Source organism: Xenopus tropicalis, chromosome 1 (assembly GCF_000004195.4).
Source record: "Xenopus tropicalis strain Nigerian chromosome 1, UCB_Xtro_10.0, whole genome shotgun sequence".
Classification (NCBI taxonomy): domain Eukaryota; kingdom Metazoa; phylum Chordata; class Amphibia; order Anura; family Pipidae; genus Xenopus; species Xenopus tropicalis.
This window is the reverse complement of record NC_030677.2, coordinates 6,226,885-6,298,973: the sequence shown is the minus strand read 5'-3', so window position 1 is coordinate 6,298,973 and position 72,089 is coordinate 6,226,885. Positions and strand designations below refer to the sequence as shown.

At 41.7% G+C, this 72,089-nt stretch overlaps 2 protein-coding genes across 2 annotated transcripts; one reads left to right on the top strand and one right to left on the bottom strand.

The window, feature by feature from the left end:
• Positions 1-30,142: 30,142 nt before the first annotated feature.
• On the bottom strand, positions 30,143-55,812 carry LOC100488739 (vomeronasal type-2 receptor 26). Its single transcript, XM_031895190.1, has 4 exons — positions 55,562-55,812; positions 40,433-40,535; positions 38,389-38,563; positions 30,143-31,050 (listed from the first exon to the last, which is right to left on the bottom strand). Exons 1-4 carry the CDS (start codon positions 55,810-55,812, stop codon positions 30,143-30,145), a joined length of 1,437 nt encoding a protein of 478 aa, XP_031751050.1.
• A 6,756-nt stretch (positions 55,813-62,568) lies between these two features.
• LOC100488911 (vomeronasal type-2 receptor 26) lies at positions 62,569-63,108 on the top strand (the record flags this gene model as incomplete). Its single annotated transcript, XM_002941730.2, has 1 exon — positions 62,569-63,108. A coding segment is annotated over exon 1 (540 nt), but the record flags the coding sequence as incomplete, so codon positions are not given.
• Positions 63,109-72,089: the final 8,981 nt, after the last annotated feature.

Genomic DNA, 72,089 nt, shown 5'->3' with positions numbered 1-72,089 from the left:
GAAATGTGCATGTATCTAATACAGTTTTCATTTTCTAGAATTATAATAATAGTTTTAAATATGTATTTTGTGCAGCGGCATTTATGTTTATGTAATATGAATATATCATAATTTTGGTCCACATGAGCTCAAAATGATCCATCAACCAAGGCAAAATCAAATTGCGCTGAATGGATCTTGATCTAGATAAATGGATTTTGGCTTAGGATCTCACAACCCAAAGACCACATCAAAGTATGTGTGCAGTCATATTCTACAAATAGTTGGCTCCAAAGTAGCAGGATACCCTTCAAGCTCTGGTAACACATTGTAGTGCTAGGAATGCACCAGAAGTGCTAGTTTCACAAACCCAAAATGTGAAAGCGTATCCAGTTTTCACAATCCCAAAAGTGAATTTGGGCAGCTATTCATTTTCATGTAGTTGTGTTTCAGCTGGTTGGTAATTCCTTGTAGGTTCTTCATGTTCTTTAATGTGACTTTCCCTTTAAAAAAGGGTTTTCATTAATCCTAATACCGTTACCGTCCAAAGCAAATAGTTTTATACACCTTATTCTTATTTTGGTCTTCTGACATACAGAGATGATACCGCATCCAAATATCTTCAAGTGCCTTATCTCCTGACTATCTGGAAGGGTGGATGTTCTCTAGAAAATGATCATTTCCATTCATAATGAATTATATTGTGTTTTGCATGATTATCAAACTTCCATTAACAATTTCCATGGTATAATTCAGTGTGTCCATTAAATGCTCAGCTAAAAGTGAAGACCATTGAGTTTTTATCAAGAACATCAATTAGTTCAATTAATTGTTGCAGGAATGAAACAGAAAATGTTCCAGAAATAATGTTTACATTGGCTAAAGACTGCTGAATGATTCTTTTCCATTCTTCATAGTAATTAATATTAATCTAGGTCAACATATGAATCTGAATGCAACACTTATCCCAAGGTCAGAGATATATGTTTTAGAAGTTAATGTTCTACATCTTTACTGTCGTCTTCAGCTCTAATTATCCCAACACAGATCCAGACAAAATATTTTGGAAACTTGGCCAAAGCATAAAACTGGGTGTCACTGTGTAACATCTGGAAGAAGTACGGGAAGGAGACTCTGAGCATTGGGTCTGTAGCTCCATAACGGATCTGTCAATGTAGCAAGAAGGTTTAATGTTGGAAAGAATTATACTTATAATAAAGTGTTTCCTTGGAATATTTTGATTTCTAGTTAAGAATATAAAGAAAACAAAAGTCAGAGGCTACTACAAAAAGAAAACAGAAATGACCCACCAAATTAATCTTAAGAAGTACATGCATTCAAACCTATGTGCTTCATCTAGTAATGACTCCTATTGGCTAAAGCCAAAAACTACTTCTCGCTTCTAATACTTCTTGATTTCTCAGCTGCTTTTGACACTGTGGATCCCCCTCTCCTTGGCCTTTGTGACACTGCTTTGTCCTGGATTTTATTGATTTTTCAGTGTCTCCTACAATGGACAATCATCTCCCTTACCACTTTCTCTTGGGGTTCCTCAAGGCTTTGTTCTGGGCCCCTTATTATTTTCTCTCTACACTTCCTCCCTTGGCAAGCCTACTAACTCATATGGCTTTCAATACCACCTCTATGCTGAAGATACTCAGCTATATCTATACTCTTCCAATCTCAACCCAGAGCTCTTAACTTGGATCTCTTCCTGTCTGTCTGCTATCTCTTATGGATGTGCCAATTCTACCTTAAAGGGACAGTAAACCCAAACATAAAGCTGTCCCACTGCGCCCCCTAGTTCTCTATAGAAGTTGATGAAAAACATCATTACACATGGAAACCAATTCACCAATGAGAATTCTACTTACTGAAAACTTAATTAAAGATGCAAGAGAAGTGACCAATGAGAATGCTGATTCCCAGCACTGTGTCAGGCCCCTTGCTGGTACCTTACATATAGAGATAATGATGCCATTTTTCCCGTCATTATATGGCACAGGAATCAGACATGGGGATAAAGGGACAGACTTGTTCAGTGCTGGGAAACTGTGCTTATTGCTCCCAACTCCAATTGCAGGAACAGAGTTTTTTGCATTGTTTATTAACACTTTTCCCAGCTTTCAAGAGCCAGTGGCTGCATAAATATGCAAAAGAATCCTCCAATGAGAATCCCAGCTGATGTGAGTAAATCCGGCTCCCTGTTCTCTGTTCCTGCAATTGGAGTTGGGAGCAATAAGCACAGTTTCCCAGCACTGAACAAGTCTGTCCCTTTATCCCCATGTCTGATTCCTGTGCCATATAATGAAGATTAAAATTGTGTAATTATCTATCTATGTAAGATAATATTGAAATGGTTGACATATAGTGGCAGGAATCTGTTTAGAATTTTCATTGGTCAATTCTCTTGCATCTATAATTTTTTTTTTCATTAACCTCTATTGAGAACTAGGGGGATCTAAAAATTAATCCTAGAGGGATTCCCATAAATGATACTGGCCAAATAATCCCATTGGCACAGAGACACAGGTGCATCATGGGTACAGGTACATATAAACTAGTGCTGCCCTATTATACATATATTTTCTACAATTTAGAAGATAACTGACTTTGTTTTTTAACAAAAAAAGTTCCTATAACCAATTTTTTATTGATAAACATACTCTAGTTAGACCTAGTTTCTATATACTATCTCCCTTCACACTGCTTATTTTGACATTTATTAAAATCTGAATATTATAACACAACCGACGCAAGGGCTTGCTGAGCAGACTGGGGGTGCCATACAGCCTGGGGGTGCCATACAGACTGGGGGTGCCATACAGACTGGGGGTGCCATACAGACTGGGGGTACCATACAGCCTGGGGGTTCCATACAGCCTGGGGGTTCCATACACAGCCTGTTTATAATAGTGAGACACAAACTCTGAGCTCAGTGTCAGTCACTTTGCAAATCAGCATGCCTGGGAAGGAACATAGTGTTTGTGCAGAGGTTCCCCTGTACATGTTGTTCTGCCTATACACCTACTGGCACAGTTTGGCCTCTCCCCGTGTGTAATGCACACACACCCCCATGCAACTGCTTCATAAACACTTTGACAGAACTTATTGGTTTATGTTTTTGCAGCTAGTGCTGCAACAGGATAAAAAAAAAGTTTTTGGAGGGATTGTTTTGTTTGAGCAAAGTGACTGAAACTTTAGCCATAACTTGTGTTCTCTATATAATAACCAGTCAGTGCAGGAATCTCCATTGACTTTGCTTTGGGTACAATACGTTTTTTATTATTTTTGTGTTATGGTGTTTTCACTCTATGGTATATAAGTGATAGATGCCAATCCACACTCACCAGCACACCCTGGCCTTTCCACTCTGTTCCACCTGGTGCACAGAACTTTTAGAGACGTCGGTACTCTCCACCACGATCCAAAATTGCACAAAATACCGGCACAACAGGATTTGTTTTAGCGGGATAAACCCTGCTGATTTTAATAGTAGCAAACCATGTAACGTTTCGGGGGCACGCCCCTTCGTCAGAAAAACAAATCCTGTTGTGCCGGTATTTTGTGCAATTTTGGATATAAGTGAATCAGAGCAGTACTTGAGCTAGGACTGTGATAGGAGTCGATCCCTAAGCTTGGGTCACTGACATTAGCCAAGAGCAGACTGAGCATGTGCAGTAGTTGGGCAAAAGATGGAGAGCTACTGTGGGCATCTTCAGGGGCATGGGGCTTTAGTTCTATAGAGCTTTGGTGACTTTGGGCTGGTACAAGAGGTTAAAACATACAGCCAAACATTTCTAGCCACATTCTTTTTTATGCTTTAGTGTTACTTTAATTGTGGCATAATTGCACATTTAATATATAAATGAACACTCTGGATTCAAGTTTTTGCAAAATTGCACATTTATATTAATAAAACTGCCATCAATGCAATATTCGCACACAACAAACACACATTTAATTTGCGCGCCATTTGCAATATTTGTGCCCGATGCGAATCTCACAGCAATTCATAAAAAAAGAAAGAGGGGCGGAGCTGTGCAATATTCGTGTGTTTAGGAGAGAACTTGCACAAAACATCCATATGTGAATATATATATTGTTTTGGGGGACAAACAAAGTGGAAAGTTATTACGCAAGAAAACTGAACATTTTGGAGAAGTTTCACATTATATAAAATTATGCCCCTATGGGGGAGATTCATTCATTTTTGCATTAGTGTTTTTTATGCAATTTTTTTTCAGTGATTTTAAAAAAAATTTTGAAAAATGTGTGATTTTTTTTGTTGATTTACACAAATTTGCACAAAACCAATGTGAAAATGAATAAATTTGTCACTGTGGTTTATTCTATAGAGATTCACAAATCTCTTCTTATTTGATTTGTGACTTCTGACAATGTTCATTAAATGTAACATTTTTTAATCATTTTCTATCTTATTTAAAAAATAATGTAATGAGAAAGCTAAAATGATGGTGCATGATTGTTTGCCTCTTTAGTTGTAGCTCAGTTACAATTGCACGGCAATAGTCAGACAGGCTCCTGGGTTAGCCCCCTCTCTTTCTTTCCCAGAATAGACCTATTGGAATGTAAATAGATATTTTGCTTCATAAAAGTCCCAGGGAACAGAAACACGTGATGTCAGTTGTTACCAGTTTCAAGACGGCAGTTGCACAGGCTAATGTCACCCCACCAGTTTAATAACCCCAGTAACTTCAGTCATTCAGTTGAAACTAGAATAATGAAGTGAATTGTCCCTGTTTGTCATCAAATGCAGCTTTAGGAATATCCCTTTTTATTTCTAAATGCATCCAATTTTCTTTTCTGTACATTCAGTGTATGCAGTAAATGAATAAGAGCTGATATAAACCTCTTCTGGGTTTCTGTTTTTGTACACTATTATTTACTACTATACATAATGTATTTTTTCTTTTAGAAATATTTTTTTATTCCTTGATATTTTAAAGAAATGCAGTGAACCTGTTTCTGCTTAAATGTCCCAGATAACCACCTAGTGATACTTTCCCTAATACACTTTCCCCTAATACAGCAAGTTATACCTGCCATAAATGCCTTAGAAACACTACAAAATGCATCAACCTCTGTCCCAAAAAAAGCCTAAACCTACTGAAAATGTCCCAGCAAAGTTACACCCACACCAGATGCCCCATAAAAGCTTTTAGATACTCAAAAACTAAAGTTGTACCAAATGATTTAGAAATATATTCAGCTATATTAACCTTATTTTTTATCAAAAACCCTCTGTGTTATAACTGCTCTGAGTTTTACAAACATGTGCAAACCCAAACCTGCCCAGAAAGAATATGTTTCCTAAATATAACAGATGCACATTAAGATAATTCATTCCTTGGTGTTAAAGGAAAAGTAACACTAAAATTTTTTAAGTAAAAAATCTATTCTACCCTGCTCCAATAATTGCCCTATCCTGCACACCATTTATTATTTTGAATGCTTTATTAGAAAATACCTGCTAAAACTTGGCTTCTGGTCATTTGAAATAGGGAGATACAGCGATGCAGAGCAGAATCCACTATTCGACGATCGATTAATCAATCCTAGCCCAACTCCTTACTACACTGAAGGAAGGCTAGACTCGATCAATCGATCGTCGAATAGTGGATTCTGCTCTGCATCGCTGTATCTCCCTATTTCAAATGACCGTAAGCCAAGTTTTAGCAGGTATTTTCTAATAAAGCATTCAAAATAATAAATGGTGTGCAGGATAGGGCAATTATTGGAGCAGGGTAGAATAGATTTTTTACTTAAAAAATTTTAGTGTTACTTTTCCTTTAAGAGGGCAAGTAGATATTTTATGAAGTTCTGTCCTTTTCGGAGAGGCTACTTACTGGACACACGCAATTCTGTCAATAATATCCCCCAAGTACTGAAAATTGATTGCATAGGAATTCATGGTTAGTATCCCTCCGATCATAATGTCTCCTTCCTGTATATATTCATGTTCCTTATGTGTGTTGATGATCTCCAGGCGACAGGCAGGATAGGGGGGCTGCACTCCAGAGTCACAGGGTCCCACACACAAGACTATCAGATATAAAAGCACTTTGAAGCGATTATATTGAACTGCAGCTCCACTCATTATTAATTGTAGAAAAAAAAGTCTACCCCAGTAAAGAGGTAGAGGGTCAGAGTTTTCCCAGCAGCAGTCAGTAGCACAGAGAGACACAGGGGCCCCAGGGTTGGGCTGTGTGTGTAGAACAGAGTAAGGGGCCCGGCTCATCCAACCCTCATTTTATAGAGAGCAGAGAGAGGATTTGCCCCAGTAACAGTCAGTGGCACAGAGAGACACAGGGGCCCCAGGGTTGGGCTGTGTGTGTAGAACAGAGTAAGGGGCCCGGCTCATCCAACCCTCATTTTATAGAGAGCAGAGAGAGGATTTGCCCCAGTAACAGTCAGTGGCACAGAGAGACACAGGGGCCCCAGGGTTGGGCTGTGTGTGTAGAACAGAGTAAGGGGCCCGGCTCATCCAACCCTCATTTTATAGAGAGCAGAGAGAGGATTTGCTCAGTAGAATGAATATAGGCACATCCACCTGGGAGATCTTTGGTATGTTTTGAAAATGTTACACTGATAAATTTGTTTCCTACAGAATAAAATAAAGCTATGAAAATAACTTCGGTTTTCTGTCTCCATTACTCCAAAAGGAAAAAAAAAGGTTATATTTATGATGCAGACGGCTGCCTCTCTAAGCTTCTCTAACCAGTGAGCAAGATTCTAGAACATAAAATCTACATTTTGTATGTGCTGATCTTGATGTAGGGATGGCAGACATGTCAATCTTGATGTAGGGATGGCAGAAATGTCAATCTTGATGTAGGGATGGAAGAAATGTCAATCTTGATGTAGGGATGGCAGACATGTCAATCTTGATGTAGGGATGGAAGAAATGTCAATCTTGATGTAGGGATGGCAGAAATGTCAATCTTGATGTAGGGATGGCAGAAATGTCAATCTTGATGTAGGGATGGAAGAAATGTCAATCTTGATGTAGGGATGGAAGAAATGTCAATCTTGATGTAGGGATGGCAGAAATGTCAATCTTGATGTAGGGATGGCAGACATGTCAATCTTGATGTAGGGATGGCAGAAATGTCAATCTTGATGTAGGGATGGCAGAAATGTCAATCTTAATGTAGGGATGGAAGAAATGTCAATCTTGATGTAGGGATGGCAGAAATGTCAATCTTGATGTAGGGATGGAAGACATGTCAATCTTGATGTAGGGATGGCAGAAATGTCAATCTTGATGTAGGGATGGCAGAAATGTCAATCTTGATGTAGGGATGGCAGAAATGTCAATCTTGATGTAGGGATGGCAGACATGTCAATCTTGATGTAGGGATGGCAGACATGTCAATCTTGATGTAGGGATGGCAGAAATGTCAATCTTGATGTAGGGATGGAAGAAATGTCAATCTTGATGTAGGGATGGCAGAAATGTCAATCTTGATGTAGGGATGGAAGAAATGTCAATCTTGATGTAGGGATGGCAGAAATGTCAATCTTGATGTAGGGATGGAAGAAATGTCAATCTTGATGTAGGGGTGGCAGAAATGTCAATCTTGATGTAGGGATGGAAGAAATGTCAATCTTGATGTAGGGATGGAAGAAATGTCAATCTTGATGTAGGGATGGCAGAAATGTCAATCTTGATGTAGAGATGGCAGAAATGTCAATCTTGATGTAGGGATGGAAGAAATGTCAATCTTGATGTAGGGATGGCAGACATGTCAATCTTGATGTAGGGATGGCAGAAATGTCAATCTTGATGTAGGGATGGAAGAAATGTCAATCTTGATGTAGGGATGGCAGAAATGTCAATCTTGATGTAGGGATGGCAGAAATGTCAATCTTGATGTAGGGATGGAAGAAATGTCAATCTTGATGTAGGGATGGCAGAAATGTCAATCTTGATGTAGGGATGGAAGAAATGTCAATCTTGATGTAGAGATGGCAGAAATGTCAATCTTGATGTAGGGATGGAAGAAATGTCAATCTTGATGTAGGGACGGCAGACATGTCAATCTTGATGTAGGGATGGCAGAAATGTCAATCTTGATGTAGGGATGGAAGAAATGTCAATCTTGATGTAGGGATGGCAGAAATGTCAATCTTGATGTAGGGATGGAAGAAATGTCAATCTTGATGTAGGGATGGAAGAAATGTCAATCTTGATGTAGGGATGGCAGAAATGTCAATCTTGATGTAGGGATGGCAGAAATGTCAATCTTGATGTAGGGATGGAAGAAATGTCAATCTTGATGTAGGGATGGCAGAAATGTCAATCTTGATGTAGGGATGGAAGAAATGTCAATCTTGATGTAGGGATGGCAGAAATGTCAATCTTGATGTAGGGATGGAAGAAATGTCAATCTTGATGTAGGGATGGCAGAAATGTCAATCTTGATGTAGAGATGGCAGAAATGTCAATCTTGATGTAGGGATGGAAGAATAGAGATGTAGCGAACTGTTCGCCGGCGAACTAATTCGCGCGAACATCGGGTGTTCGCGAACACGGAAGTTCGCGAACTTTCGGCGTATGTTCGCAATTTGGGTTCGCCTTAGCTGGCACCAAATTTTGACCTCTCACCCCAGAGTCAGCAGATACATGGCAGCCAATCAGGCAGCTCTCCCTCCTGGACCCCCCCCCAACCCTGGACCACTCCCTTCCATATATAAACTGAAGCCCAGCAGCCATTTTACATTCTGCCTGTGTGTGTTTGAAGAGATAGTGTAGGGAGAGAAGCTGTGCGGGGATTTGAGGGAGAGTTTAGGTAGCTTTGCTGGGTCTGACTAGTGATCTACTTTCTACTGCTCTGTAGTAGCACATAGGGAGAGATTTGTGCAGGGATTTGAGGGAGAGTTTAGGTAGCTTTGCTGAGTCTGACTAGTGATCTACTTTCTACTGCTCTGTAGTAGCACATAGGGAGAGATTTGTGCAGGGATTTGAGGGAGAGTTTAGGTAGCTTTGCTGAGTCTGACTAGTGATCTACTTTCTACTGCTCTGTAGTAGCACATAGGGAGAGATTTGTGCTGGGATTTGAGGGAGAGTTTAGGTAGCTTTGCTGAGTCTGACTAGTGATCTACTTTCTACTGCTCTGTATGTAGCACATAGGGAGAGATTTGTGCAGGGATTTGAGGGAAAGTTTAGGTAGGTTTGCTGAGTCTGACTAGTGATCTACTTTCTACTGCTCTGTAGTAGCACATAGGGAGAGAGTTGTGCAGGGATTTCAGGGAGAGTTTAGGTAGCTTTGCTAAGTCTGACTAGTGATCTACTTTCTACTGCTCTGTATGTAGCTGCTGTGGGCCTTCTTCACTGTCAGAGGAGTTGTTTTCACATGAGTTTGTTGAACTGAGTGATGCGCAACCATTATTGCCAGAAGAAGATGAAGGAGATGAGGATGTTACACCAGATATCATAATTCAGGCAGGCAACACAATATTCAGGCAGCCAACCACACACCTCTAACCCAGGCTTTCTTTGTCTCACCAGGTATGTTTGCTGCCATCCACTCTCCTGATTTTTGTATTTTCTATATCTGCTTTTACTGCTTGGCTTTGATCAGTGACATTCATTATCATACCCCCAGTGTAATTGCATTTCCTGGCTCTGTAGAAGGGTACATCATTATCTAATAACAGGCCATAGGTGTGATTTTGGGTGTGTTAGCTGTCTAGCCACTTGGGCCCTCCTCTCAGAACCATGTGACTCTCTTGAACTATTTCATTGGAATCACTCTGGGAGCAGCTTGGCAGTATAGCAACTTAAAGTATAGCAAATGTAAGTATACTGTAATGAGTTAGACAGAGTATAGCAAATGTAAGTATACTGTAATGAGTTAGACAGAGTATAGCAAATGTAAGTATACTGTAATGAGTTAGACAGAGTATAGCAAATGTAAGTATACTGTAATGAGTTAGACAGAGTTAGTATAGCAAATGTAAGTATACTGTAATGAGTTAGACAGAGTTAGTATAGCAAATGTAAGTATACTGTAATGAGTTAGACAGAGTTAGTATAGCAAGTGTAAGTATACTGTAATGAGTTAGACAGAGTTAGTATAGCAAATGTAAGTATACTGTAATGAGTTAGACAGAGTTAGTATAGCAAATGTAAGTATACTGTAATGAGTTAGACAGAGTTGGACAGCAGTTGGAACAACAGTGAACAATTCCATCTGGGACTTCGCCTGAAAATGAATACACTCACTTCATTCCTGTTGATTGTATGCATGGTGCTCCCTAAGGTAGTCTCTTCCTTTAACCCTCCTGTTGCCTGTCCATACTCCATCCACATATCCCCCTCCCTGCTCCCATCTACATACTCCGGCTCCTCCTCCCTGCTCCCATCTACATACTCCGGCTCCTCCTCCCTGCTCTCATCTACATACTCCGGCTCCTTTACCCTCTATAACTACTTACGTCACCTCTTTCCCCCGGTTACTGTCCGTATGCGGAGGCGCAATCATTTCAAATCCTCTGCTCACGTCTTCTCACTCCTCTTCCTACTATTGCTGGCTGCAGGGGGTGTCTCTCCTACTATTGCTGGCTGCAGGGGATGTCTCTCCAAACCCCGGGCCCTGCTCCATACCTACTTATATCCGTCCTCGGCCTTCTGTCCCCATGCCTAAAGCCTGTCATACCTCTGCTGTCTCTAACCTTATTCAGGTTCCCACCCTTCCCTCCTCCTGCCTTCCGTTTTCCTGTGCCCTTCTTAATGTCCGTTCCTTGACTAACAAAGCTACACTAATCCATGATCTGTTCTGTTCTAAATCTTTTCATCCCCTCGCACTAACAGAAACCCGGCTCTTACAGGATGACACCGGCACTGAAGCTGCGCTTTCTCATGGCGGTCTGTCTTTCTCACACACCCCCCGGACCACTGGACACGGTGGGGGAGTTGGAATTCTCCTCTCCTCCCGTTGTCGGTTTGCACCTATTCCTATTCCCCCAGCTTTTTCTTTTAACTCATTTGAGGTGCATGCACTTCAAATCTTCCATCCTCTCTCTGTACGGGTGGCTGTCATTTACAGGCCCCCGTCAGCCTCCTCCCCTGCTACCTTCCTCTCTGATTTTGAAACCTGGCTCTCCTTTTTCCTCTCTACTGATGGCCCTGCAATCATCCTTGGGGATTTCAACTCCCACATTGATGATCCCTCACAACCCTGGCCCTCACGTTTTCTCCGCCTAACCTCCTCCTTTGAACGCCAGCAGTGGACAAATGCTCCGACTCATAAGGATGGCCACTTTCTGGATTTAGTCTTTACTAAAAATCTGTCCCTGTCTGATTTTACCAGTGTCCCCTTCCCCTTCTCTGACCATCACCTGGTTACATTTTATGTCTCTCACTCTCCTTCCCAACCTGCTCCTTCCCCCACTGTATTAATTCGAAATACACGCGACGTAGATCTCCCGGCCTTAGCTTCCTCTTTCAGGTCCAGTCTCTCCTCCTTTGATGAGATGTCGGACCCTGATACCCTGGTTAGCAAGTACAGTATACTTGCCTCCACCATTGACCTATTTACACCCCATCAGCCTAAGCATACTCAGGTTCAAAACCCACGCCCCTGGCTGAATGTGCAGACCAAATTCCTACGCTCCTGTACGAGGTCTGCGGAACGTATGTGGAGGAAATCCTGTACGCAAGCAGACTTTATCCATTATAAATTCCTATTGGCCTGCCTCAATTCTGCCCTGTCGAAGGCTAAACAGGAATACTATAACACCCTCATAAACCACAATAAATCCAACCCACAACGCCTGTTTTCTATTTTCAATACCCTTCTGCATCCCTCACAGACCCCATTACCTCACCTTATGCACTCTCCCCAGGACTTTGCTGAGTTCTTCATGAACAAAGTGGAGTCCATCCGCAATCAGATTGCTCCCTCTACTAATACAAACCAGCTCCTCCTTCCTCAGCCCCCTGCTGTATGTCTTAACTCTTTTGGTCCCGTAACTGTCTCCGAGGTCTCCCACCTTCTTTTGTCTGTTCCCCTCACCACTTGCTCTCTTGACCCTATGCCTTCCTCTCTGCTCAAACACTGCATTCCTGAACTTTCTCCGGCACTTACTCACATCTTTAACTCTTCTCTGACCTCTGGAAGCTTCCGCTCTTCCTTCAAACAGGCCTGTGTCAAGCCCATCCTAAAAAAGGCCACACTGGACCAGTCCTTTCTCTCTAACTACCGTCCTGTCTCGCTTCTACCGCTTGCCTCCAAAATCTTAGAGCATATTGTCTTCTCCCGTATTACTAACTTTCTCAATGACCATAATTTATTAGACCCCCTGCAATCTGGTTTTCGGCCTGTGCACTCTACTGAGACAGCGTTGTGCAGAGTTACAAACGATCTTCAGGTTGCCAAAGCCAAAGGTCACTTTTCCATACTAATCCTCCTAGATCTATCGGCTGCGTTTGATACGGTTGACCACTCCCTCCTGATGCAAATTCTGCATTCGATTGGTCTCCGCAGTCAGGCTGCATCCTGGATCTCTTCTTATCTCTCTAACCATTCATTCACTGTCTCCTATGCTAATAAAACCTCATCTCCAGTTCCTCTTAATGTGGGGGTACCTCAAGGCTCTGTACTTGGGCCGTTGTTGTTCTCCCTCTACACGCTGTCTTTGGGAGATCTTATCCGTTCATTTGGCTTCAAATACCATCTGTATGCTGATGATACCCAAATTTATCTGTCGACCCCTTCATTAACAGCTGAAACTGAGACTCAAATCTCTAACTGCCTCCTGGCCATCTCTAACTGGATGAACCAACGCCACCTTACAAAAACTGAACTAATGATCTTTCCGCCTAAGCCTGGTCCTACCCCCCCTTTTCTATCTCTATTGATGGCACCCTCATCAACCCCGTCGATTCGGCGCGTTGTTTGGGGGTGATCTTTGACTCCAGTCTCTCCTTTTCTAACCACATTAACACCACTGTCAAAACCTGTCACTTTTTCTTACGCAATATTGCCAAAATTTGTCCCTTTCTTTCTACTGCAACAGCTAAGCTGCTCATGCATGCTCTCATCCTGTCACGACTGGACTACTGCAACCTGCTATTAACCGGCCTCCCTAACTCCCATCTTTCCCCCCTACAGTCTATATTGAACACTGCTGCCAGAATTCTCCTCCTCTCATCCAGGAGAGTTCAGGCCCTTCCCCTGCTAAAGGCCTTATCGTGGCTTCCTATCAAACAAAGAATATCCTACAAACTTCTTCTCCTAACCTTCAAGGCCCTCCATTCCTCTGCTCCTCACTACATCTCGTCCCTTGTGTCTCCGTATGTTCCCAGGCCGACTCCTTTGTTCCTCGCAGAGCAATCGTTTGGTTGCGCCCCCCACTACTACTGCGGTTTCCCGCCTTAAACCTTTCTGCCTGGCTGCCCCCTACATTTGGAATGCCCTCCCTGATTTCCTCCGGAGAGAATCCTCCCCCAGTCTTTTTAAAACTAAGGTTAAAGACTACCTTTTGGAGCACTCGCCCATCACCTGATCTGGGAACTGGCACTTACAGTATATTGTAGTGTCACCCACTGTGACCTACAGCACTTATATTTGCCTATTTGTGTCTGTTAGTTACCCCTCCCATATAGATTGTAAGCTCTACGGGGCAGGGACCTCCTTCCTCTTGTGTCCTCGACTCTTAACTTATTGCTGCTGTATTTATCTGTATTTATTATTATACTTTGTATTTATCTATTATCTTATTAACCCCCTGTTTGTATTAATGTATTCTACTGTACAGCGCTGCGTATATAAGTAGCGCTTTATAAATAAAGATATACATACATAAGGTGTCAGAAGAAATTGATGCATCTGAGGAGAATGATGATGAGGAGATTGATATTTTGTGGGTGCCCACAAGAAGAGAGCAAGAGGAGGATAGTTCAGATGGAGAGACGGAGAGTCAGAGAGGCAGGAGGAGAATAAGAAGCAGGGACAGCTCCCAGGGAACAGTAGGGCAACAACATGAATTGGCATCTGTGGTCAGCCAGCCAACGCACCCGCCAACTTCTACTGTTACTGCTAGAAAGCCCACATCAAAAGGCTCAGCAGTGTGGCATTTTTTTAATGTGTGTGCCTCTGACAAAAGCGCTGTAATTTGCAATGAGTGCAGTCAGAAACTGAGTCTTGGGAAGCCCAACACCCTCTTAGGTACAACTGCTATGCGAAGGCACATGAACGCCAAACACAAAGCACTATGGGAGCAACACCTCAAAGGCAGCAGCCAAACTCTAAGCCACCCTCCTTCTGCTCCAGCATCTTACTGCTCTACCTCTGCTGTCCTTGACCCGTCTCAACCACCCTCCACTCCGCCTTCCACCTTGACCACCAGTTCCTGCTCATCTGCCCCCAGCCAAGTTTCTGTGAGGGCCATGTTTGAGCGTAAGAAACCAATGCCTCTGAGTCATCCCCTTGCCCGGCATCTGACAGCTGGATTGTCTGCACTCTTAGCCTGCCAGCTTTTACCATACCAGCTGGTGGACTCTGAGGCTTTCCACCAATTTGTAGCTCCAAGCATGGTCAGGGCAGGTATGTCACCTACACTGCCCACTGGGTGAACCTGGTGATGGCTGGGAAGCAGGGAATGCGTGGTTCAACAACAGTGGAGTTGGTGTCACCGCCACGGGTTGCATGCGGGTCTGCCACCACCTCTACTCCTCCTTTGCTCTCTAACTCATCTTCTAAGTCATCTTCTAACTCGTCTTCTAACTTGGCTTCTTCCTCGGCTTCTTCCTCCTCTGCTGCTGTGTCCTCCTCCACACCTGTGCACCCCCAGCTCCCCATAGGCTATTCGACGTGCCAGGTACGTTGTTGTCATGCTGTCTTGGGCATGACGTGCCTGGAAAGCAGAAACCATACCGGATCTGCACTCCTGTCATCTCTGCACTCACAGGCCGATCGGTGGCTGACCCCACACCAACTGAAAATCGGAAAAGTGGTGTGTGACAACGGAAGCAATCTGTTGGCAGCACTGAGACTTGGCAATTTAACACATGTGCCCTGCATGGCACATGTTTTAAATTTGATAGTCCAACGGTTTGTCTCAAAGTACCCAGGATTGCAGGACATTCTCAGGCAGTCCAGGAAGGTGTCTGGCCATTTCAGACGTTCCTACACAGCCATGGCATGCCTTGCTGACATTCAGCGGCGGCACAAGTTGCCAGTCAGGCGTTTAATTTGCGACAGCCAGACTCACTGGAATTCCACGCTAATGATGTTTGAACGTCTGCTGCAACAACAAAGAGCCGTCAAAGAATACCTATTTGAACTGGGTGGTAGGACTGGGTCTGCAGAGCTGGGGATTTTTTTCCCCCGTTACGGGGTGCTTATGCGCGACGCCTGCAGGCTGATGCGCCCTTTTGACGAGGTCACAAATATGGTTAGTCGCACCAAAGGCACCATCAGCGACCTAATACCCTTTGCTTTTTTTCTGGAGCGTGCCGTGCGACGAGTGACAAATGACTCTGTAGACCAGCGTGACCAAGAGCATGATTTCTGGGCGGAATCACCAGAACGTTCCCAGGCACCTGCTGCAACGCAGGGAGAGGTGTCAGAAGTGGAGTCAGAGGAGGAAGGTGGCTTTGTGGAGGCAGAAGACCAACAGGAGCAGGCTTCCCGGGGGGCTTGTGGTCACCTTTTGGGGACCCCTGGTCTTGTACGTGGCTGGGGGGAGGAGACGGTGGTGGATGAGGACGTAGTCCTTGATAACAAGGAAGGGGAGATGGATACCTCTGCATCCAACCTTGTGAGAATGGGGTCTTTCATGCTGTCATGCCTGTTGAAGGACCCCCGTATCAAGAGGCTTAAGGAGAAGGACCTGTACTGGGTGGCAACGCTACTAGACCCTCGTTACAAGCATAAAGTGGCAGAAATGTTACCAACGTACCACAAGTCCGAAAGGATGCTGCATTTCCAAACCAGCCTGCAAAACATGTTGTACAATGCTTTTAAGGGTGATGTCACTCCACATTCCAGGGGCAGAGGTGCCGGTAATCCTCCCACGAGCACACCTGCAAGAACAATGCACTTTGGCCACTCTGTAATGTCAGACATGCAAAGTTTTTTCAGTCCAAGGCAGCGCCAGGACCCTTCTGGATCCACCCTCAGAGAACGCCTCGACCGGCAGGTAGCGGACTACCTGGCATTAACTGCAGATATTGACACTCTGAGGAGCGATGAACCCCTGGACTACTGGGTGCGCAGGCTTGATCTGTGGCCAGAGCTGTCACAATTTGCCATAAATCTCTTGTCTTGCTCCGCCTCAAGTGTCCTCTCAGAAAGGACCTTCAGTGCAGCAGGAGGGATTGTAACTGAGAAGAGAACTCGCCTAGGTCACAAAAGTGTTGATTACCTGACCTTTATTAAAATGAATGAGGCATGGATCTCGGAGGGTTACTGCACGCCGGAAGACTTGTTCTGACTGCCCATGCAGCTGTCCTTCTCTGCACGCCGCTTGACACCACACACAGCTGTCCTTTAGCGTCCTCCTCCACCACCGTACAAACTAGGGTGCAAATCCTACTGGTTTCATTTTAAGCCAAACTTTTTGGACAGGTAAATCCTGAGTTGTTCTGTCTTCTGTGCTTGGTACGCTATCTTAGTTTTTTTAATGGTTCTGTCTGGGGCATGGTTGTGATACCATTTATCTAACATATTTTTTCTGTCTTCTGTGCTTGGTACGCTATCTTAGTTTTTTTAAAGGTTCCGCCTGGGGAATGGTTGTGATACTATTTATCTAACATATTTTTTCTGTCTCCTGTGCTTGGTACACTATCTTAGTTTTTTTAAAGGTTCCGCCTGGTGCATGGTTGTGATACCATTTATCTAACATATTTTTTCTGTCTTCTGTGCTTGGTATGCTATCTTAGTTTTTTTAAAGGTTCTGCCATGGGAATGGTTGTGATACCATTTATCTAACATATTTTTTCTGTCTTCTGTGCTTGGTACGCTATCTTCATTTTTTTAAAGGTTCTGCCATGGGAATTGTTGTGATACCATTTGTCTAACATATTTTTTCTGTCCTCTGGGCTTCAGTGGCTGCGACAACAAAAATACAAACTTTTTCAACATTTATCTAACATATTTTTTCTGTCCTCTTCTCTGTGCTTCAGTGGCTGCGACAAAAAAAACATAATTTTTCAGGAATGTACACATTCCTGATTTTTCAGGGTTCTGCAACAGCGGCAAAATCGTATCTTTTATGGTCACCACAGGTGATCAATAAAGTAGGACAAAACTGGGCCCACACTGCAGAATCAGTGTTTTTTGGTTCACGTCACTGTACATTGAATTACCTCTGCCTGACCATGCACGTGCGCACAAGCACGGTGACTGCTAAACACACCACTACAGAAATATTCCCACCGACAGGACGAACGTCCTGGGGGTGACAAGCAACTAGTAAAAACTATTATTCGCTCACTTGACGGTATCATTAAAGCTTTTTGCGTTTTTTTTGTTGCAGTAAACGCACAGTTTTGTCTTTGCGTGTGAACCGGCCGTAACCTTTACACGACTTGATTGGCATGTAGACGCCGGACGTTTTAAAGCAGTTTATTACACAAGTTTAGGAATGTAGTGTGATTTGTGCCCTTTACAGCACAAAACACAACGCCGTGTCAACAACGTATTTTTGAGAGACATTTTTGCCCTTCATCCCCCTCCTGCATGCCACTGTCCAGGTCGTGGCACCCTTTAATCAACTTTAAAATCAGTTTTCTGGCCAGAAATTGCTTTTCTAGGTTTTAAAGTTCGCCTTCCCATTGAAGTCTATGGGGTTCGCAAAGTTCGCGAACATTCGCACTTTTCGGCGAAAGTTCGCGAACGGGTTCGCGAACATTTTTTTTGAGGTTCGCTACATAGTAACATAGTAACATAGTAACATAGTAAGTTGGGTTGAAAAAAGACATACGTCCATCAAGTTCAACCATAATGCCTATACCTAACCTGCCTAACTACAAGTTGATCCAGAGGAAGGCAAAAAACCCCATCTGAAACCTCTCTAATTTGCCTCAGAGGGGAAAAAATTCCTTCCTGACTCCAAGATGGCAATCGGACCAGTCCCTGGATCAACTTGTACTAAGAGCTATCTCCCATAACCGTGTATTCCCTCACTTGCTAAGAATCCATCCAGCCCCTATATAAAGTTATATAATGTATCAGCCAGTACGACTGATTCGGGGAGGGAATTCCACAACTTCACAGCTCTCACTGTAAAAAATCCTTTCCGAATATTTAAATGGAACCTCCCTTCTTCTAAACGGAGTGGGTGCCCTCGTGTCCGTTGGAAGGACCTACTGGTAAATAAAACATTAGAGAGGTTATTATATGATCCCCTTATATTTTCTCCAGTGTAAACAGACCCAACTTGGCCAGTCTTTCTTCATAACTGAGACTTTCCATACCCTTTACCAGCTTAGTTGCCCTTCTCTGGACCCTCTCTAACTCAATAATGTCCCGTTTGAGCACTGGAGACCAAAACTGAACAGCATATTCTAGATGGGGCCTTACCAGCGCTCTGTAAAGGGGAAGAATAACCCCCTCCTCCCGTGAATCTATACCCCTTTTAATACAGCTCAAAACCTTGTTTGCCCTTGCAGCTGCTGCCTGGCATTGCTTGCTACAGCCAAGTTTATTATCTACAAGGACTCCAAGGTCCTTCTCCATTAGGGATTTGCCTAGTGCAGTCCCATTAAGGGTATACGGGGCTTGCATATTTTTACATCCCAGGTGCATGACCTTACATTTATCCACATTAAATCTCATCTGCCACTTAGCTGCCCAGATTGCCAGTTGGTCAAGATCCTGCTGCAGGGATGTCACATCCTGGATAGAATTGACTGGTCTACAGAGTTTTGTGTCATCTGCAAACACTGATACATTACTCATAATACCCTCCCCTAAGTCATTTATGAACAAATTATACAAAAGTGGACCCAGTACAGAACCCTGAGGGACCCCACTGAGGACCTTACTCCAAGTAGAGAATGTGCCATTAACAACCACCCTCTGTACCCGATCCTGTAGCCAGTTTTCTATCCATGTGCAAACGACTTCACTAAGACCAATAGACCTTAGCTTAGAAAGCAGTCGTTTGTGGGGAACGGTATCAAATGCTTTGGCAAAATCCAAATAGATGATATCTACTGCATCCCCACTGTCCAGCTTCTTACTTACCTCATCATAAAAAGCAATTAAATTGGTCTGACATGACCTGTCCTTCATAAAGCCATGCTGATTACTGCTCATAATGGCATTCTCCACTACATAATTTTGAATGTGATCCCTTAACAAGCTTTCAAATAACTTGCCCACCACGGATGTCAAACTTACAGGCCTATAATTGCCAGGCTGAGATCTTGCTCCCTTTTTAAATATGGGAGTGACATTCGCCTTCCCCCAATCCCTAGGTACCATACCTGATGAAAGAGAGTCTGAGAATATCAGAAACAAGGGCCACTGCAATTCTGCCCCTAGCTCTCTCAGTACCCGAGGGTGTATTCCATCTGGCCCCGGTGCCTTGTTTACATTTATCGTGTGTAACCCTTTAAGCACCATATCCTGTGCCAACCACTGTATAGTTGGAGCTGAGGCAACAGTGCAGCTATTGGGTGGGACTTGGCCCACTGGCTCCTCTACTGTATACACAGAAGAAAAGAACTGGTTAAGCACATCTGCCTTTTCTGTATCCGCTGTAACCATATTGTTATTATAACTCAATGGGGCCACACCCTCAACCTGCATCTTTTTACTATTAATATACTTAAAAAACTTTTTGGGGTTAGTCTTGGCCTCGGCCGCGATGCGCTCCTCATTTTCTATCTTTGCCTTCCGGATTGCTGTTTTACACACTTGTTATAGTGTTTATATTCATTAAACGCAGCTACTGTCCCCTCTGACTTATATTTCTTAAAAGCTTTCCTTTTTTTCCCTATTAACTTCTTTACCTCAGAGTTAAGCCACATAGGGTGATTCTTACACTTCTACTTTTTCTTATTAATGGAATGAATTGAGAACAGTAATGATTTAATATCAGTTTAAATGACAACCATTTCTGCTCTGTGTTTTTATCAGAAAACATAATGCCCCAATCTATGCCCTGAAGCGCTGCCCTTAAGGAGCTAAAATTTGCCTTCCTAAAATTCAGTGTCTTTGTTGCCCCCGTGTAAATTTGTTTCCTGCACCAAACATCAAATGAAATAACATTATGGTCACTATTACCCAGGGGTTCAACCACTTGCACATTTGCTATACGTTCTGGGCCATTAGAGATCACTAGATCCAGTATAGCAGGTTCCTGGTTGGCTCCTCAACAACCTGTGACATAAAGTTGTCATGCAGCAAGTTTATAAACTTGTTCCCATTTACTGTCCTGGCAGTACTATTGCCCCAGTCAATATCAGGGTAATTAAAATCCCCTATTATTATCACTTGCCCCAAACTAGCAGCCTTTTCTATTTGCAACAGGAGCTGGGCCTCCTCCTCTTCGCTTACATTAGGGGGTCTATAGCATACCCCTACAATTAGTTTGGTAGATTCTTTACTATCTGTGAGAAGCTCAACCCATAAGGATTCAGCTCCCTCTGTTCCCCCCATCACTTCCTCCTTAATATTTGCTTTTAAGTCGTGCTTAATGAACAGACACACTCCTCCTCCTTTTCTATTGCCCCTGTCCCTCCGAAACAATGTATACCCCCCAATATTAACTGCCCAGTCATGAGACTCATTCAACCAAGTTTCAGCAACTCCAATCACATCATATTTCCGCTCCAACGCCAGTACCTCCAGCTCTCCCATTTTACCAGTCAGACTCCTTGCATTGGTAAACATACATTTAATACTGGTTCCGGCGTGAGAATGACGTGTAAACAACTTATGGGCCTCCCTGCCATTATCAGTATCCCGAAGCAAGTCTCCTCCCCCAATTTCCCTTACTATGCCCACTACCTCATCTATCCTGTCTACCACAGAATTTCCCGCTGCACCCTCCCCCCCCCACACCTAGTTTAAAATCTCCTCCAACCCTCTAGCCACCTTTTCCCCCAAAGCAGCTGCCCCATCATCATTGAGGTGCAGCCCATCCCTGGCAAAGAGCCTGTAGCCGATTGAGAAATCAGCCCAGTTCTGGAGAAACCCAAAGCCCTCCTCCCTGCACCAATCTCTCAGCCACGCATTAATCTCCCTAAGCTCCCGCTGCCTTCTTAATGTTGCTCGTGGCACAGGTAATATCTCTGAGAAAATTACCTTGGAAGTCCTCGCCCTCAAATTTGCACCTAGCTTTTTAAAATCGTTCTTGAGGACTTCCCCCCCTCCTCTAACTTTGTCATTGGTACCTATGTGTACCAAGACCGCCGGGTCTTCCCCAGCCCCTCCCAACAATTTGTCCGCTCGTTCCACCACATGCCGAACCCTAGCACCAGGCAAGCAACACACAGTTCGGCATGTAGGGTCTTTGCGACAAATTACCCTATCCACCATTCTAATAATTGAATCCCCTACAACTATAACCTGCCTTCCCTTCCTAGCACTACTCCCCCCACCTGTATTAGAGGTGCCGGCTCCCAGGGTGCTCTGAGAGTCAGCCTGCTCCATACATGCCAGCTCAGAGCTGCCTTCCCCAGCATCTTCACCTAACGCAGCAAATCTGTTGGTTTGTACAAGCTTTGAACCAGCCCCCCTACCCTTGTGTCCCCTACTTCCCCTCTTAACTGTTACAAATTTGTCTCCCTCATTAACCTCCACTGTCCCTTCTCCCCCCCCACTACACCGGCCCCTGCCAGTGGTTGCTCAGTGAGCCTCCTGTTCTCCCCCATGTTTGCAGCTGCCCTCAGTGCTGCCAGTTCCCCCCTTAGATTCTGCACCTCAGATTCCAAGAGGAAACCCCACCTGCATCTCTCACAAGTAAATGCTGCATGGAACTGCTGCTCCAGGACCACATACATGCGACAAGATGCACACTGAGTAACACCAGCAATCATACTGCAACTCATATTGCAACTGGTACTTACAGTCTCCCGAGTGCAATCCCTTGTATAGTGTCTTTTAAGTTTCAAACACCTTTTTTGTTTTTAACGCCTGCTATACACTTAAATTTACATGCAACACTTTAGATTACATGCAACACTCGCTAGCAGCTCCCAAACTCGCTATGCAGTGAGAAACTTATTGAGGTTCAAACCCTATCCCTATGGAAGAAATGTCAATCTTGATGTAGGGATGGCAGAAATGTCAATCTTGATGTAGGGATGGAAGAAATGTCAATCTTGATGTAGGGATGGCAGAAATGTCAATCTTGATGTAGGGATGGAAAAAATGTCAATCTTGATGAAGGGATGGAAGAAATGTCAATCTTGATGTAGAGATGGCAGAAATGTCAATCTTGATGTAGGGATGGCAGAAATGTCAATCTTGATGTAGGGATGGAAGAAATGTCAATCTTGATGTAGGGATGGCAGAAATGTCAATCTTGATGTAGGGATGGAAGAAATGTCAATCTTGATGTAGAGATGGCAGAAATGTCAATCTTGATGTAGGGATGGAAGAAATGTCAATCTTGATGTAGGGATGGCAGAAATGTCAATCTTGATGTAGGGATGGAAGAAATGTCAATCTTGATGTAGGGATGGAAGAAATATCAATCTTGATGTAGGGATGGCAGAAATGTCAATCTTGATGTAGGGATGGAAGAAATGTCAATCTTGATGTAGGGATGGCAGAAATGTCAATCTTGATGTAGAGATGGCAGAAATGTCAATCTTGATGTAGGGATGGAAAAAATGTCAATCTTGATGAAGGGATGGAAGAAATGTCAATCTTGATGTAGAGATGGCAGAAATGTCAATCTTGATGTAGGGATGGAAGAAATGTCAATCTTGATGTAGGGATGGAAGAAATATCAATCTTGATGTAGGGATGGAAGAAATGTCAATCTTGATGTAGGGATGGCAGAAATGTCAATCTTGATGTAGGGATGGAAGAAATGTCAATCTTGATGTAGGGATGGAAGAAATATCAATCTTGATGTAGGGATGGCAGACATATCAATCTTGATGTAGGGATGGCAGAAATGTCAATCTTGATGTAGGGATAACAGACATGTCAATCTTGATGTAGGGATGGAAGAAATATCAATCTTGATGTAGGGATGGCAGACATATCAATCTTGATGTAGGGATGGCAGACATATCAATCTTGATGTAGGGATGGCAGAAATGTCAATCTTGATGTAGGGATAACAGACATGTCAATCTTGATGTAGGGATGGAAGAAATGTCAATCTTGATGTAGAGATGGCAGAAATGTCAATCTTGATGTAGGGATGGAAGAAATGTCAATCTTGATGTAGGGATAACAGACATGTCAATCTTGATGTAGGGATGGCAGACATGTCAATCTTGATGTAGGGATGGCAGAAATGTCAATCTTGATGTAGGGATGGAAGAAATATCAATCTTGATGTAGGGATGGAAGAAATGTCAATCTTGATGTAGAGATGGCAGAAATGTCAGTCTTGATGTAGGGATGGCAGAAATGTCAATCTTAATATAGGGATGGAAGAAATGTCAATCTTGATGTAGGGATGGAAGAAATATCAATCTTGATGTAGGGATGGAAGAAATGTCAATCTTGATGTAGGGACAGCAGACATGTCAATCTTGATGTAGGGACAGCAGACATGTCAATCTTGATGTAGGGACGGCAGACATGTCAATGTTGATGTAGGGACGCAGACATGTCAATCTTGATGTAGGGATGGAAGACATCTCAATCTTGATGTAGAGATGGCAGACATGTCAATCTTGATGTAGGGATGGAAGACATCTCAATCTTGATGTAGAGATGGCAGACATGTCAATCTTGATGTAGGGATGGCAGAAATGTCAATCTTGATGTAGGGACGGCAGACATGTCAATCTTGATGTAGGGACGGCAGACATGTCAATCTTGATGTAGGGAAGGCAGACATGTCAATCTTAATGTAGGGACGGCAGACATGTCAATCTTGATGTAGGTATGTAAGACATGTCAATCTTGATGTAGAGATGGCAGACATGTCAATCTTGATGTAGGGATGGCAGAAATGTCAATCTTGATGTAGAGATGGCAGAAATGTCAATCTTGATGTAGGGATGGCATAAATGTCAATTTTGATGTAGGGATGGAAGACGTGTCAATCTTGATGCAGGGATGGCAGACATGTCAGTCTTGATATAGGGATGGCAGATATGTCAATCTTGATGTAGGGATGGCAGACATGTCAATCTTGATGTAGGGATGGCAGATATGTCAATCTTGATGTAGGGATGGCAGACATGTCAATCTTGATGTAGGGATGGCAGTCATGTCAATCTTGATGTAGGGATGGCAGATATGTCAATCTTGATGTAGGGATGGCAGATATGTCAATCTTGATGTAGGGATGGCAGACATGTCAATCTTGATGTAGGGATGGCAGACATGTCAATCTTGATGTAGGGATGGAAGGCATGTCATCTTGATGTAGGGATGGCAAACATGTCAATCTTGATGTAGGGATGGAAGACATGTCAGTCTTGATGTAGGGATGGAAGAAATGTCAGTCTTGATGTAGGGATGGAAGACATGTCAATCTTGATGTAGGGATGGAAGAAATGTCAGTCTTGATGTAGGGATGGCAGACATGTCAATCTTGATGTAGGGATAGAAGACATGTCAATCTTGATGTAGGGACGGCAGACATGTCAATCTTGATGTAGGGATAGCAGACATGTCAATCTTGATGTAGGGATGGCAGATATGTCAGTCTTGATGTAGGGATGGAAGACATGTCAATCTTGATGTAGGGATAGAAGACATGTCAATCTTGATGTAGGGATGGCAGACATGTCAATCTTGATGTAGGGATAGCAGACATGTCAATCTTGATGTAGGGATGGCAGACATATCAATCTTGATGTAGGGATGGCAGACATGTCAATCTTGATGTAGGGATGGCAGACATATCAATCTTGATGTAGGGATGGCAGATATATCAATCTTGATGTAGGGATGGCAGACATGTCAATCTTGATGTAGGGATGGCAGATATGTCAATCTTGATGTAGAGATGGCAGACATGTCAATCTTGATGTAGGGATGGCAGACATGTCAATCTTGATGTAGGGATGGCAGACATGTCAATCTTGATGTAGGGATGGCAGATATGTCAATCTTGATGTAGAGATGGCAGACATGTCAATCTTGATGTAGGGATGGCAGACATGTCAATCTTGATGTAGGGATGGCAGATATGTCAATCTTGATGTAGAGATGGCAGACATGTCAATCTTGATGTAGGGATAGCATGTAAGTGATAGGATCAACCTATGTTTATGTATAATTAAGAAAATAATGCATTTAAATAATTGCGCTGAATTCAGTTTCTCTAAGTTCTGTCAATGTTTCCATCCTTTCTAACAAGGCGGAAAGAAAAGTCACACAATAAGGATTTAGCTAAAGTCTCACCCCAAGCTCAAAGTGCCAGAGCAGGACTTTATTTTTTAGGGAGCAGCCAGACAGGACTGTGATTGGTTGGCATGTATGCATATATAATAGGGACCAGGCAATGACTACAGCAAGCATAAAAAGTTGATACCTAAGCTCAGGTAACTGACATCAGCCAAGAACAGACTGAGCATGGGCAGTAGTTGGGCAAGACAAAAGATGGAGAACTACTATAGGAATCTTCAAAGGCATGGGGCTTTATTTCTATAGAGCTTTGATGATGTTGGCCTGCTACAGAAACTAAAAGCACATATCTAAGCATTTCTAGCCATATTACCTCCATCCTCCTTCCTCCTGGTAAAATGGTAAATGGTAAAATGATTCCCTTTTATCTGTCATAATAAAACAGTACCTGTACTTGATCCCAACTAAGATATAATTACCCCTTATTGGGGCAGAACAGCCCTATTGGGTTTATTTAATGGTTAAATGATTCCCTTTTCTCTGTAATAATAAAACAGTACCTGTACTTGATCCCAACTAAGATATAATTACCCCTTATTGGGGGCAGAACAGCCCTATTGGGTTTATTTCATGGTTAAATGATTCCCTTTTCTCTGTAATAATAAAACAGTACCTGTACTTGATCCCAACTAAGATATAATTACCCCTTATTGGGGCATAACAGTCCTATTGGGTTTATTTAATGGTTAAATGATTCCCTTTTCTCTGTAATAATAAAACAGTACCTGTACTGATCCCAACTAAGATATAATTACCCCTTATTGGGGGGCAGAACAGCCCTATTGGGTTTATTTCATGGTTAAATGATTCCCTTTTCTCTGTAATAATAAAACAGTACCTGTACTTGATCCCAACTAAGATATAATTACCCCTTATTGGGGGCAGAACAGCCCTATTGGGTTTATTTCATGGTTAAATGATTCCCTTTTATCTGTAATAATAAAACAGTACCTGTACTTGATCCCAACTAAGATATAATTACCCCTTATTGGGGGGCAGAACAGCCCTATTGGGTTTATTTAATGGTTAAATGATTCCTTTTTCTCTGTAATAATAAAACAGAACCTGTACTTGATCCCAACTAAGATATAATTACCCCTTATTGGGGGCAGAACAGCCCTATTGGGTTTATTTAATGGTTAAATGATTCCCTTTTCTCTGTAATAATAAAAAAGTGCCTGTACTTGATCCCAACTAAGATATAATTACCCCTTATTGGGGGCAGAACAGCCCTATTGGGTTTATTTAATGGTTAAATGATTCCCTTTTCTCTGTAATAATAAAACAGTACCTGTACTTGATCCCAACTAAGATATAATTACCCCTTATTGGGGGGCAGAACAGCCCTATTGGGTTTATTTCATGGTTAAATTATACCCTTTTCTCTGTAATAATAAAACAGTACCTGTACTTGATCCCAACTAAGATATAATTACCCCTTATTGGGGCAGAACAGCCCTATTGGGTTTATTTAATGGTTAAATGATTCCCTTTTCTCTGTAATAATAAAACAGTACCTGTACTTGATCCCAACTAAGATATAATTACCCCTTATTGGGGGCAGAACAGCCCTATTGGGTTTATTTCATGGTTAAATGATTCCCTTTTCTCTGTAATAATAAAACAGTACCTGTACTTGATCCCAACTAATTACACCTTAATGGGGGCAGAGGGTTTAGAGTTTGATTCCCAGTGAAGCTACATTTAGTTTCTCAAAACAAAAAATTATGAAAAAAAGCACAATAAACTTTTTTATGCTTTATCAAATTAATTGTCTAGATATAAAGCAAGGTAAAGCTCCATTTGGGTGATTTGTGTCTTAGAGATTAATTAATAATCATTGATCCTCATAAGTGAGACTTAGGTAGGAGTTTTATTTTTATTCAAGGGTAATCAGTATTGGGTGCTGTATTGATAAGCGAATCTGTCCCTTTTTGCTTTGCTATAAAAATTTGTGAATCTTCCAAAAGATTTGCGAAGTGTTGCACGTCAAAAAAATTGTCGCACGCAGCGAAAAACATTTTGGCGCATGTGAACATTTTGTTTGCCATGGGTGACAATTTCTGGTCTGGCATCAAGTTTTTCCGCAGCAAATTTTGTCGTCCGTTTCACAATAAAATCCACAAATGGCGAAACGGGGAAATTCACATTGAATCCATGTCTAGTTATGGGAGATAGCTCTTAGTACAAGTTGATCCAGGGACTCGTCCAACTGCCACCTTGGAGTCAGGGAGGATTTTTTCCCCTCTGAGGCTAATGAAGGGGGTTCAGAAAGGAAATAATTTCTCCAATGTTTCCTACTAATCATTAACGGCAAATAATTTTTATTGCAAATTAGTAATGAATGAAGCTAATAAACTAAAATATTTCAAGCTACTTTAGGCTCAGTATATTGTGTATATGTGTGTATATCATCACAAGATGAGTTAACTAATAGAATCCCAGAACACAGAAGGGGTCACTTATTAACCCTTAGGTTGCAAGAGCAGACCCCTTGGTACTCACTCGGCCCATATTTACTCAACATAAACATCATTGTTCTGAATGTATAATAAACTGATTTATTTTTCCCACTCAGCTTACAGAATCCAAAACTATATTTTGTATAAATGATACGGAGACTTTAAACCATGTATTTATTTGTTAAAACAAGTTATTGCTTGGTCACCAGTTATATAGAATGGGAATATATTATGAACATGAATCAAATATCTAAATGTAGGGATGAAAATCTATAATATCTATGTGTACATGGAATATTTCTGTTTCTAATTTTCCCTCCACATATGGAGACACCTTGTTCTGCCCTCACCACGAGTTCCCCTGGGGCAGTGAGTAGCCCAACATTCAGCTAAACCTTCCCACACTCCCATAAAGAGACCAAGGGGCTAATGAATCGTTTCTTAATTAACGAACACTTTTTAATGCATAAAATGATGTGTTCAGTGATAACGACCTTTAGTGAATCGGCCCCAAGAGTGAAATCTGTTGAACTTTACTGGGTGATTGTGGAAATAGAGGTGAAACTGTAACAAATAGAACAAAATTCAATGAGTGAGTTGCAATAAAACACAGAAACTACTGCAATATGGGTACAAATGCTGGCAGTAATTATATACAGGGTCTCTGAGGTGCTGGCAGCTCTAGAGGTGATTTAGTACAGGTTTATAGAATCAGTTAACATGTGCTTACACAGTGAAAATAGCTTCTTGCAGCCCCAGGTGCCCGCTGTACCCACTGCCCGGGCAGATAAATTCAAAAATGAAGAAAACAGCAGCACTCCGGTTGTTTTTAAAGATGTGAATCTTTACTCAAGTGCCAAAGGCAACGTTTCAGGCTTCACTCCAGCCCTTTATCAAGCCTATTAGTACAAATACAAACAAGTGTTTAAATACCCACAGGAAGAGGAGGATCAGTCCATATTCACCTCCATTTAACCCATAATATTCTGTGAATTTATTTAGTGCACACAATGAAATGTAAACTAAGTGCCTATGTATACAATATAACAAGTGCCCTGTGGCATGTATCACATATAACATATATAACAAATTAAACAGATCTTGAAATGGACAGCATCCTACTGCATTATATTTCATCCATCAAATATCTCTCTGGCTCCAATGCCAAATTCAGGGGATAATTAACCCCATATTCACCTCCATTTAACCCATAATATTCCGTGAATATATTTAGCAGACACAATAAATTACAAGATAAATGCCTGTGCATGCAATATACTAAGTGCCCTGTGACATGTATCACATATAACAAATAGAACAGATCTTGAAATGGATAGTATCTTACTGCAGTATATTTCATCCATCAAATATCTCTCTGGCTCCAATGCCACATTCAGGGGACAATTAACCCCAGAACTAATATGGATCAGGAGCTCCCACATCTTTAAATCTTACTGTCTCATATAAACATCATAATACAGGTTTATACTGTATTATGCACTCTTACCTTCCAGTTTGTGCCTGTATGTTACCCAACCACTCAGATTGTAAGCTCTACGGGGCAGGGACCTCCTTCCTACTGTGTCTCATACCACATGGCACTTATATATATATATATATATATATATACATATATGTATTTATTGTATTTATTTATTATATCACTCATCCTCCCTGTGTGTAATTTTGTATCCTGTAAGACTGTACAGCGCTGCGAACCCTTGTGGCGCTTTATAAATAAAGTTATACATACATACAAACATACATACTTACCAGCGATCCTACAATGGGGAGAAGGTGGATATGGGGTGCTTCTTCCACAGTATGGGCTACAAAATGGGGTCTGAACTCCCACAATGCACTGCAATAGGTCACATGTCAGGAGTATGGTGGTTCCATGGGGTCAGAGATTACACTGATATGGATACCTGTATATACAGCAAACAGCCAGCAGAGGGAGTTCACTGGAAATGAGTAACAAAAAATGTTGAGATGATGGGAGCTTATGCTGGAGACATGACATACCTGTATACCCATATATTTAATATTCTCTGAAATACACTCTTTTTTCCAGCATTATGATTGTTAGTGCAATACTACACAAAACTTTATTTCAGAATAAATTATTCTTAGTCAAAGAATATAAATATATATTATTCCCACAAATTACTATTTATTACATTTTCCCAACAAACATTGTTTTGTGTTCATCTCTGGTTTGAATATAATAATGTAACATTTGGGTAGGAATATACAGAAGAGAAGGCCACAGGATGAAGAGATGATGGCAAATATTTCCACTGCCACCATGTATTTGCCTTTGGTGCTCAGATAGGCCGGGATCATTGTGATCCAAACACTGCAGAAGAGCAGCATGCTGAAAGTGATGTACTTGGCCTCATTAAAACTGTCCGGTAAGCTCCGAGCCAAGAAAGCTACAATGAAGCTCACAGATGCCAACAGCCCCATGTAGGAGAGGACAATATAGAAGCCAATGGCTGAGCCCTCATTGCACTGAATGATGATTTTTCCAGGTTCAGAATGAAAGTTTTTCTCTACATAAGGGGGTGCAACAACCAACCAGATAACACTAATCAGAAACTGAATTAATGAGCAAATAAAAACAAGCCCATTTGCTAGTTTGACTCCAACCCATTTTCTCCAGGGACTCCCAGGCTTGGTGGCTTTGAATGCAATGGAAACCATGAGAGTCTTGGCCAGGACACAAGACACAGCTATGGAGAAGGTGATCCCAAAGGAGGTTTGCCGGAGCATGCAGGTTATATCCACAGGGCGACCGAGGAACAGAAACACAGAGAGGAAGCTCAGCTTGATGGAGACAAGGAGAATAAAGCTCAGAGTGTGATTATTGGCTCTCACTACTGGGGTGTCTCGGAATGAAATAAAGATTCCCAGTATAACTGCTGCTATTATAAAAAGGATTACAGATGAGATAATTATGACCAGGGTTAAGGGATCACCAGCATAGGAAAGAAACTCAGTTTGCTTCTCAATACACAGGGTCTTCTCCTGATTTGGCCACTCATTCTCCTGACATTTAAGGCAATTTTCTGTATCTGCAAAAAAAGAAATGTACATTATGTATACTACGTATGTCTCTCTCTCTCTCACAAACTAAGCAATACTGTCATGGGAAAACATGTTTATTTCTAAACCTATCAGTTAATAGAGCTTTTCCAGCAGAATCCTGCATTGTAATCTGTTTTTTCCCATGTTCTTAATTTCCCAGGGTGCCACAGCCATGTGACCTGTGCTCTGATAAACTTCAGTCACACTTTACTGCTGTACTGCAAGTTGGAGTGATATCCCCCCTCCCCCCAGCAGCTGATCAGCAGACCAATGGGAAGGGAGCAAGATAGCAGCTCCCAGTAGGTATCAGAATAGCACTCAATAGTAAGAAATCCAAGTCTGGCTTGGGACTCCTCCAGTTACATGGGAGTGGGAGAAACAATAGGTTAGCTGAAAGCAGTTCTAATGTGTAGTGCTGGCTGAAAGCTCAGACTCAGGCACAATGCACTGAGATGGCCCCTACACACCAATATTACAGCTACAATTACATTTATTGGTTCAAGAATAAAATGTTAAATGACATTATTTGCTGTGTGGTTTAGAAATAAAAAGTACCCCATAAATATCATGGCAGGGTCCCTTTAACACTTTCACTGCCAGCCTTTTTGGTCAAAGTGTAACTTCTATTGCCAGACAGTTTTTGAACGTTTTGCACTATTTCCCTTCAGGGGCCTTTCCTTGGGGGGACTTTTAGTTAACCCAGGAAAACTATATATTGTTTTTTTCAAGACAACTGAAGCTTATATGGTAGAATTTTGGTGTAATTCCAATTCTGTAACAAGATATAGGCTTCTAAATGTTTAAAATTTTTTAAAAAATCATATTTTTCATAATATAAACACACATACCAAAAACAAAACATTATTTTATGCACAAAAATACAACTGATTTGGAAAGTCCCATGTCTCCTGAATGCGCCAATACCAAATATATATAGTTTTATGGAGATTTCTCACTTGTATAAGTCAAAAACTCCCAGCAGTACACTACCAAATTTCCAAAGCACTGCGCCAGAAAGCTGCATACTTTAGATTTCAAGGCCAAAAATTCCACTAACAGAAGGTTTATCCCAGAAAATTACACATTTCTGGAAAGAACAGATTCTGGGGAATCCAGAATAGGCACAATTTTCTGTCTACTCCAAACTATCAAGTTGCAATGCTTTCCTAAGATTTTTGGTTTATATCAAAATGTGTGAAATTTGTAAAAAAATTTGCTTCAAAGCTTCCAGTCTATAGTATCTTATCTCCTACAGGTCATAAAGTAACCAAATAAATCACCCTAAATATGAATGCCAGGGGTCCCCTGAACAGTTTGATGCCCAATATGCATAGGTTTAGCTAAGTATGTGGCATGTAGGGGCCCCAATGGGAACATACCCTCATATGATCTATCATTTCAGCTCCTGCAAAATAAACACATTTACATCCTTTATGTGGGATAATGCTACAAAAAAGTACACTCACCCCAGAAAGTCACCTAAAAATGTTGCAGTTTGCTGCATTTATCTCACACAATCTCTTGCGTACAAAGGCAAATCCCCCCAAATAGGAACACCTAAGGTCTACTGAACAGTTTGATGCCCAATATGTATAGATATACCAAAGTCTGTGATATGTACTGACCCCAAAATGAAAATAGCGCATATGGATTTCTCGCCTGCCAACTCAACTTTTGCACACAGAGCCCCCTGTCAGTGTATTATGCACCGTAACCCCCCCTAACTATACAGAGCCCCCTGTCAGAGTATTATGTGCCATAACCCCCCCCAACTATACAGAGCCCCCTGTCAGAGAATTATGTGCTGTAACCCCCCCAACTATACAGAGTCCCCTGTCAGCGTATTATGTGCCGTATCCCCCCTAACTATACAGAGACCCCCAGAAAACCATATATTTTTGGAAAGTACACATTCTGATGAATTCAAAATAGGTAAAGTTATTTTTCTACACCAAAGTTACACATGGCAAAGCTACGCTAAAAACAGATAAGGAATACTAATACAGGGATAAAAATGCAATAAAACCACAAAAAATGTGCAAATTAGTGAAACAACAAAATAAGTCACACAACAGCGTAATTAGTGGTCAGAATATCTGATCCAATAGTCATGCTGTCATAATTAACAGTTTTTAAGGAAAAGAAACTAAAAACAAAGTGGTAAAAAAAAGATAAAAAAATAAAATAAAAAATGTGTATACATGTGTGTACATGTGTAAAAGTTGTGTGACAGTGTGTAAGTGTAAATATGAGTGTATATAAGTGTATATAGGTGTGTGTATAAGTGTGCAAAATGAAAAACAAAAAAGAAAAAAAAACTGCAAAATTGTGTGCTGTATGTGTGTGTAAATGTATGTAAGTGTGTGTAAGTGTGTATAAATGAGTATAAAAGCAAAAAAATATCACCCTTACCTGTCCTGAAGCTTGCCTGGTCCTGGTGCTGCAGTCCTGTCCTCCATGTTGCGTGAAGTCAGTGGGCCGGCGCTGGGGGGAGCAGGAAGTGGTAACAAGCAGCAGACGCAATGTGATCACTGCTTGCTGCTTGGCTCGTTCCCCAGGGGGCTGTCATCGTCTAAAAGCTCTCTGCAGAAGTGGCACATGCTGCTTCTGCAGAGAGTATCTTTATCTGCCAAAAAATGTACGGCGCATGTCGTTGCCAGTTAAAGGGTTAAATTAAAGAGATATTTACCATATATTCTATAAATACTAAAATACCAAAGCCCTTTATAAACCAATAAATCTGGGTAGGGAAGTCACTGCTGGGCCCTGCAATGCAAAAGGGAAAAAATACTGATTTACTTGATGAGCGCTACAGAATGGTGAGCAAACCCAAACCAAAGGTCTAGAAAAAGAAGTGAAACACCACCATACTAACAACAATTCACCAAATATCCTGGTAACTGTTGTTATTATTATTGTAGGGAACTTGTAAATTGTACATTTTCTAACCCTGTGGTCCCATAGTATTTGGACAGCTATGAAGGGTCCTTAATGTAATGGGAAGTAAGTCCCTTGTTCCTGGGTCATAGCATGACCTTTTTATGCAGTTCCACAGTTTGGCCATCAGGTGGCACTTTGGTATAAAAGGCTGAGCAGCCGTGAGGCTGGAGGCCATTTTGTGAAGTCTCTGCCTGAGCAAGCAGGCAGAGAGTTACTGTGGAATCTGGGAATAGGTAGGTCCAGATAGAATAGGCAGCTCCTGTTATAGATCACACTAGCTGTGATAGACAGGCAGGGCTATTTAGTGAACAACATACATATACATTCATTTTGGCTCCAACCAGGAATTGTAGAGGGATTATAATCCCAGGCATAATACTGCCCAGAGTAGGGGTAACAGTGTACAGACCTAGGGTTAGATAGTGATCCCCCAGGTTCCACTGGAAGCATATACCTGAAAGCTGGGGGTAACCCATTGTGCCCTGCAGCGCTATTGTGACTATTCCTTGTAAGTACTGCATGTTCTGTGAAATGCTACTACCTACCTATTCTGTGCTGTAATTATTCCCAAGTGGCTGTGTAAATAAACAGTTCATGGTTTCAAGTTTAAGAACCACTGGCGCCCATTTATTGAGAAATACAACACATATCTACCTGGCCTCCATATTAAGCGAGGGCTCACCCCTGAAGGATACAGTCTCATCCTGGGTAAAATCAGGTGTAGCTTGGGGTAACAGATGGGCTACTTAACCATAAGCTTACATTATTATTTCGACTCAGTACCTGTTCTATTAGAGATCTCCCCATGGGAGCAGGGCGCACAGTCATAGCAGCAGGGAGCCAATGATTTCCCTGAGATTTTTCTGTAACCAGGAAGGCAAATGGCAGAGCACTGGGATTTCAGAGTCTGTAAAAATAAATGACACATTAGCTTGTAACACTGTATCTATAGTAAGTCATTGGAGTTTTAATTTATCTTTGTAAATTATAGTAACTTTATCCCAATTACTAATTACAAATTAAGGGGCAGATTTATTTGAGTTTAGAGCTTAATGCATTAACTCACCCACAGTGAGGCTGTGGAATGCCCTTCCTAGTGATGGGGTAATGGCAGACTCTGTTAATGCCTATAAGAGGGGCCTGGATGAGTTCTTGATCAATCAGAATATCCAAGGCTATTGTGATACTAATATCTACAGTTAGTATTACTGGTTGTATATATATAGTTTATGTATGTGAGTGTATAGATTGGTTAGTATAGGTTGTGTGCTGGGTTTACTCGGATGGGTTGAACTTGATGGACAATGGTCTTTTTTCAACCCTATGTAACTATGTAACTATGTAACATTCTATTCATTCCTAATGGATTTTTAGAAGTTTATTTATCAGTGGATGAAAGTGAGTTCAACAATTGCTAAATACACTTCTAAAAATCCCAGAGGAATGAATGGAACGTGGGTGAGTATTTATGTATTAAGCTCCAAACTCACATTTTGATAAACCTGCCCCTTAATGTTGGTCGTTGTGCAATGATTGGAAAATAGAGGTTATCATGTGACTATTAGAAAAAGTCCCAGTTTTCACAACTTTTTCCCGCACTAACTTTTTTAATTTCAGGTTTTTTGATAAATGTCAGACATTTGGGGAAATGAGCTTATTCAAATTTAAAAAAAAATAAAATGAGAAAAGAGGTTTATTGAATCTGCCCCTTAGTCTGAATCAGTTTAAGCTGCCCATAAATGGGTGTATGTTCCCTAAATGAGATGACCTTTAACCATTTTGAGGGCTGCTTCCTCTCTAGTTCTGCCCCTGGCTGAATGCACGATAAAAGCCCAACATGACTTATTGCCTTCATGGTCAATATCTACCTAAACATTCAACCGACACTGTCCAAGGATGCAATAGTTTTGGCTGCATAACTAGCCCAGTTATTACACTAACTATTATCCTATGTATGACAAGCTCTAGTCATGTCAGTTGGAGGTTTAGGCTAGAAAAGGAGTTGGCTTAATCCACAACAAGCCAGGATCAGGAATCCCATGTGGAGAAAAGTATGTTGAAAACCACTGATTTTCTTCTAAGGCTTATGGCACACATGGCATTTTGACAGTAGAAACTCACTTGCCTGCAGTTGCTCCACGTTTGAATAGGAAACAAGCAACTAAATAGGGGGTGAAGGCAACATAAAGGTAAGAGAAAAGCTAAAAGAAGATGTGGTATTTTCCTTTGATTCCCATTATCTGAAACTGAGCTACTTTGGGACTTAGGACTTTCTCCTTGACTTTCTTACTTTCCCATTTTTAAAATGACAAAATTCATAAATCAAAAAATCTAAAGTATAGGAGTGATTTATTTTCAGACCTTACTGCACAATGTTCTTACCTACAGCATTAAATAATTACATTTGCTTTTGTGTACCTGATTTTTGGTGTCCTTCTTCCATACTATTTTTTGGATGTTCATGTAACTGTGGGATTCCCCTTCTGTCAACACAACCATTCCAACAATGATAGTATGATAGCCAACATTAATGAAACACCGATTCAATATCTGGTATTCCCTGCGAACTTCTCTGAATTCCTTATAATGTGTTTCTCTCCCCCAGGGATCAGTGAAATTCATGTTTCTCATGTAGTGATGTAACTGCACAATGAATACATTATAATCAATGACATGAGAAAGTCAACTTTAAAATACATGAAATTGGAAGAATCAAGAGAAACATATTTTAGAAATATTTTTTCCTGATACCTTGATTGCCTTCTCATTGTTATTGTTGGGGCTCATCAAAAGGCCCACAATCCAGTTGAGGAAAACAATAGTTTTCCTTGAGAAAAATAGCCCCCACCAGTGCTAGGCTACCTGCACCAGGAGGGAGCCATCTTGTGACACACACATACACTTAGTGAGTGCCACACCTTGGTCCTTATGTGCACGTGTGTGAGTTAATAGGGTCACATCTACCGCTCCCACATCAGGCTACCGCTCCTACATCAGGCTACCGCTCCTACATCAGGCTACCGCTCCTACATCAGGCTACCGCTCCTACATCAGGCTACCGCTCCTACATCAGGCTACCGCTCCTACATCAGGTGGGGACATTTGCTCATTATGCACATGTGCGCTAAACAACATGGCCACCATGACCCGCCCTGGGAGCTCCCCCCTGTTGTGGATAGCCTAGCACTGATGGGGGCTATATTTCTCAAAAAATATATAGTTTCCACCAACTAGAGTGCAGGCTCTATGGGGGAAACAATAGGGGGGGTTATAGCTGCACTTTAAGATGATTGATGGATCATTAGCCAAAATCAATATCAATACTTGGTATTCCCCGAGAACTTCTCTAATTATTATTATTCCAGGAAGATCTTTGTACAAGTCATTCTGAATTGAGAAAGCCAGTTGGATGACTGGCAAAATCTCTTTAGGAAAACACAGCAAGTCCAGTTGGTTTGACTTATTACTACAGATAGCAGCAGGTTAAAATAATAATTTCTGATATATTTTTCAAAGCATAACCTTGCAGTCGAGGGGCTTATTTGCTTTAAAAGGGACATGTTGCACCCATGGACCATATGGCATCCAAATGCAACCTTTCTAACTCCAAAGATGTTGCCCAAAAAGTGCAAGTGCATCTATTGAATGCCTTCAATCTGGTGGCAGCTCCAGGCTTCCTTCTGCCGACTTGTGCCCACATTATCCAAAAATGATACATTCCTTACTTGGTACTAGGCTGATTTTTTAACTTAGTTAGAAGGACACAAAATTAGATGGTCAGTTTAGACATCTTACCTGCTTCCTATGTGTTTTTATTGGGACGTATTTATCCCTGTGTGTTACAGATACAGAGAGCTTAGTGTGCAGGGCATGTACCATTGTATATACTGATCTGTACACTTCCGCATTGTGCCTGAAATAAACTCCCAGTTCTTGTAATGTATTTTTCACAGTGCAGTTCATAAAATAGGATTTATTGATATCCACTTCAGTCCGACAGACAGTATAAGTTGCCAATAGATCTTTAACCAATTTGGTGTCTTCATTTGCAGATAAAACATAATCATTGAACTTAATATCAAATTCTTCAGTTGGTTTGTATGCATGTATGTAACTTAAACTGCAATTATATAGCAACATACATTGATGCTTATCTTCACGCCATGATGACGTAAACACCAAAGTCTTATCATGAGTCACATTTTCCAGAGTACATAGTGACACTAAATTAGACTCAGATGGCGACCCAACCAAAATAATAACCTCAGCAGTTGATTTCCGTATTCTATTGAAGTTTGGCTTATTTGTATCAGCATCGTCTGTAATAAAGATAACGATGTCAACACAGCCACCATGTTTGCTGATCTCATTTTGCAGGTTCAAACTTTGCTTCGCTCCACTTTCATCAGCAGTGGCCACAATGATCACCCAGGTCCAACCCAACTGTTCCACCAGCTCTGCCACAGCAATGTGCTGAATATCATCACTCAACCCTGTACTAAAGAAATATGGGAAAAGCCGCCTGTCACTCAGTGTAGGGTCTGTGGCGCCATAGCTGATCTGAAAGCAAAGTAATACATTTACATGTCAAAGAACTTATAAAATGTGCAAATCATTTCCTTCAGCTTTTACAGAAAAATGTCTGCACAAAATGCCCAGTAAGAGGTTTAGAAAGCACAGCAAAGGATAATGTTTTAGCGTCATCCCTCTTTAGTTTTATCACAGAAACACAGCACTGACACCAGTCTCATACATTGATAATCTATGTGAACTAGGGGACTATTTCTCCAGCCAATGTGAAATGTTTCACCATGAAACCCTTAACCATTCTTATTCACACATCAACTTCCTGGACACCACCATCTACTTTAAAAATGGAACCATACAAACATCCCAATACCAAAAAATCAAAAGGCCATCCTGCATATCTTAGGTTGGACAGTTTCCATCCTCATCCCTTTAAATAATCAATTGTTTTTAGCCAGGCTTTGAGATACAACTGGACCACAGCACTCCCACAATCAGGACCACAGGCTTCAGGACATGAAGGTCTTAATTCTTAATATCTCTACAAATTATCTCTATCCATCTGTAACTTCCTAATTTATTCCCATGAACACTTTTCTTTGATCTAACAGTATAAATGTTGTGTCATTTCAGCTTTTATTTGTATTTTGCCTGATGAAGGGGCCTTGGTGCTCTGAAAACTTGCAATGTATTTTTATTGTTAGCCAACATAGGTGTCATTTCTACAGTATTTTTGTATTTGTTGGTTCTTATTTGTTATTTTTGCCACTGGATAATGTGGTACCGCAGTTTTTGTTTTGTAATCATAAGGAAAAATTTCCAGATCAATATTCAATACCTGTCCAATACCTGTCCAAGTGGTTTGAGAGTTAGGCCTTCTCAAGGCCCATAACCACAACAATGGCATCAGCCTTTCCTCTGTCCCAGGCTCTATCTTAGGAGGGCAGCTATTATACAGGGCAGGATAAGGAGAGTAAGTTTCCCTCACACCTATAAATCTTGAGATCAGAAATGACTGCACTCCACAAATACATAGCACTAGGCAGCCAACCATTTAGCCACACCTTCTTTACAAGTAGCACAAATACCTGCTGCTCCTATAAGCTCCGTCAGACTGGGATCCTGGAAAAGCCATGAGACAATGTAGCAGTGATGTTTTTGCCAATGTATATAATATCATCTCTCTATTATGTTCCCCTAAGGAGTTGTGGTCATTATGTTTTCGCCCAGTTCAATACACACAGGAGGTCATAAAAACCCTCACACTGTCAAGTAACTAGAGCAGCCAAACAAAATTAAGTACAATTGTAGAGGTTATTTACCACCACAAGTGCAGTTGTGCCACCTCCCGACCAGGCAGTACCTCCAGTGCTCCCTCACTCCGGGTGCCATTAGATACAGATATCACTCACCAGAAATGACGTTAGGTGGACTTCAGCACAGTTGTGATTTGAAACCAAAGGCATGCACAGTTGCATTCATTTTGGCAAATTGGCACCCAGTGCAGTGCAATTGCATCAAGTGCTTGAAGTGCATCACTGCCTTGCCCCCCCAACACTGGAATTCTGACAAAAGAAAAAAATGGCAATTTGGGCACAAAATTGCACTTTGCTCACTGCACCTGCAGTTGTAAGTGACCCCTTTTATGTTATTACAGTATAAATGTAAATTTGTATGGCTAAAGATTTTACGTTCAAATTTACATTGACTTACCTGTGAGTAGCCATATACACCCAGCAGCTGGGCTATAGGCAGGGATGTGAGAGACGTTTTATCTCCAATAAATCCAGCAATTTCCCCTTTGCCCCTACAGGAGTAATTAGGCACCACATTCCCAGGGCCAGATAATATCTGCAGGGCACTCCCTATAGCGAGACGGGGATCCCCACAGGAATCATATACATGGTATCCCAGGGTGATGTTGGGTAACAGATCCGGGTTCCTGTTAATCTCATCAATAGCAAACAGGAAGGTTTGGAATTCTCTATAGAGTTCTAGAAGAGGACTGTGGGAAGATATTAGGGGTTATTTATGATTGTAAGTGCAAAATAAGCTTTCAGGTGAAAGTCACCATATTTGTTTACCCACAGTGAAAGATTTCCCCCATAATTCCAGTGTAGGGTGGATGCAATGGAGGGATGTATTTGACACAACTAAGGCTGCACCAAAACATGTGCAAATCAGATGCCATTGTTCCAGTGCTCTCAGATTTTTAGGCACAAGTACATCTAATAATAAGCTGAGCACCCTGATGGTATAGCTTTAGGGATCCACAGCAGCAACAGATGCACTTGTGGGGTGCGTCGTGGGGGGAACAGAAAAAAACCCGGTGGGCAAAACCTGATCAGGGGCCTGTGCTCCCCCGGGCCAATAATCTCCCAACCCTGACATGCCAAAGGTAAGTTTAAAGTGCATTGGCTTGGGCTTTGTGGTGGAGGCCCTGGGGCAGCCCCGGTAAGCTCTGCACCCCCAGTCCAACCCTGCGCATTTGTGCTCAGTAAAGGAGGCATGGAAGACACTGCAGTGCTGAGCGGCCTTGGATGCAAGTACTTATAATTAATGGTACCAGTTCATGTAGTGACTGCATCCAGTTCTTTCTCTCACTAATGAGCAAGGATCTGTCTGGATTCAAACCTTGGATTATTTGCTGAATTTCTGCTGTATTTATCTAGTGAGCCACTTCAGGCTTTTAGAGTTGGTACTTTAAATAAGAACCCATATAAGCCTGCCTAATGCAGCTCCTAGTTGCTTGGTCATTAAAGCATCCCCTGCTGGAGCCAGCCTATTGTTCTCCTGAATACCCTGCAATTCCAGGCCTGGTTCCCCATCTGGTTCCTGCATTGTTCTGGCTCCTTGCCTAGTTCTTGTGTCTCCTGTCTGTTTCATGCTGTGTCCCTAAGTCCCAACCATTTTTTATGTTTAACGGTTCATGTTCCCTACTTGATTCTTGTGATTTTTGGTGTTGACTTCAGGTCTCTTTCCTGGGCTGTTTGTTTGCCACTTGCCCTGGTAGGACATGGTATAAATATCACCTGAGCAGATGAAAGACCTACACTTGTAGCCTTGCCAATATCCTGCCTTTGGTGGCCCACTCACCGGGGGGTCTCAGAGGCAGACACACTGGAGTTCACAGGCAGATCTGCAGCACAGACACTCCCCCAGTGGCACCGGCACCTCCTGGATCTCTAGCAGTTTGGCACAGAGCAGGATGGGCCCTGACATATTTTACTGAATCTTCCCCATAGATCTCATGACAAGTACACAGACATTGAAGGAAGAAGGAAAGATACAATTAAAAACAATAACAGAAAAAATCAATGTTGTTAAAGTTTATCAGAGGACTTTGTAACTAGAGCTTTGACAGTTTATGTAGTTTTTTCCTATAGGTCTTCAACCTCCTGTTTTAAAAAAAGAAGGAAAAAAAGAGAAAATCTCCCATTAGAATGATCAACATTTATTTATTTAAATAGTACCAGAAAGTTACGCAGCACTTTACACTCATTTAAAATGAACAGGGGTCTTACAATAATGTAACAAACAAGGATTACAGAGTAAAAGTAGGATGAGATTTTCCTATTCGCAAGAGCTTACTATCTAGGGGATAGGCTACATTTGAAACATAAGGAATATGAAACAATTGGTAATTTATAATAAGTTGATGTCTGGTTAATCAAGATACACTGAATAAGTTTCCCTAAACAGATGGGTCTGCAGGGAGCGTATGAGAGTTTGGAAGAAGGGGAGAGTCCTAAGGCTCAAGGCAGAAAGTTCCAAAGACAGACGGAAGTCTGAGAGAAGTCTTGCAATTGGGAATGGGATAAAGTGTTGATAGAATGTCAGACGTAGTAATGAGAGAATCTGTCCCATTTCGCTGTGCCATAAAATTTGCGAAACAGAGAAAAATTCACGAGACACATTTCCCGCAGGTTTTTTTTTTGTTGCTGCATCTTTTTTGTCGCCCACATCTTTTTTGGTCTGCCGCGGTTTTTTGATCGCCCGCACTTTTTTTTCTGATGCTCCATTTTCACTGTGAATTTTCACAGAAGTTTCGCTAAACAATTTGCCAGTGGCAAAATGACCCACTCAGTCCAGTACTGCAGGGTCTTACCCATAAAGCTGCCAGGCAGAATATCACTCTCAGCAGCGCCGGATTTCAATTCCAGGTGCCCCAAGGCCTCCCCCCCCCAGCGTGCATGCGCAAACATCTCCACTCCCTCCCCCCGCGCCGAGCCGACGCAAGCGTGCATGCGCGGGCATTTAAACGACCATACGGAGCAGTGGGGAGAAGTCCCCATTGCTCCGTATGGCCGCAAAATGTTAAAACTTCGCCGCTGCGGGGCAGCATGCCGCCCCTAAAATTGTGCCGCCCTAGGCCCGGGCCTTTGTGGCCTCACCACAAATCCGGGCCTGACTCTCAGCTGATCAGATAAGAGACCTCTAGTGGAAATCCATGTAGAACATATAATTTCCATCTCCCCTGTTTATCAGACTACAGCTTTATATAATATGTTCTCTCCAGTTCAGTAAAGCTCTTTTGACTAGGTGGATGTTTTTATGTGTCCTTATGCCCCCTGATATTTCTCTTTCAATTTCCTAAAATGTGCAGTATCCCCTTGTCAACTCTCCCTACTAGTGATGAGCGAATCTGTCCCGGTCCGCTTCGCCAAAAAATTTTGCAAAACGGAGAAAAATTAGCGAAATGCATTTGTCACACAATTTTTTTGTCACTCGCGTCTTCTTTTTTGTCGCCCCCACTTTTTTTGGATGCGACCACTCACAATTTAACGCCCAACAAAAATTTTTTATGTGTAACAAATTTTTCCCTGGCGAATTGAAGTTTTTCAAAACAATTCGCCAATGGAAATTTGCTGCGAATCTATGCCTGGTGAAAAAATTCGCTGATAACTACTCCCTACTAAAGGGGCAGTATACCAACTCGTTCAACATAAGTGGAATTACAGGGCTGGTACTGAACATACTTTTTGCCTATTGTTTTAATTGGGAAATAATTATGTTTTTTGTTGTTTTGTTTTTTTTTGCTAAACCAACCAAGTTTCCCTGTTTAGCTTAAGAAATAAAAAAACCAAATATTTCTGGATTAAAATAGGCATAAAGTATGTTGAGCACCAGTCCTATTTATTGCACTCATGTTACACAAGGGAGTATACTGTCCTTTGAAATTTACAATCTAACACAGTTTTCATTTTCTAGAATTATAATAATAGGTTTAAATATGTATTTTGTGCAGCGGCATTTATGTTTTGTAATATGAATATATCATAATTTTGGTCCACATGAGCTCAAAATGATCCATCAACCAAGGCAAAATCAAATTGCAATGAATAGATAGATAAATGGATTTTGGCTTAGGATCTCACAACCCAAGGACAACATCAAAGTATGTGTGCAGTCATATTCTACAACTAGTTGGCTCCAAAGTAGCAGGATACCCTTCAAGCTCTGGTAACAAATTGTAGTGCTAGGAATGAACCAGAAGTGCTAGTTTCACCAACCCAAAATGTGAAAACATATCCAGTAATGTAGAAAAAAAGTGAATTTGGGCAGCTATTCACTTTCATGTAGTTGTGTTTCAGCTGGTTGGTAATTGCTTGTAGGTTCTTCATGTTCTTTAATGTGACTTTCCCATTAAAAAAAGGGTGTTCATTAATCCTCATTCCGTTAAGGTCCAAAGTAAATAGTTTTATACACCTTATTCTTATTTTGGTCTTCTGACATACAGAAATGATTCTGCATCCAAATATCTTCAAGTTCCTTATCTCCTGGCTATCTGGAAGGGTGGATGTTCTCCAGAAAATGATCAGTTCTACTTATAATAATATATTGTGTTTTGCATGATTATCAAACTTCCATTAACAATTTCCATGGTATAATTCAGTGTGTCTCCATTAAATGCTCAGCTAAAAGTGAAGACCATTGAGTTTTTATCAAGAACATCAATTAGTTTAATTAATTGTTGTAGGAATAAAACAGAAAATGTTCCAGAAATAATGTTTACATTGGCTAAAGACTGCTGAATGATTCTTTTCCATTCTTCATAGTAATTAATATTAATCTAGGTCAACATATGAATCTGAATGTAACACTTATCCCAAGGTCAGAGATATATGTTTTAGAAGTTAATGTTCTACATCTTTACTGTCGTCTTCAGCTCTAATTATCCCAACACAGGTCCAGACAAAATATTTTAGAAACTTGGCCAAATCATAAAACTGGGTGTCACTGTGTAACAGCCGGAAGAAGTATGGGAAGGAGACTCTGAGCATTGGGTCTGTAGCTCCATAACGGATCTGTCAATGTAGCGAGAAGGTTTAATGTTGGAAAGAATTTTACTGAAAACTGCAGTGTAATAAAGTGTTTCCTTGGAATATTTTGATTTCTAGTTAAGAATATAAAGAAAACAAAAGTCAAAGGATACTAGAAAAAGGAAACAGAAATGACCCACCAAATAAATCTTAAGAAGTACATTCAAACCTATGTGCTTCATCTAGTAATGACCTCCTATCGACTAAAGCCAAAAGCTACTTCTCACTTCTAATGCTTCTTGATCTCTCTGCTGCTTTTGACACTGTGGATCACCTTCTCCTTGGCCTTTGTGACACTGCTTTGTCCTGGTTTTCATCTTACCTCACAAATTGATTTTTCAGTGTCTCCTTCAATGGACAATCATCTCCCTTACCACTTCCTGTTGTGGTTCCTCAAGGCTTTATTCTGGGCCCCTTATTATTTTCTCTCTACACGTCCTCCCTTGGCAACTCATATGGCTTTCAGTACTACCTCTATGCTGAAGATACTCAGCTATATCTATACTCTCCCCTTCTAAACCCAGAGCTCTTAACTTGCATCTCTTCCTGTCTGTCTGCTGTCTCTTTTGGATGTCCCAATTCTACCTTAAAGGTACAGTAAACCCAAACATAAAGCTGTCCCAGCTCCCAGCATGCCTCACCCTTCATTATATGTTACATTATTCTGGGATTTGTAGTCCAGCTTAGTAACGTTTGGTTGAGCCGCACTGTGCAGAAGGGTTTAGTGTCCCTTAATTTTTTTTTTAAAAATTAGAAATTATAGAGTTTTAGTAAATGTACCCCTTAAGTTACACTTTTATTAATTTAAAGGACAGCTAAAGCCTAAAAAAGAATATGGCTAGAAATGTTTAGCTGTGTGTTTTGGGCCCTTGTATCAGCTCAACATCCCCAAAGCTCTATAGAAATAAAGATCCATGCCCCTGAAGATGCCCACAGTAGCTCTCCATCTTTTGCCCAACTACTGCACATGCTCAGTCTGCTCTTGGCTGATGTCACTGAGCTTAGGGATCCACTCACAATATTTTTCTTTCCCCTGCCTGCTTGGTCTGGTCACTATTAAACATGTATACAGGCCAACCAATCACAGTCCTGTCTGGCTGCTCTCTTAAAAACTAAAGGCCTTTTGAGCTTGGGGCGAGACTTTAGCTGAATCCTTAGTGTGGCTTCTCTTTCCCCCTTGTAATGATCCCAAATACTGAGCTGTGTAACAAATATAAGTTACAAAGGTTGGAAACAGAGGCAGAAGCTGTGACAAAAGTTCCAGTCACTTTGCTGTTACAAACAGCCCCTCTGGGAATAAACTGCCCCATTGTAAAGGTTTCTCTGTATGTAACACAGTGACTGTATCTGCCCCTTACTCTCCCCCCCCAGGGCTAAGGTACAGAATATTACTAGCTTTAGCACTGGCGCTGGGTTTTTGTTTTTGTTTTTTGCTTTTATATACAACCACAAAACAGACCAATAACTTCTGTCAAAGTGTTTATGAAGCAGTTGCATGGGGGTGTGTGTGCATTACACACGGGGAGAGGCCAAACTGTGCCAGTAGGTGTATAGGCAGAACAACATGTACAGGGGAACCTCTGCACAAACACTATGTTCCTTCCCAGGCATGCTGATTTGCAAAGTGACTGACACTGAGCTCAGAGTTTGTGTCTCACTATTATAAACAGGCTGTGTATGGCACCCCCAGTCTGTATGGCACCCCCAGTCTGTATGGCACCCCCAGTCTGCATGGCACCCCCAGTCTGCATGGCACCCCCAGTCTGCATGGCACCCCCAGGCTGTATGGCACCCCCTGGCTGCTCATCTGCCCTTTGCTTTGGTCAGTGTAATGTGAGTATAAGAGAAAGTCATTTGTAGAAGGAGAGAATTCAGAATGTGTTTATATTAGAAAAAGCCCCAATTATCTTCTGAGCTGATATTTTGGGGGATGGGGATATGGGAATATTTGGGAGTCTGTTAAAAACAAGTTATGTCTAAATACTGAGCTAAAGCTTGTTTGTATTGATATCCTGTAATACAATGTGTATAATAGGGCAGCACTAGTTTATATGTACCTGTACCCATGATGCACCTGTGTCTCTGTGCCAATGGGGTCATTTGTAGGTTCCACCTAGTTCTCTATGGAGGAAAAAAATATATACACAAAAGCATTGACCAATGAGAATGCTGATTAGATTCCCAGCACTATATCAGCCATTTTGATATTATCTTACATATAGAGATAATAATGTCATTTTCCCGTCATTATATGGCACAGGAATCAGACATGGGGATAAAGGGACAGACTTGTTCAGTGCTGGGAAACTGTGCTTATTGCTCCCAACTCCAATTGCAGGAACAGAGAACAGGGAGCCGGATTTACTCACATCAGCTGGGATTCTCATTGGAGGATTCTTTTGCATATTTATGCAGCCACTGGCTTTGTGCTGTTGTTTTGATAATTTACTACGTTCCCTAAGCTCCGCCTCCCAACAGCAGCCCAGAGCAAACTGAGCATGTGCAGGAGCCAGATCTTATAGAAGATGGTATAACAAAGTAACAAGATGGCAGCCCCCTGTGGACAAATTTGAAAGGATAAATTATTACTTTAATTAGGCTTCTCAATCCCTGGGCTTGTGCAGTAAGTTCATAATATTTATATCTATGTTCAGTATATAAAATACAGCATTTCTAATGATTTTCAATTTTAGACTTTATTTCTCCTTTAAGCCAAATCACTAGTACAGCAAGCACAATGGCACATTCCCTCCAGGCCAAACCCCATGAAGCTGAGGTTGGACCTGCTGGGAAGGCAGGAAGTTATGGGGGAGCAAAGGGGGGGCCCATAAGCAATGTTACTGTGATTATGTCAGGGAATTTGTCAGGGTCTAATTGCGTTGTTTATTTCAGGGGAAATCCAGGCATATCTTCATCTCTAAGGCTGATGCCACACCAGGCATAGGGCTGATTTTTTCGGCAAGCGGAAAAACACTTGCCGAAAATTCAGCCCTACGCCTGCTACTTGTGCCTGCACCCGAATGAATGGGATACGCTCGGGTGCAGGCACATGTAGCCGATATACGCACGAAAACGCGAGAGAATGCAAAGTCTCGCGTTTTCATGCGTATATCGGCTACATGTGCCTGCACCCGAGCGTATCCCATTCATTTGGGTGCAGGCACAAGTAGCAGGCGTAGGGCTGAATTTTCGGCAAGCGTTTTTCCGCTTGCCGAAAAAATCAGCCCTACGCCTGGTGTGGCATCAGCCTAAGGTGGAGAATTTAGAGAAGGGGGAAAAATGCAACTCCTTCTATAGGAAACTTCAATATGGCCGTACCCCCCCGACAGAGCTGTGCAATGGGGTTTTGCCTATAGACCTTCTGCCTTTTCCCCATGGTGAATGGACTGGGCACATGCTGGGGGTACTGTACTAGGTCTAAGGGATATTTTATAACTGTATGAGCAAGTGTAGTCTTCAGGCAAAGGTGAATCCAATGATCCTTGCCCCTTAGTGCCTTTTGGCCTGTGGGTCAGGGATAAAGGGGTTTTCCTTAGCCTTCAGGTGAATTTGAGCCTAATGAGCCTTGCCTCTTGGCCTGGTGGGTCTCCCTAGCCTTTCGCTGAAGGTTCCCAATGACCCTCGCACCTTAGTGCCTTTTGGCCTGGGGGTCAGGGGATAAAGAGGCTCACCCTAGCCATTGCATGAAGGTTCCCAATGACCCTTGCACCTAAGTGCCTTTTGGCCTGGGGGTCTGGGATAAAGGGGCTCACCCTAGTCATTGCATGGAGGTTCCCAATGACCCTCGCACCTTAGTGCATTTCGGCCTGAGGGTCGTGGGATAAAGGGGCTCGCCCTAGCCATTGTGTGAAGGTTCCCAATGACCATTACACCTAAGTGCCTTTTGGCCTGGGGGTTGTGGGATAAAGGGGCTCGCCCTAGCCTTTGTGTGAAGGTTCCCAATGACCATTACACCTAAGTGCTTTTTGGCCTGGGGGTTGTGGGATAAAGGGGCTCGCCCTAGCCTTTGTGTGAAGGTTCCCAATGACCATTGCACCTAAGTGCATTTCGGCCTAAGGGTCGTGAGATAAAGGGGCTTGCCCTAGCCATTGTGTGAAGGTTCCCAATGACCATTGCACCTAAGTGTCTTTTGGCCTGGGGGTCGTGGGTAAAGGGGCTCACCCTAGCCATTGTGTGAAGGTTCCCAATGACCATTGCACCTAAGTGCCTTTTGGCCTGGGGGTCAGAGATAAAGGGGCTCGCCCTAATAGTGAGTCCAAAGAACAGGAAACAGAACTTCTGTGCTGGGATCAGGGTACATCCAACAACAATAATCCCATCAGCTGATGGAGCATAAGAATCCATAAGAATGTAAGGAAGAAGATGACAATCACATTAAATATTTCCTAAGCAATCTGACCCTGACACAAACAGTGGGGGGAGATCATGGGGCTCAGTACGTCTGCAGGACTCACCATTATGCAACAGAACAGAGAAAGGTAAGGAAATTAAGGATTCAGCTAAAGTCTCGCCCCAAGCTCAAAGTGCCAGAGCAGGACTGCAGTTATTTAGGGAGCAGCCAGACAGCACTGTGATTGGTTGGCCTGTATGCATGTTTAATAGGGAACAGGCAGAGACTAGAGCAAGCATAGGAAAGAAGAATATTGTGAGTGGATCCCTAAGCTCAGTGACACCAGCCAAGAGCAGACTGAGCATGTGCAGTAGTTGGGCAAAAGATGGAGAGCTACTGTGGGCATCTTCAGGGGAATGGGGCTTTATTTCTATAGAGCTTTGGGGGCTTTGGGCTGGTACAGGGGCTCAAACCATACAGCCAAACATTTCTACCCATATTCTTTTTTATGCTTTAGTGTTACTTTAATTGTGGCATAATTGCACATTTAATATATAAATGAACACTCTGGATTCAAGTTTTTTCTAAATTGCACATTTCTATTAATAAAACTGCCGTCAATGCAATATTCGCACACAACAAACACACAGTGGCCAGGCTCACGCAAACATCCATTTCATTTGTGCGCCATTTGTAAATATTTGTGCCCAATGCGAATCTCACAGCAATTCATAAAAAAAGAAAGAGGGGCGGAGCTGTGCAATATTTATGTGTTTAGGTGAGAACTTGCACAAAACATCCGTGAATATAAACGCCCCGACCAAACTTTATTCATGTTTAACCTCTTAGAGCTCTCTGAAATCATTATGATTTTTGGGGGACAAACAAAGTGGAAAGTTATTACCCAAGAAAACTGAACATTTTGGAGGTTTCATATTTATACAAAACTATTCCCCTATGGGGGAGATTCATTTATTTTTGCATTAGTGTTTTTTTATGCAATTTTTTTCAGTGATTTCTAAATTTAGTTTTTGTAAATTTGATTTGAAAAATGTTTTTTGTTGATTTGCACAAATTTGGACAAAAGCAATGTAAAAATGAATAAATTTGCCACTGTGGTTTATTCTATAGAGATTCACAAATCGCTTCTTATTTGATTTGTTGCTTCTGACAATGTTCATTAAATTTTACATTTTTGAATAATTTTACATCTTTTTAAAAAAAAACTAATGTAATGAGAAAGCTAAAATGATGGTGCATGATTGTCTGCCTCTTTAGTTGTAGCTCAGTTACAATTGCACGGCAATAGTCAGACAGGCTCCTAGGTTAGCCCCCTCTCTTTCTTTCCCAGATTTGACCTTTTTGAATGTAAATATATATTTTGCTTCATAAAAGTCCCAGGGAACAGAAACACGTGCTGTAAGAATGGCCTTATGGGTTATAAATCACAGGAATGTACAGTTGTTACCAGTTTCAAGATGGCACTTGCACAGGCTAATGTCACCCCACCAATTTACAGGGTAACCCTTTTGAAATAAAAAATAACAAAAGTGGTATAAAGGTGATACCTTATTGGCTAACTAAGATAATCATAGCAAGCTTTCAGAACATTCTAGTTCCTTTTCAATTACAATGAAGCTGTGCTGCTCTCTGATATATATACAGCATTCAGCTCATGGATCAAATAACCAGAGAAAAGGAATATCTGTGTGGAAGGTGTCACACAACGTATGACGTATGAGCCGCTAGCACAATCAGGGAAATACCACACGTGCCACAGCGGTTGTTTCACAGGGGTTTATTACAACCAAATGTAGATAAACAGGGAAAGGGCAATATGCATGGAAGGTCCACAAGTCCCAATCACATCAATCCTCCTTCAGGGAGTCTTCAAGGCAACCCCCCTCTGCCCAGTCTCCAGGGAACAAAGGCAGAGTCTCCCAGCCCAATCCCCAATACACAAAGGTGTCCCACCCAGACAGTCACAATTACCTGGGTAGCCTCCCCAGGCAGTTCCAATGGGAATAAACAAAGTTCCTTTTTGGGTAGTTCCACAGAAACACACTACCTTGGTTCCAGGGCAAACAGTCCTTCCACAGGGGTTAGGGTAACCCAGTTGGAGGGAATCTTCCTGCCTGAGCTAGGATGGATCCCAAGGAACCACAGGGGAGGGTGTCCTGCCTGAGCTAGGATGGATCCAAAGGACCCGCAGGGGAGGGTGTCCTGCCGTAGCGAGGTTACACCCAGATGAACAAAAAGCTCCTCCTCCACCCACAACCTCTGGTTTTTCTACCCTGCTGCTGGTACCTCCCCTCTTTTCCACACCCCCTAGGATTGATTGGTTAGGAGGCTGACCCTGCTTCTGCTTAACCCAACCCTAGCAGCTCCAATTGGCAGGGTCCCCTGCAGCATCATTAGGGGAGGGGTTTAACCTAGGAGGGACTTGCCCAGCTCCTCTGGAGGGGACTTCTGGGAGCTTCTTTGTTTAAAACCCTTTCGGCGGGAAAACAGAACAATGGGCTGCCACCATCTTGGATAGATCATGCACTGGCTAAACAAGGGTTTTTTGGTCACAGAAGGTGTTCAAAGTCATATATACGGGGGCCTGCAAGGGACAAACAGATAAGGTACAAGATAATGTGGATCAAAGTGGCTTGATATAAATTCTTGTATTAGTATATATATAACAAAAGTGCCTTAATACAACCCAACAAAAATGGAACTTATCCCTGCACCCAAAAACAATGCAAAACCTGCCCCCACGTCTGTAATTCAGCCAAATACAGATCCCAGACACATTAGAGGAATACCAAGTGATGTGAATAAATTCAAAAATATTTATTTATTAGTGAATTACCATAAAATCATATACACATAATATGATTTTATGGTAATTCACTAATAAATAAATATTTTTGAATTTATTCACATCACTTGGTAATTTGTTTCACATGAGCGCCAACTCTGGTTTAAGATAGTTTTGTTTTGATTAGGATTAGTTTGGAGGAAGGCAGCTGCTTAGCATTTTTCACTTACTGTACACTATTGGTAAGGTGTTTTTTCTAATTCAATCTACACATTTGATATTAATATTAGATAAGCGCGGATAAGGCTAAGTAACATTAGAGGAATACAGCATCCATGGGCAGTACAACTGTTACAGATAGATAGAGATACCTTGTGAAGATAGTAAAACATAATAAACCTTAATTACTTTTCCTATCTTTTAACATTAACATTTATTTATAAAGCGCCAACATATTCCACAACGCTGTACAATAAGTGGGTCACATACATTGGGCATACAGAGTAACATATAAAGCAATCAGTAACCGATACAGGAGGGGAAGGGAGCCCTGCCCAAAAGAGCTTACACTCTACAAGGAGTAACATATAAAGCAATCAGTAACCGATACAAGAGGGGAAGAGAGCCCTGCCCAAAAGAGCTTACAATCTACAAGGAGTAACATATAAAGCAATCAGTAACCGATACAAGAGGGGAAGAGAACCCTGCCCCAAAGAGCTTACAATCTACAAGGAGTAACATATAAAGCAATCAGTAACTGATACAAGAGGTGAAGAGGGCCCTGCCCCAAAGAGCTTACAATCTACAAGGAGTAACATATAAAGCAATCAGTAACCGATACAGGAGGGGAAGGGAGCCCTGCCCAAAAGAGCTTACACTCTACAAGGAGTAATATATAAAGCAATCAGTAACCGATACAAGAGGTGAAGAGAGCCCTGCCCCAAAGAGCTTACACTCTACAAGGAGTAATATATAAAGCAATCAGTACCCGATACAAGAGGTGAAGAGAGCCCTGCCCCAAAGAGCTTACAATCTACAAGGAGAAAGGGTTGAGACACAAGGTGTGGGAATGGGCATGACCAGAGTTGTGAGAGGGGGGGCACAGGGTGTTGCTAAACTAGATTAGGGGAAGCCTCTCTAAATAAATGTGTTTTTAGGGATCTCTTGAAGGCAGAGAGATTGGGGGAAAGTCTGACAGTTTGTGGGAGCAAATTCCAGAGAAGGGGGGCAGCCCTTGCACAGTCTTGTGTGTGAGTGTGTGAGGAGGGAATGAGAGAGGAGTTGGGGAGCAGGTCAGTAGGGGGGTAACAAGTGGGTTGGATGGTACCTAGAGATGAGTTCAGAGATGTAGGGTGGGGCAGAGTTATGGGCTGCTTTAAATGTGAGAGTCATTAGTTTGAATTTTATCCTGGATGGTAGGGGAAGCCAGTGCAGGGATTGGCAGAGTGGCACGGCAGGGATTGGCAGAGTGGCACGGCAGAGGGATTGGCAGAGTGGCACAGCAGGGATTGGCAGAGTGGCATTGCAGGGATTGGCAGAGGGGCATTGCAGGGATTGGCAGAGTGGCACGGCAGAGGAGGAGCGGTTGGAGAGGTGTATGAGCCTGGCAACAGTATTCATTATGGACTGGAGAGGGGACAGTCTTTGGAGGGGAAGGCCAATTAATAGGGAGTTACAGTAGTCCAGGCGGGATATTTTAAGAGAGTGAATAAGAATTTTGGCAGCATCTTGGGTGATAAATGATCGGATTTTGGAGATATTTCTTAGGTGAAAGTAACATGATTTGATAAGTGATTGGATATGAGGGGTGAAGGACATGGCAGAATCGGGGGTAACCCCAAGGCACTGGGCCTGGGAAGATGGGGTGATGGTAGAATTGTTACCCTGTATAGATACCTCGGGAACAATGTGGGCATTGGATGGGGGAAAGAAAACCAGTTCAGGCTTAGAGAGGTTTAATTTAAGGTAATGTTGGGACATCCAAGTGGAGATAGCGGCCAGGCAGAAAGAGACGCCAGTTAGAAGCTCTGGGTTGAGCTCAGGAGAGGAAAGATAGATCTGAGTATCGTCAGCATAGAGGTGGTATCTCTATCTATCTGTAACGCCCTAATTTATTGCTTGTGCCACTTCTCTCTGATCTATCAGTATAAATGTTGTGCCATTCCAGTTCTCATTTGTATTTTGCCTGATGAAGGGGCCTTAGAGTTCCGAAAGCTTGCACTCTATTCCTATTGTTAGCCAATATAGGTATCATTTCTACAATAATCTTATATTTGTTGTTTTTTTATTATCCATAACAAATAACAAACTGGACACACCTGTAGGAACCAGTGTAACAGCCCTCACCTCTCCATAAATGATTTAGGAATCTTGGTCCTTAAGGGAAACTTAAAGGAAGGTCTGGGAGTACAAATTAATGAAAACTTTCTGGGGAAGGGACTGAACCTGGGCCTGGGATTTATGGCAAATTATATAGATTAGGAACTGCTGGCACCCAGCCAGGAATACCAACATCTGTAGAGATACTGGGGCAGTTAATCCCATGGAATTCCATTTACATCCCACTCAGTAACTTACCCTCATTTATATCCAGTCACTTTGATCCAAATTATCCTGTACCGTATCTGTTTGTATCTATTTGTCCCTTGCAGGCCCCCGTATATATGACTTTGCTAACACCTTCCACACAGATATTCCTTTTTTCTGGTTATTTGATCTATGAGCTGAATGCTGTATATATATCAGAGAGCAGCACAGCTTCATTGTAATCAGCTTGAAAAGGAACTAGAATGTTCTGAAAGCTGTGATTATCTTAGTTAGCCAATAAGGTATCACCTTTATACCACTTTTGTTATTTTTTATTTCATACCCTGTAAACATCTTGACTGGCTAACACTGTACATCACCTTTTCCTGCACCCACCAGTTTAATAACCCCAGTCACCCCAGTAACTTCAGTCATTCAGTTGAAACTAGAACAATGAAGTGAATTGTCCCTGTTTGTCATCAAATGCAGCTTTAGGAATATCCCTTTTTATTTCTAAATGCATCCAATTTTCTTTTCTGTACAGTAAATAAATAAGAGCTGATATAAACCTCTTCTGGGTTTCTGTGTTTGTGCACTATTATTTACTACTATATATAATGTCTTTTTTCTTTTAGAAATATTTTTCAGGTGAGATACTCCTTTATATGTTAAAGAAATGCAGTGGAACTGTTTCTGCTTAAATGTCCCAGATAAACACCAAGTTATACTTTCCCTAATACTCTATAAATACAGCAAAAAAAGCACCAGTCTAAACCTACTGAAAATGTCCCAGCAAAGTTACACCCACACCAGATGCCCTATGAAAGCTTTTAGCTACTCCAAAACTAAAGCTGTACCAAATGGTTTAGAAATATATATTTTCCAAAAACCCACTGAGTTTTACAAACATGTACAATCCCAAACCTGCCCAGAAAGAATATGTTTCCTAAATATACCAGATGCACATTAAGATACTTCAGTCCTAGGTGTTAAGAGGGCAAGTAAATATTTTATGAAGTTCTGTCCTTTTTGGAGAGGCTACTTACTGGACACAAGCAATTCTGTCAAAAATATCCCCCGGGTAGTGAAAATTGATTGCATAGGAATTCATGGTTAGTATCCCTCCGATCATAATGTCTCCTTCCTGTATATATTCATATTCCTTCCGCGTGTTAATGATCTCCAGGCGACAGGCAGGATAGCGGGGCCGCACTCCAGAGCCGCAGGGTCCCACACACAAGACTATCAGATATAAAAGCACTTTGAAGTGATTATAATGAACTGCAGCTCCAGTCATTATTATTTGTAGAAATAAAAGTCTAACCCAGTATAAGGCAGAGGGTGAGAGAGTTTCCCCAGCAGCAGAAATGGCACAGAGAGACACAGGGGCCCCAGGGTTGGGCTGTGTGTGTAGAACAGAGTAAGGGGCCCGGCTCATCCAACCCTCATTTTATAGAGAGCAGAGAGAGGATTTGCCCCAGTAACAGTCAGTGGCACAGAGAGACACAGGGGCCCCAGGGTTGGGCTGTGTGTGTAGAACAGAGTAAGGGGCCCGGCTCATCCAACCCTCATTTTATAGAGAGCAGAGAGAGGATTTGCCCCAGTAACAGTCAGTGGCACAGAGAGACACAGGGGCCCCAGGGTTGGGCTGTGTGTGTAGAACAGAGTAAGGGGCCCGGCTCATCCAACCCTCATTTTATAGAGAGCAGAGAGAGGATTTGCCCCAGTAACAGTCAGTGGCACAGAGAGACACAGGGGCCCCAGGGTTGGGCTGTGTGTGTAGAACAGAGTAAGGGGCCCGGCTCATCCAACCCTCATTTTATAGAGAGCAGAGAGAGGATTTGCCCCAGTAACAGTCAGTAGCACAGAGAGACACAGGGGCCCCAGGGTTGGGCTGTGTGTGTAGAACAGAGTAAGGGGCCCGGCTCATCCAACCCTCATTTTATAGAGAGCAGAGAGAGGATTTGCCCCAGTAACAGTCAGTGGCACAGAGAGACACAGGGGCCCCAGGGTTGGGCTGTGTGTGTAGAACAGAGTAAGGGGCCCGGCTCATCCAACCCTCATTTTATAGAGAGCAGAGAGAGGATTTGCCCCAGTAACAGTCAGTGGCACAGAGAGACACAGGGGCCCCAGGGTTGGGCTGTGTGTGTAGAACAGAGTAAGGGGCCCGGCTCATCCAACCCTCATTTTATAGAGAGCAGAGAGAGGATTTGCCCCAGTAACAGTCAGTAGCACAGAGAGACACAGGGGCCCCAGGGTTGGGCTGTGTGTGTAGAACAGAGTAAGGGGCCCGGCTCATCCAACCCTCATTTTATAGAGAGCAGAGAGAGGATTTGCCCCAGTAACAGTCAGTGGCACAGAGAGACACAGGGGCCCCAGGGTTGGGCTGTGTGTGTAGAACAGAGTAAGGGGCCCGGCTCATCCAACCCTCATTTTATAGAGAGCAGAGAGAGGATTTGCTCAGTAGAATGAATATAAACACAGCCCCCGGGGGACCATTGGTGTATTCTGAAAATGTTACACTGATATATTTAAACAGTTTTCTACAGAATAAAATAAAGCTATGGAAATAACTTCACTTTTCTGTCTCCTTTTCTCCAAAGGGGAAATAAAAAGTTTATACTAATGAAGCAGATGACTCCCTCTCTAAGCTTCTCTAACCAGTGAGCAAGATTGTAAAACATGAAATCTACATTTTGTATGTCCTGATCTTGCTGTAGGGATGGCAGACATGTCAATCTTGATGTAGGGATGGAAGACATGTCAGTCATGATGTAGGGATGGAAGACATGTCAATCTTGATGTAGGGATGGCAGACATGTCAATCATTATGTAGGGATGGAAGACATGTCAATCTTGATGTAGGGATGCAAGACATGTCAATCATGATGTAGGGATGGAAGAAATGTCAATCTTGATGTAGGGATGGAAGACATGTCAATCATGATGTAGGGATGGAATACATGTCAATCATAATGTAGGGATGGAAGACATGTCAATCTTGATGTAGGGTTGGAAGACATGTCAATCATGATGTAGGGATGGCAGACGTCAATCATGATGTAGGGATGGAAGACATGTCAATCTTGATGTAGGGATGGCAGACATGTCAATCATGATGTAGGGATGGAAGACATGTCAATCTTGATGTAGGGATGGAAGACATGTCTATCATGATGTAGGGATGGAAGACATGTCAATCTTGATGTAGGGATGGAAGACATGTCAATCATGATGTAGGGATGGAAGACATGTCAATCTTGATGTAGGGATGGCAGACGTCAATCATGATGTAGGGATGGCAGACATGTCAATCTTGATGTAGGGATGGCAGACATGTCAATCTTGATATAGGGATGGAAGACATGTCAATCTTGATGTAGGGATGGCAGACATGTCAATCTTGATGTAGGGATGGCAGACATGTCAATCTTGATGTAGGGATGGAAGACATGTCAATCTTGATGTAGGGATGGCATACGTCAATCATGATGTAGGGATGGAAGACATGTCAATCTTGATGTAGGGATGGCATACGTCAATCATGATGTAGGGATGGAAGACATGTCAATCTTGATGTAAGGATGGCAGACATCAATCATGATGTAGGGATGGAAGACATGTCAATCATGATGTAGGGATGGAAGATGTCAGATTTGATGTAGGGATGGCAGACGTCAATCTTGATGTAGGGATGGAAGACATGTCAATCATGATGTAGGGATGGCAGACATGTCAATCATGATGTAGGGATGGCAGACATGTCAATCTTGATGTAGGGATGGCAGACATGTCCTGATCTTGATGTAGGGATGGAAGACATGTCAATCTTGATGTAGGGATGGGAGACATGTCAATCATGATGTAGGGATGGAAGACATGTCAATCTTGATGTAGGGATTGAAGACATGTCAATCTTGATGTAGGGATGGCAGACATCAATCATGATGTAGGGATGGCAGACATGTCAATCTTGATGTAGGGATAGAAGACATGTCAATCTTGATGTAGGAATGGAAGACATGTCAATCATGATGTAGGGATGGAAGACATGTCAATCTTGATGTAGGGATGGCAGACATGTCAATCTTGATGTAGGGATGGCAGACATATCAATCTTGATGTAGGGATTGCAGACATATCAATCTTGATGTAGAGATGGAAGACATGTCAATCTTGATGTAGGGATGGCAGACATGTCAATCTTGATGTAGGGATGGAAGGCATTTCAATCTTGATGTAGGGATGAAAGACATGTCAATCTTGATGTAGGGATGGAAGACATGTCAATCTTGATGTAGGGATGGAAGAAATTCAATCTTGATGTAGGGATGGCAGACATGTCAATCTTGATGTAGGGATGGCAGACATGTCAATCTTAATGTAGAGATTGAAGACATGTCAATCTTGATGAAGGGATGGCAGACATGTCAATCTTGATGTACGGATGGCAGACATATCAATCTTGATGTAGAGATTGAAGACATGTCAATCTTGATGTAGGGATGGAAGACATGTCAATCTTGATGCATGGATGGCATATATGTTAATCTTGATGTAGGGATGGAGGACATGTCAATCTTGATGTAGGGATGGCAGACATATCAATCTTGATGTAGACATGGAAGACATATCAATCTTGATGTAGACATGGAAGACATGTCAATCTTGATGTAGGCATGGAAGACATGTCAATTGTGATGTAGGGATGGAAGACATGTCAATCTTGATGTAGGCATGGAAGACTTGTCAATTGTGATGTAGGGATGGAAGACATGTCAATCTTGATGTAGGGATGAAAGACATGTCAATCTTGATGTAGGGATGAAAGACATGTCAATCTTGATGTAGGGATGGAAGACATGTCAATCTCGATGTAGGGATGGAAGACATGTCAATCTTGATGTAGGCATGGAAGACTTGTCAATTGTGATGTAGGGATGGAAGACATGTCAATCTTGATGTAGGGATGAAAGACATGTCAATCTTGATGTAGGGATGAAAGACATGTCAATCTTGATGTAGGGATGAAAGACATGTCATTCTTGATGTAGGGATGGAAGACATGTCAGTCTTGATGTAGGGATGGCAGACATGTCAATCTTGATGTAGGGATGAAAGACATGTCAATCTTTATGTAGGGATGGAAGACATGTCAATCTTGATGTAGGGATGAAAGACATGTCAATCTTGATGTAGGGATGGAAGACATGTCAATCTTGATGTAGGGATGAAAGACATGTCAATCTTGATGTAGGGATGGAAGACATGTCAATCTTGATGTAGGGATGAAAGACATGTCAATCTTGATGTAGGGATGGAAGACATGTCAATCTTGATGTAGGGATGAAAGACATGTCAATCTTGATGTAGGGATGGAAGCATTAGGCACAATCCCATCAACTATAGAGCTCTATCTCTCTTGTAACATAGATATAGAGCTAATAGAGCTAATAATTTTAATATAAAAAAGTTGGGGAGCAACACAAGCATGAAACAAATCCCAAGAGGTTACTAATAAAGGCTGTGATAGGTTATTTGGTAGTACAATTTAAACTGGCAGAATACAGGAGGCCCTGTTTAGCAGCAATATGGTCTTTATGCCTCCAAAGCTTGCCTCCAAGTGAGAAATTCAAAAATGGGCACATGCTTTGAGGACACTGGGAGCAATATCCACGGGGTTGGGGAGCAACATGTCCCAAAGCACTGGTTGGGGATCACTGCTCTAGACCTTTCCAGTTCATGTGAAGGATTACTCCTAGGAGTCAACTGTATCACAAGGTTATTGAGTTGGACATTTATTGGGTCTTAGTTGGTGTAAGAAATTATGTATCGCTAACAAAATCCCATCTAACCTTTAGGATTGTTAAAGGAAGGATTTTATTCAAGCTATGCAAGAGAGTGACGTAACAGGCAGACAAAAGTTCTTAGAAGCTGCAAGAGAGCAGTGAAAGGTCTGAGAGAACAATTCCTTCCTCTCCCAATATCGGTAATTTAATACATTTCTCTTCCTCTGGTGGATATCTTCCTCTCTCAGTTTACATGTGAGCTCTGGATGTTCAGTTCTTCTTAGTGATGTTAGAAGACAAAGTGAAGATGGGCCGCAGTAAACTTTGAGAAAAGCCTATTCATACAATTTAGATTTTAATTAAGAAATTCCTTTGATAAATTTCCTAGAAATAAGAAAAGAGACCTTTGTCTTTAAGAGTTCTTTAGCATAACCACTACAAGATGGCACTGTTGGATCACTTATGTAACTGGGTCTGTATTCCCCTATCTTGCATGCCTCTTTAAATATCCAAAAACTTACATATATGAATCATCATTGATCATTGATTAAGAAAAAAACAACATCGGAAATGGATCCAAGGACCTTACAGTTGACTGATGATGGTAGGTGGATGAGAAGTTCATCTTAATCCCCTAAAGTTTGCAAAAGGTGTGCCTGAACCTGGAAAACTGGACACCGCACTCGATTGAGGCATAACTTGAAGGTGAAAAATGTGCCATCTTGGAAAACCTGTGTTAGACGCACCAGAAGACCATCATGAATACTTAAGCTTGCTTCCTGGCCTTGCTAAAGCCTCTGTTTGATTTTTATTCCTGGTTACTGACTCTTTGGCTGTTCCTGACTACTGATTCTTTGCTGCCTTTTGATCTGCTGCCTGACCCCGACATTGCCTTGCCTGATGCTTTTGGTACCATGTCTACAGATTAACTTTGGCCATGTGTAGAATTCTTATTAACTCTGCCACAGAATGTTCCAGGGCCACAAAAGGGTATTGGGGACACTGGACTTAGCAGGGCTCTCCTTTTAGTTCTGGCAGTGCACAAGCTTCTCTATATTAGAATGAAAACACACAGAGCTGCTTGTAGCAGCCACTTTTTCACGGCTACTAAAGCCAGAAAATACCCTGCCATAGACAATACTGAGAATTGCCTTGGGGTCACGGAGTTTTGTATCCAGAGACAGAGTAAGTTAACACTTTCCTACATAATATTTTAATATTTTCACTATTTTTCTATTTATTTACATTATTAGATAGTGGGGGATCTTTCTTTACATAGAAAAGGACAAGGAACAATATTTCCCTATTTACACTTGAAGCAAAACAATTGATGTACACAAAGGTTAGTGGGGTTGTGGACTGCCCTCGGAAAATCATAATATCCATGGCTACAGTAATAATAATCTCAAGCGCTATATTTAGTTTATAAATGTATAGAGAGAGACAGACAGAGTGATTAGAAGATAGATGGAAGAATAGTGATGAGTGAATTTTTTTGCCAGACATGGATTAGCAGCAAAATTCCGCATTTCATCACCAGCAAACTTTTTTGTGAAACTGCAGCAACACTTTGCCATGAAAAAATGCTTTTTTATCATGTTCCCCTGATGAAGACAGACCCCTAGATAGATGGGTTGAAATGCTTTGGGTTTATATTTCTGTAACATTTATCTAATAAATATTTGAATAATTTGTAGGTCTGTTCCCTCAGTTATTTTTGGATGCAGGGGAGGCAGACACAGGCAAGTATATGTAAGCTAAACACACACGTTATTGGGGTACAGGGAAGAAACAAGGCCAGGAAGAAAGTAGCTTCTGTTACAGAGTTAAACGTGAGATAAAGGCAGTACAGAGTAATGTTCCTAAGGTTAAAAGTGTCTTAAAGTCCAATCACAGGAGATGGGCAGGCAGAGTAGCAACAGGAGATCAGGGAAAGGCTGATTCCAAAAGTGATTCCAAAAGTGATGATGCGCAGCATGCAGGTTATATCCACAGGGCGACCGAGGAACAGAAACACACTGAGGAAGCTCAGCTTGATGGAGACAAGGAGGAGGAAGCTCAGGCTCCGGTTGTTGGCTCTCACTATGGGGGTGTCTCGGTAAGAAATGAAAACTCCCAATATCACCACAGTAATAATGAGTAAGAGAACTGAGAGTGATGAAAAAAACACAGGAATCACTTCATTAGTGTATGAAAGAAATTCTTCTGCCTTTGCAATACACTGATTCCCCTTCTCATTGGGCCATTCATTGCAGGGACATCTGATGCAGAATTCACTCAGAGACACCCCAGTAGTGAGAGCCAATAATCACACTCTGAGCTTTATTCTCCTTGTCTCCATCAAGCTGAGCTTCCTCTCTGTGTTTCTGTTCCTCGGTCGCCCTGTGGATATAACCTGCATGCTCCGGCAAACCTCCTTTGGGATCACCTTCTCCATAGCTGTGTCTTGTGTCCTGGCCAAGACTATCATGGTTTCCATTGCATTCAAAGCCACTAAGCCTGGGAGTCCCTGGAGAAAATGGGTTGGGGTAAAACTGGCAAATGGGCTTGTTTTTATTTGCTCATTAATTCAGTTTCTGATTAGTGTTATCTGGTTGGTCATTGCACCTCCTTATGTAGAGAAAAACTTTCATTCTGAACCTGGAAAAATCATCATTCAGTGCAATGAGGGCTCATTAGTTGCCTTCTGGTTTGTCCTCTCCTACATGGGACTGTTGGCATCTGTGAGCTTCATTGTAGCTTTCTTGGCTCGGAGCTTACCGGACAGTTTTAATGAGGCCAAGTACATCACTTTCAGCATGCTGCTCTTCTGCAGTGTTTGGATCACATTGATCCCGGCCTATCTGAGCACCAAAGGCAAATACATGGTGGCAGTGGAAATATTTGCCATCATCTCTTCATCCTGTGGCCTTCTCTTCTGTATATTCCTACCCAAATGTTACATTATTTTATTCAAACCAGAGATGAACTCAAAACAATATTTGTTGGGAAAATGTAATACATAAAAGCTCATTTATCCTACAGGGTACAAATACTGTCCCCCTGTCCCACCCACCCACCCTCTGGGTTAGGGAGCACCAGTGGTTGTACCAAGCTATGGAGCGATTTCCTTATGGCCGGCTCTATGGCTGGGGATAAATACAAGGCTAAGTTGCTCCCACTCTCTCCCTGCCCCTGGGTATTTAATGTGGGCTGTCGTACAGAGGGCAGATATGGTCCGACTGCTTGAGTGCTTGAGAATGAGCCCTAAGGGATATGAATTTGCTCCCCTTAGTGCTCCTGCACTGGCAGTAGGGACAGGAAATTAGTAATGTGCCCAATATGTAGGCAAGACCATTCGGGGAGCGGGTATTAGGTTCCTTGAACATATATCAGCCATTGAGAGGAATGGTTTAAGGTAAGCTTTAGCCAAGCATGCAATTGAGAAGCATAATAAGAGGTGTAGAATCACCTTCCAAATTATTGATAAGCCCAAATTGAATATCAGAAAGGGAGAATTGGATAAGAAACTATCTGAGAGAGAAGTGTATTGGATATACTATTTAAGAACTATAGAATGCTTTGGCGGCCTGAGCAGGGAATGGGCGGTCTCTTGTTACTGCTACTATTATTTATTATATGTAAATTGTGATCTTTTAAGTTCTTATAGAGAGATGGAGAATGTTCTACATCACCATATGCAACATCATTTAATTTTGTTCAATTAATACTGTCCATTATATATTAAGATTCTTTGTTGTGGAATGGTATGTGATCAATTTTTGGTCAATTAACATGTAGAGTGTGGTTTTAAATTATTTAATATGTCTCATTGCATTAAATCACCTGGTATTGGGGGGGTTAAAGTATGTTGGGGTGTGCACTTATAAGTGTATTTAAGGAATTGGTGGGTGTGAGATGTTTATGCATATAAATTAATCAATTGTATGGAACATCATTAGATACTGTTTATTGATACCATTTATCACATATTGAGATTCTTTGTTGTGGAATTTTATGCAATTAATATTTGGTCAATTAACATGTATCTATAAATCTTATGCGCTCAATATCTGGCTAATTAACATGTATTTATAATACTTAACATGGATTAAATCCCATGTCTGGTGTGCAACATAGCTCAATGTTTTTATACATATGGGCTTAAACTGTGTTTTCAAAATATTTAATATGTTTTACTGAATTAAATCACTTGGCGCCTGTGGGGTTAAAGCATATGTGGGGGTGTGGACTAAAAAGTGTACTTAAGGAATTGGTGGGTGTGAGACTCCGGTTATAGCTTCTGATGAAGTGGCGTTGAGCCATGAAACGCGTTAAGCTGGGGGGTTTCCGTTTCTCAATATGTTTTTAATGGAAGCAAGAAATAAAGGATAATTTTCATTGAAAAAGTAGTCCTGGCGTGCTCCATCCAACAACACTAACTTTTCTGAATTAGTAATGTGCTGATATGGGAATTATATTTCATATAAATCAATGTTTTGTTGCAAAAAACATGTTTTTTTCTACTGAAATTGGAGGAAAATATATAAGACTGCAGAGACTTGTTCCCTCCCTTCCAACCTTCTCCCCCCAATATAAACACATGACACAAGAAAACACACTGATACCGATATTTTCCATTTTTGTTGGTGGGGTTCGGCCACAGCTTTATTAAAGAATACATCTTCCGGAATAGTCCTTGCCATGTATTCCAAACTTATCCCAACTTCACAACAAACTTTTTTGTTCTTATAACGAATGCCGGCCACTGTGTGGAAACCACCAAACAACCCGAAATTAAATGGCCAAGGACTATCCCCACCTTTGCTGTGACATACCACAATATATAAGCACATAGCAGATATTTATATAAAAGGAATTTTTTTTTTGAAGAAACAGAACCTGAAAGGCAACTTAAACATGTGAATTAAGCAAACTTGCTGACCTAATAGTTCCCTAACTAGACGCGCTTAAACAGGGAGGGGGGGAGGGAGATGACGCTCCGTGCTGCTGCAGAGGAGGTGAGACGCTGCTGTGTGAGCTGGCAAGCAAAGGGGAGGGGGGTAAACAGTGACTCTTTTACCCACCCAGTAACCTGAGCAGCTAATTCCTTGTGCACTGGAGGGAAATATGCCCTGGCTAGCTCCACAGTCCCTCAGCGCTTTCCTGAATTACTTCAGCGCTGTCAATTACTACAGGCAACTCCACTTCTTTCCTGTATTCTGTCACAGATTGTCAGGCTGTGGGACTGACATTCCCTTTAGAAACACTGGTAATTTCAAAACTGGATCTCAACATTTAAATACTCATGAATTCAAGCTGTATGCTCAGTGTGTTTCAGCTATGACCAAGCAAAAACCTTTTTAAATAAATTCTTATAGTGAACGCAATCTTGACATTGTGTAGGGAAGATAATGAAAGCTGTATATGCAGTAAATATGTATGTAACTATGGGTATTATTATTTATATGGTGCTACTTGTACACACAGCGCTGTACAGCAGAGCAAACCAACATCAGATGGATCAGAGGATCTAACCATGTTTCCAACAAATCATATATCAGTTTTACAATTCCTATAGTTATTTAAACCAATGGCATAAGCTGGCTGCACTCATGGGCAGATCTGACTTGTCCATGACCGGGATATCTTTCAATCAATTTAATTCAAATCTAGTTACATTTTTATTTCTTTGGAACATTTAAGTGAAAAGAAATATCCAACTCTATACAGATTTAGAACATTGCACACAGAGACAATTATGGACGTTGCCTGTAGGGAGCACTCACAAGGGGACACTGGGTTTTATAAAAATGTGTTTAATTGCAGGATTTACAAACAGCACAAAAGAACTATCAATGGGCAGTGAGTATAAGGGCACATATAAATACAGCCACCCTGTCAGAGAGCATTAGCTTGAGAACACATTATATGAGGATACAGCTACGTAAACAGAGGGAAATGATACATTGTGCATGGATTCCTACCAGAGAGCTCTTATCTGATCAGCTGAAGGTGATACTCTGCTTGGCAGCTGTATGGGGAATGTCCTGCAGTACTGAGCTGAGTGGGTCAGACTCACCGTGCCGCAGTCACATCACCAAGCCTGAGTATGAATACAAATACATTCAGGATGGAGATATCATCATTGGAGGAGTGTTCACTGTGAAAAATAAAATGAAATATGTTTCTAATGGGCCTGTTAGATACTTACCCCTCTGCACAGTGTGAGTGATTTTGCCTTTATTCCACTAACAAATGAAGGGGTTAAGGGAAAGATTTTTGGGGGCCTCCAATAATCATACAAAACTGGTAAAATATCACACTGTAATGTGTTCATGTTTCTGCCATAGAAGATATGTTGTTTCTGCCCTCTCTCTCTTCTACTACATACACTATTTCTAATTTTTATTGCACTCTGTCTGTAATATGCAATATGAGTGGGAATGTAGTGAAATGCATTAGCGCTAAAGGGAAGAAGCAACAGTGGGGACACAGAAATACATTATAAATATGACACAAAAGCTATTTGTTGCCCTGAACATTATGTACTAAGAGCAAATTTAAGTCAAATAAATATACAATCTATTGGGGATTTAATCTAAAAAGCTGCAGTTTTTCTGCACACTGTTCACCAATGCGGTACCAATTGTCAGCTGAAAACTAAACATTTCTAGATGGATAACAGACAATATCTTCCCACAGGCCTTTTTTAGATCGGTATCAGCAAATCCGCACCTTCCTCTTTGCTATTGATGAGATTAACAGGAACCCGGATCTGTTACCCAACATCACCCTGGGATACCGTGTATATGATTCCTGTGGGGATCCCCGTCTCGCTATAGGGAGTGCCCTGCAGATATTATCTGGCCCTGGGAATGTGGTGCCTAATTACTCCTGTAGGGGCAAAGGGGAAATTGCTGGATTTATTGGAGATCAGTCCTCACTCACATCCCTGCCTATAGCCCAGCTGCTGGGTGTATATGGATACTCACAGGTACGTTTATTAATGTGCTAATGTCACTCTGAACCTTCACAACCAAAGTTCTACATTTTTCTTTTTTAGGCTGTGAGGGGCTGTGTGAGATCTACTGATACAACTGAAAGGAACCATAATGCTTTGGCTGGAGTCATTTTTATTACAATTTTCAGCAGTAAGTCAGAAACGTTGACTCTTATCATAGGCGGAGGGTGACTTTTGTTTGGGGAGGCTAAAGATGGCCCATACACAGACTGACCTAAAGCTAATGTGAGACTTGGTGGATTCGCTGCTGGTGTAAAAAATTAACTTCCCAACTACCTCTTGTGGTTCCCACTGACACCCAGGGATACTGCACAAAAGTGCGGGTGGGGGGGATTTTTTTAACCCTAAAATGCTTAGGATGTAAAAGCATTCATACGTGCACTTCTGTTAGGGATTCTCTATACATTTGTGTTTGTGATCAGTTAGCTTCAAGGGGTAGTTCACCTTTAAATTAACTTTTAATATGATGTAGACATTGATATTCTGAGACAATTTGCAATTGGTCCTCTTTTATTTTGAATGGTTTTAGCTTATTGTTCAGCAGCTCTTGCTCTTGCTTCAGCAGCTATCTGGTTGCTAGGGTCTTATTTACCAGGTAGTGGTTTACACAAGAGATGGGAATATGAAAAGTTAAGGGGCCTGCATGGAAAAATAAAACTGTAGCCTCACAGAGGAATACTTTTTGGTCAGTGACACTCATTTGAACGCTTGAAAGAGGCAGAAGCGAAAGGCAAATTATTCAAAAACTATAAAAAATTAACTAGGAAGACCAATTGCAAAGTTGCTAGGAATAGGCCATTCTCTAACATACTACAAGTTAATTTAAAAGTGAACCTCCCCTTTAGATGTGTTTAAGTTAGCTTTAAAGAGAGAGAGGCAGCAGGTACTGACATCCCAGGCACATTATATGCAGTGAGACGCAGTCTTTATATATAAAACCAGCACATTATATGCAGTGAGACGCAGTCTATATATACAAAACCAGCACATTATATGCAGTGAGACGTAGTCTTTTTATACAAAACCAGCACATTATATGCAGTGAGATGCAGTCTTTATATACAAAACCAGCACATTATATGCAGTGAGACGCAGTTTTTATATACAAAACCAGCACATTATATGCAGTGAGACGCAGTCTTTATATACAAAACCAGCACATTATATGCAGTGAGACGCAGTCTATATATACAAAACCAGCACATTATATGCAGTGAGACGCAGTCTTTATATACAAAACCAGCACATTATATGCAGTGAGACGCAGTCTTTATATACAAAACCAGCACATTATATGCAGTGAGACGCAGTCTTTATATACAAAACCAGCACATTATATGCAGTGAGATGCAGTCTTTATATACAAAACCAGCACATTATATGCAGTGAGATGCAGTCTTTATATACAAAACCAGCACATTATATGCAGTGAGACGCAGTCTTTATATACAAAACCAGCACATTATATGCAGTGAGATGCAGTCTGTATATACAAAACCAGCACATTATATGCAGTGAGACGCAGTCTTTATATACAAAACCAGCACATTATATGCAGTGAGATGCAGTCTTTATATACAAAACCAGCACATCATATGCAGTGAGACGCAGTCTTTATATACAAAACCAGCACATTATATTCAGTAGGACGCAGTCTTTATATACAAAACCAGCACATTATATACAGTGAGATGCAGTCTGTATATACAAAACCAGCACATTATATACAGTGAGACAACATCTGTATATACAAAACCAGCACATTATATACAGTGAGACGCAGTCTTTATATACAAAACCAGCACATTATATACAGTGAGACACAGTCTTTATATACAAAACCAGCACATTATATGCAGTGAGACACAGTCTGTATATACAAACCAGCACATTATATACAGTGAGACGCAGTCTTTATATACAAACAAGCACATTATATTCCATGAGGAGCTGTGGGTACAGATGGCAGATATTCAGGCCCTGGCACTATAACACTGGCACGGTTACACAGCATTGGCCCCCCCTGTAACTAACTAGAAATGAAAAAAAAACAATGACAAAGGTAAATGAAAAATAATAAGTGCAAAAACCATAACAAATATATAAAAGCAAAATGAGCTTTGTCAGAGAGAAAAGTTAACTTACCCTTCATCTGTTAGGGTAGGGGATAGGGATATTATAGATGTCAGGTGACAAAAAAACAATTTAATTTTAGCTAGTGGGTTGGTCTTTATAACATATTAAGTATAGTACCTGTGGGATGAAAACTGCAGCAAAAGTTCAAAGTTGGTTCTTGGGTAAAGTTTACAGCCTGCAGATTCTTCTTTTTTTATTCTTCAATTCTGCACTGCCTCCAGTTTGCAAAATCTCCCGATCCCTGTCTGCATCTGCGCCTTGATTGTTCAATTTTACTGCCTGTCAAGAAAGCTGTGCTCTGATTGGACAATCCACAAGAAGAAAGATCCAATCAGAGCACAGCTATTTCTGCAGAACCCAGAGAAGATTTGCAGAGCAGTGCAGAAACAGAGCCAGGTTTTCAGGTGCCAAAGCAGGTTTGGGGAGGCTTAGCCTCTAGCCTTATTGCAAATCTGCCTATGACTCTGCCTGTGGTTCCAGTTGGTCAGGATCAGGAATATGTGCGGGGGACTGTGATACACAAAGTGAACAAAGATCTCAGCAATTAATTCTGAAATTCAGTCAGATATAAGCAATAACCTAACAACCCTCTGTTTATAAGCAGCGCTGGAATTTCCCATTTCTCATTGGCTAGAGAAATATTCCCTGATAGTTAAAGGGTTGTGTTTAGATACATTATTATGAGACTGGTGTCAGTGTCTCTGGGATAAAACTAAAGAGGAAAGAGAATAAAGTGTTGCCCCTCACTGTGTTCTCTAAATCCCCTTGTGCAGTCGGGTTTATGAGAGGCTGAAGGTTAATGTTGTGCAGATTTTATAAAGGTTTTTCTTGATATAAATATGTTATTGCTTTGCTTTCAGATCAGCTATGGCGCCACAGACCCTACACTGAGTGAGAGAGAGATGTTCCCATACTATTTTAGTACAGGGCTGAGTGATGATATTCAGCACATTGCTGTGGCAGAGCTGTTGGAACAGTTGGGTTGGACCTGGGTGATCATTGTGGCCCCCGATAATGACAGCGGAGAGAAGCAGAGTCGGAACCTTCAAAATGAGATCAGCAAACATGGCGCCTGTGTTGACATCATTATCTTTATTACAGAAGATATCACTGTGAATATGAGAAAATTTGAAAGAATACGAATATCAACTGCTGAGGTTATTGTCCTGTGTGGGACACCGTCTGATTCAGTACATCTATCACTATGCGCTCTGGAGTCAGTGACTCATGAAAAGACTTTGGTCGGTACATTGTCATGGGGTGACTATGAATATGATTGTGACTTGTTATTTAATGCCAGTTTAATGTATTTCTATCCAAGTAACCCAATTGAAGGATTAGATACCCAGTTCCATGATTATATCCTATCAGTTACTGAAGACAGTAAGTTGCTTAAAGAGCTTCTGTCACATTATCCCTCATGCTGGAAACAAGAGAATATTAATAAAACTTATTTTGTGAACTGCACTGAGATGAAAACTATAAAAGAAGTGGGAGTTTATTTCAGGCACAATGCGGAAGTGTACAGATCAGTATATACAATGGTACATGCCCTGCACACTAAGCTCTCTGTATCTGTAACACACAGGGATAAATACATCCCAATAAACACACAGCAGGTAAGATGTTAAAACATAATGGTACAAATATCTTTATCTTCTTTAAAGGCAAACTAAGCATTTATGAAATATACTGCTACTATTTATTTGTTTGTGTAACCCTTTCTTGGCACATTCACTTATATTGGGCTGTATTTCCAGGAGATATGGGTTCTCAGAGTAATATTGATACTGGGAACTGGGAACAGCGCAGTGCCTCCCCCTAGTGGACACTGAGGAACACACCTCTAGGGGATTTCCTGTAGGAAATAATCACACACGGGTTGCAGCAATATCAAACTTTATATAAATTTGAAATAAAAATTAGATCAGTTCAGTCCCTTCCCCAAGAGCTTTGTAGTCCCCCCAGGTAGCGCTACCTGCCCCAGAGTACTTTCTCCTATGGAAAGGTGGCTGCTCCCATGTAGCAGGTAACCGGGCAATACCTGTTAACTCCAGGTGACACACAGAGAGATTCCACAGAGGACGTTATACTCCCTGGCAGCCCAGCAGACTTTTATGCTTTCGAGTCTGAACACAACACTTTGTACTGGCTGCTCACTCTGGCTCTCTCTCTCTGTACTGGCAACCCTTTATAAACTGCTGGGCCCGCCCCTAGATTTTTGGCTCCAAAGCTTTGGCACACCTCTCCCAGACATGCACTGGGGCATCCAGCCAATCGGATCCCAGACTGAAATCACAGACTGAAAAACAGGGGACAGGGTTCTCTGATAGAGAATATGAGGTGGGAAAAATGACCCTCATATATGATAAAAGGCACAAAGTCTGCCCAGGGTCAGTAACTCATAGCAACCAATACAATGTTTGCTTTTAAACTAGTGACCATTAAGTACAGCAAACAAACTCAGAAGGCATAATTACAGTAACCCCCATGAAGAACAAAGACATGAAAGCATGGCTGCAGGGATCAGACATATATACACTGACACAAGCCGTACGTGCCGGAGTGACCCTGAGGCGCCGGCAGGTGTAGAAGTAGCCGGACACTGCTTTAAGTCTGTGTGCTTACTGGCGCTACTGCCATAGG

Bases quoted from the DNA above. Each gene is read 5' to 3' on its own strand.
- LOC100488739 (XM_031895190.1), bottom strand. From the start codon at position 55,812: ATGACTGGAGCTGCAGTTCATTATAATCACTTCAAAGTGCTTTTATAT. The intron at 38,564-40,432 runs GTATATGATTCC...CTTTGCTTTCAG, and splicing joins ACATCACCCTGGGATACCAT to ATCAGCTATGGCGCCACAGA. The intron at 31,051-38,388 runs GTTTGAACCTGC...CTTTTTTTGCAG, and splicing joins TGAAAGTGGAGCGAAGCAAA to ATACAGAAAATTGCCTTAAA.